The sequence below is a fragment of the Callorhinus ursinus genome, unplaced genomic scaffold (genome assembly GCF_003265705.2).
Source record: "Callorhinus ursinus isolate GAN/ISIS: 27379988/994484 unplaced genomic scaffold, GSC_fseal_2.0 scaffold9, whole genome shotgun sequence".
Classification (NCBI taxonomy): Eukaryota; Metazoa; Chordata; class Mammalia; order Carnivora; family Otariidae; genus Callorhinus; species Callorhinus ursinus.
Genome location: NW_027397071.1, coordinates 29,256,254 through 29,328,342, shown reverse-complemented (window position 1 = coordinate 29,328,342; position 72,089 = coordinate 29,256,254). Strand labels below are relative to the sequence as shown.

Sequence of the window (72,089 nt, the reverse complement as noted above, 5' to 3'; positions counted from 1 at the left end):
GGAGCCTGCTTCTCCTTCTGCTTCTCTCTCTCTCTCTCCCTCTGTCTCTCATGAATAAATGAATAAAATCTTAAAAAAAAAAATAGTTCTAACATTGCATAATGTCTCATCAATTTTAAAATGACACCAATAAAACAAGCTTTTTTTCACTAAAAGCTGTTACTTTTTCAACGTCTACAATCAATATTAACCCTTCAATAGCTGCAAAATGAAATTACAAGATAAAGAATAGACATAGCATTATGAAAAGTTCCACAAAATTACTTTCTTTGTAGGTAAAATTATACTGAACCTACCCAGGGCCTGAAGTCAAAGATACACAACATGTCAGAAGCTAAAGATACACATGTCAGAAGACTTCAGCCAGCTAACCTCTGGAAGGTCATTTACTGTATCAGGAGCTCCTCCTGCTGGTAGTCATACTCATGTGTTCCCACCTGGCTAAATCACAGACCTTGAGGCTAAGGTTAAAGAAGATCACATTCAACTTTCATGGACTGCCCCTGGCAATGTCCTTGATAAAGGAAAAGGTAAGTTTCATATTATGTTTTAAAATATATAAAAGAAATCCCTTTGGCTTTCATTTGCTAGGAATTGTCTAATGTCCTACTTATAAATAACACTACTTATAAATAATTTGGCCATGGAGTCTGAATAAAGTTCAAGGCTGAAATATCTCATTCGTTTGAAGTTCCTTATAATAAATTGTCCTCATTCTAGAAAGTTGAGTCACTTTTATCTATACTTTAAACTGAATTTAACCAGTATTTATTGAATGCCTATCATATTCCAATATTGTACTAGACTAGTAGATTCTTTTGCGATAAAGCCAATCTTGCTATTTTCCCTTAAAGGTGGGAAAATGAAAGCAATATACAGTATCTATATATAATATTTCTCAGGGGTTGTCAGAGCTGAAAAGCCCCATGTTCAGTATTCTTTCTCCTGGGTTACAAAAAACCTCTCACTTTATACTCTCAAAAGAAAAGATGCTTTTTAATCTTTCATTTCCTATATAGCATTTTTCAAAGCTGTATTTCTTTTTATCATATTATATAAGGAAAAAATCATTCTAAAACCAAAGAAAACAGAATACCCACAAAGAGCTCTTTTGCACGTCAATGTTGAAAACTCTTATCATGACAACTTTTGAAATACATTATTTTTTCATGCTATGATCCATAAAGATATAGCAGAAAAAAAAAACCCTCCACTGAAAAAGCCACAGATAAAATTACCTGACCAAATGTTTAATTCTGAATTCAATTCAGTCAAGATGGTACCTTTAGTTCAAGATTGGGTTTATAATAAATGCCCTCATGCTGATTGTAGGAACCAAAAGAAGAAGAAAGATTGCATTATATCTGGACCCTGGGAGAGAACAACTTTACTATGTTTAACCATAAATGCCTAAAATTAGGTGGAATTTAATCTCTTTCCTTGTGTCAAGTAAGAAGAGGTTGTAGTTGCTATCAAATGTTACCATCAAGCATTGCAAAAGAAGGTAGTAGCAGTATCTCAAAGAATAATGAATATCTATATAATATCCAATGAAGTTCTTAAATTCTCAGGGACCCAATTTCCATACCTGTTAAATATAAGAATTACTAGGTGACCTAGTATTAAAGTATTAAACAAATATATATAATTCTATATTCTAATATTTTATAATTCTATAATTCTATCAGTTGGGGCATCAACTTAATACCTATATTGCTGGTCAATAAGTAAAGAGGTCAAATACAAACCCAACACAGTGCCAGATACTCTAGTTGATACAAAAGGAATATAAGACATACCATTCATCCTAAGACAAAGAATATGATCTAACTGGAAAGATAAATTGAACCTCCATAAAATAATCTAGAAAACTCCATTCCATGCAATAGGAGTTCGTGGCAGAGAGACATCAGGGTGGATAAAATATGTAAACAAGTCTTCATGAAGATGTGGGACTTCCTGTTGGGCCTTGAAGAATAAGTACAATTTGCATAAATAGGGAGAGGGAGGCACATACAGGGAGTCAAAGATTTCATTCTTTAGTACTATAAGATTTTGAATTAATTTTTTGGTTAGATAACTAGATTAAAAACCGCTCACATATTTGTTCCTAAAAGAATGAAGATGGAATAACCATATAAAACCTACATCTATGATTTCCATGTCCAAATCCTAGTGTACATTTCTGATGGGCCCCTAAGTGTAAGAAAATATGGTGGTAATAAGGCATCCTAGTGACTTTAATATACATGAAGTATCTATTGTTTTTCAGCCAACAGCTACATTATAAGAATAAGTGTTTCCTGGATCTCCGAGAAGATTTTGACAATGCTGCTTTAGTGAACACTACTAGTCTGATACCTAAGGAGGCTGGCTCAATAGAAAATTTTGAATTTAAACCAGAACCTTTTAAAACAGAAAATGGCACCAAATTCTATATTGCAATTCAAGCCATCCATGAAGCTAATTTCACCTCAGAGGTTTCTAACATTGCACAAGCAACCAAGTTTATTCCTCCGCAGGAATCCAGTGTCTCTGCTCTGGGTACCAACATTTTTACAACCAGTTTGGCAATTTTGGGATTAGCTGTGATTTTATCTATATTTTAAACTAGGAAGTGTATTAGAAATAATATTCAATATATACTTACTTAATTAACATTTATTTAAAATTTAACTTGCTATACTTGTCTATAACAAAATTCTTTGTAAATGTACAAAGTTGTAAATTTCCTAACTAGAGTTCATTAATACTAATTAATAAACTAATTAGTTGCGTTAATACTAATTAATAAACTAATTAGTTGCTAAATTAGTTGCTAAAATGTAAATCAAAATGCATATACTATTTCCTATCTTTAAAAATCCATTTATTAACTCAATGAAAAAAGAAAATGCGTATTTGTACTTGAAGGTATTTCAAGAAACATTTTCAGAGTGTGCTACAAATTCATTTGGTATATTAACAAAGTCAGAATTCAGCCAAGCCATTTGAAAAATATTTATATATCCACAACAAACATAATTTTATGGTAGAATTATTTAGATTTCATTCTTGCTTATGAATGAATACTTCATGTTTATATAAACTATAATCAAAATGGACAATAAAGATAATTTTTCAATGAGAAAGGTCTAAAACAGTAAGGATGTCAAATTTGTTTTTTATTATTGATTAACAGTGGTATACCAATGACCCTAGGTATGAAATGACTATTAGATATCAAGAATGGTTTTTTTGTATGTATTGCAAAACATCACAATAAAGTCCTATTTATATTCTGAGACATTATAAGGTCCTAAGAGTATCATCACCATGATGCCCCATCAAGGCAGGGCTTTTTTTTTTTTTCCATTGCTGTATCCTCAGCTTCTAGAATAGTACTTGACACACAGTGGATATCCAATAGATATTTATTAAACAAATTAATGAATGTAGGGGAGTGGGAGGGATGGGCAAAATGGGTAGAGGGGAGTGGGAGGTATAGGCTTCCAGGTATGGAGTAAAGTCACAGGAATAAAAAGCACAGTATAGAGGGAAAAAAAGAAAAAAATCAATAAATATTTTCATACCTTTAAAGAAATCCAAACTGGGCCTGTGACATCAAGAATATCCACAAAGTATGATGTGCACATGGTATTGTGAGGACTTGATATAATGAAAACTAACCACTTAATAATAGTGATCTGAATCAACACATAGTCTTTCAGAAACTTAACTGTATTATGTCAATCAAATTTGTAACTCTCTAATAAAATATAAATTCAGCTATTAATATAGCAATAGTGTGATTTTTTTTCTAAGAAAGACAAAGAGTGACTGTTATGTTAGAAGAAAATCCTTTGTTTATAGGCAGAAAGATTTTTAAAACTCTTTCTGTCTGAAAGGAGGAAGCATTTTGATATATCTGGAAAAGTCAGGGGAAAAAAAACACAAAACATTAGCAAACCAAATCCAGAAGAATATATAAAAAATAATAATATATAATAAAAATAAATAAAATGAATTAAAATTTTTTTTAAAAAAATAATGTTATAACCAAGTTGAATTTATACCAAGAATCCAAAGGTGGTTTAATATTAGAAAATTAACACAATTCATCACATTAATATATTAAAAAGAAAAATTATCATCTTGATACATGCATAAAAGTATATTATAATTCAACCATTCTTCATTAAAAATGAAACCTTTGAAACTTTACTAACCTGATACTGTGAACCTTAATGTCTAAATCCTGATCATTTAAATATAAAAAGAGGCATTACATCTTCAAGTATAGATATGAAATTAGACACCAGAGAGGGAAAATTGTAAATTCCTAAGAAAATAAATCACTTAAGAGTCCATAAATCATTAAAAAATTATTGTTAACTATGAAAGTCTCAAAGGGTCAGAAGATAACTTGTTCTTATCTATACGGCCACTATACTAAGAAAGATTCATAGAACTTTAGTAGTCACTTAGGAAAGATTCCTATGCAGAAAGAAAGAAAATACAATAATTGGAAAGAAACATATATAAAACTGTAATTATTTGTAGGTGACATAGAAAATCTAATAGGATTAACAAATAATTAAAACTAGTAGGAAAGTTCTGCAAAGTTACCAGACATAAGGTCAATTTATAAAAATCAACAGCACTGGTCTCACATGTAAAGAGCTTAGGGGTTATCATCCCATCCTCACAACAAGAAAAAAGCTAAATAACTGAAAATCAACAATTTTTTTTAGAGCCATCAGAAAAGTAAGGTCACACCACAACTACTTTCCAGATAGTGTTAGGAAAACTAGCTCAATACATGGCATGTATAGGAACAGCTGCAAATGAATGACAAAAAGACAGGAAACCTCAATAGAAAAACAGGCAGAGGACATAAGTAGGCAAATCATTTAAAGAAAGTTCAATGACAAGTAAGTGTAGCAATCAGAGAAATGCAGTAGAATCAGAGATACACCAACTGTAACAATATTGAGAGACACCTTAACATCCATCAGATTAATAAATATTAAAAATCAGATAACACCAGTTGTAGGTAAGAAAGTAAGGAAATAAGATTTCTCACCCTCTACGAAGGAGTGTAACTGAAGCAGTATTATGGAAAATAATCTGATGGTACTTAATGAATTCCATATACACATTATCCCATGTTCCAACAATCACACACCTGGGTATAAACATCAAAAAAAGTAGCACACAAATCAAAAGGCAACTTACATGAGGATATTTACCACAGTATTATTTTGTGGTTACAGAAAGTTGAAAGTTACTTTAGGTGTCCATCCCTAGAAAAATAGATAAATACATGCAATGGATACAGAACCTGAAATACTATACTACACTTAGAAATAATACAGTAGATGCATACACAGCAACAAAATAGATCTTAAACATATAATGTTGAGTGAAAAGAGTCAAAACAAAGTACGATCTATAAGACAATACCATTTTTATAAATTAACACAAAGATGTACACAAAAAATAACATTTTATTTTATCAGGATATATTATAAACACCTTAAAGCAAAAGGCTTTCAGGGTAAGAGAAATGGAATAGGGTTGTGGATAGTGAAATAAAAATAAGTAAAATGATACAATGGAGGAGCCATCCACCAATGATGATAGGGTATCCTCAATTAAGGAGAATTATTAATTGAATTCTATGCTTGAGTTCCAAATGAAATGAAGAAACTAATAATAATAAAAAAGTAAAGCTCATAATAATAACAAAAAAGAAACCCTATCAAAGCAACTCACCATATTAATGGATTAAAGGAAGAAAAATTTGACTATCTCCATAGATGCAGAAAAGGCATTTGATATATTCCACCACCTCTTCATGATTTTTAAAAAAGAAAAACTTGGAGACTCGCAGACTGGTAGCGGTGGGGAAAGGACTTTAGTGCAGCCCCCAGACAGAATCCAGGAGCTGCGGGTGCACGAGGGGAACTGGGGCGGCTGGTGGTTTTAGAAGCACAAAGGGCAGAGACATGCTCCAGCCCTGGGATCGACCTCTAGGAGAATTGCTGTGGGCCCGCATTACCATGGGAGGCTACGGTTTTTAGCAGCGCAGACAGAAACAGAGACTGTGTGTCCTGGAGAGCTCAGTGAAGAGCAGACTAAGATTTCTCTGCTCTGGGTCAGAGGTTTGGGTGCAGTCATTTCTGTTCTGATTCTTAGAAGAGACGGAAGAGACGCAGAACAAAAGCTCAAAAAGCTGGTTTCCACTGAGCCCACCCGGCCCCCCAACAGGGGGCAGGGCAACTCTGCCCAAGCAGGGTTGCATGAGTAACAGCACGTCAGGCCCCTCCCCCAGAAGACAGGCTGGAAGAACAAGAGGGTGACAACTCTAGGGTCCCTATAAAGACAGGTGCATCTTGCTTGGGTCGTGGTTAATACTTTGACTCTGTACATTCCCTCAACCACCCCTCAACAGAATGACTAAGAGGAACCCCCAACAAAGAAAAGAATCAGACTATGACCTCTGCCACAGACCTAATGGATATGGATATAAGCAAGATGTCAGAGATAAACTTCAGAGTAGCAATCATGAAGTTGTTATCTCAGCTTCAGAAAAATATTAGGGATAATATAAAATCTCTAAGGGCAAAAATGAGATCTAATCAAGCCAAACTTAAAAATACTATGAATGAGATAAAGTTTAAACTGGATACCCTGACAGCCAGGGTAAATGAGGCAGAAGAATGAATTAGTGGGCTAGAAGATAAGATGATAGAAAAGAAGGAAGCTGAGGAGGCTTGGGATAAACAGCTAAAAGCCCAAGAGATCAGACTGAGAGAGATGAATGATGCCATGAAACGTTTCAATGTCAGAATTATTGGGATCCCTGAGTGGGTGGAGAGAGAGGACTAGAAGATACATTTGAGCAAACTGTAGCTGAGAGGTTCCCTAATCTGAGAAAGGAAACAAGCATTCGTGTCCAAGAGGCAGAGAGGACCCCTCCCAAGATCCATGAGAACAGACCAATGCCCCGACATATAATAGTAAAACTTGCAAATCTTAGAACCAAGGAAGCAATCCTGAAAGCAGCTAGGGGGAAGAGATTTCTTACACACAGAGGGAGGAACATCAGAATAATGTCAGACCTGTCCACAGAGACCTGGCAAGCCAGAAAGGGCTGGCAAGACATATTCAGGCTACTAAATGAGAAGAACATGCAGCCAAGGATACTTTACCCACAAGGCTATCATAAAGAATGGATGGAGAGATGAGGGGCTTCCAGGACTGGCAGAAACTGAAAGAATATGTGACCACCAAGCTGGTCCTGCAAGAAATATTAAGGAGGATTCTATAAAAGAAGAAAGACCCCAACAGTAATATAGACCAGAAATTTACAGAGACATTTTATAGAAACAGGGACTTCACAGGCAACATGATGGCACTAAAATCAGTCACTCTCAACGTGAACAGCTAAACACTCCCATGAAACAGCACAGGATTGCAGACTGGATAAAAAGACATGACCCATCCATATGCTGCCCAAAAGAGACTCATTTTGAACCTAAAGATACATCCAGACTGAAAGTGAGGTGATGGAGAACCATTTTTCATGCCAACAGACCTCAAAAGAAAGCTGGGGTAGAAACTCTCATCTCAGACCAATTAGATTTTAAGCTAAAGACTGTAGTAAGAGATGCAGAGGGACACTATATCATACTTAAAGGGTCTATCCAACAAGAAGATCTAACAATTAAGTATGTATATATTGAATATTATTTCTAATACACTTCCTAGTTTAAAATATAGATAAAATCACAGCTAATCCCAAAATTGCCAAACTGGTTGTAAAAATGTTGGTACCCAGAGCAGAGACACTGGATTCCTGCGGAGGAATAAACTTGGTTGCTTGTGCAATGTTAGAAACCTCTGAGGTGAAATTAGCTTCATGGATGGCTTGAATTGCAATATAGAATTTGGTGCCATTTTCTGTTTTAAAAGGTTCTGGTTTAAATTCAAAATTTTCTATTGAGCCAGCCTCCTTAGGTATCAGACTAGTAGTGTTCACTAAAGCAGCATTGTCAAAATCTTGAAAAAATGTTCAATATCATTAGACATCAGGGAAATTCAAATCAAACCACACTGAGATACCACGTTACACCAGTTAGAATGGCAAAAATTAACAAGGCAGGAAACAAATGTTGGCGAGGATGTGGAGAAAGGTGATCCCTCTTACACTGTTGGTGGGAATGGAAGGTGGTACAGCCACTTTGGAAAACAGCATGGAGGTTCGTCAAAAAGTTAAAAATAGAGCTACCCTATGACCCAGCAATTGCTCTACTGGGTATCTACCCCAAAGATACAAATGTAGTGAAAAGAAGGGTCACATGCACCCCAATGTTCATAGCAGAAATGTCCACAATAGCCAAACTGTGGAAGGAACTGAGATGCCCTTCAACAGATGAATGGATAAAGAAGATGTGGTTCATATATACAATGGAATATTACTCAACCATCAGGAAAGATGGATATCCACCATTTGCATCAACATGGATGGAACTGGAGGGGATTATGCTAAGTGAAATAAGTCAAGCAGAAAAGACAATTATCATATGGTTTCACTCATGTGGTACATAAGGAATATCATGGAGAACATTAGGGGAAGGAAGGGAAAACTGAAGGGGGGGGAATCAGAGGGGGAGATGAACCATGACAGACTATGGACTCCAGGAAACAATCTGAGGGTTTCAGAGAGGAGAGGGATAGGGAGAGGGGGTAGCCTGCTGATAAATATTAAAGAGGGCATGTGTTATAATGAGCACTAGGTGTTATATGCAAATAATGAATCATGGAACACTACATCAAAAACTAATGATGTACTGTATGGTGATTAACATAACATAATAACAAAAAAAACTTGAAGAACAAAGAACTGGTTTCTGAAAGGAACTTCAACAAGTATCTAGACAATTCTATACCAAGCATCATGATTTTTAGGAAACATGAGAAGCATTCCCATTAACATCAGGAACGTACCAAGACACCTGCTAGCATTGTTCCTGGTCAATATTATGCTAGAGACACTAACCAATGTAAAAAGACAATAAAATGATTACTATGAGTACCATAAGCAACAAAATTGTCATTATTGGAAAACCATAATCCTCTTCATAGAAAATCCTGAGAGATGCAACCAAAACTATATGAATATGAGAACTCAATATATGAAATTCAATAATGTTCCTATTTTAAGCAAATAAATTAGAAATAGTAGTTTTTAAATTCTCATTCACAATATGAACAAAACTATAAAATACCTAAGGAAAAAAATCTAACCAAAAATGCAGAAGACTGTTTCGTAGAAAACTATAAAACTTTACTGAAGAAAATTTTTAAAGATCTGAATAAATGAAGAAACACATCACATCCATGTATGAAAATATTCAATATTAAGAGTTTAGTTCTGGGCGCCTGCGTGGCTCAAGTCGGTTGAGCATCTGCCTTCGGCTCAGGTTATGATCCCAGGATCCTGGGATCAAGTCCTGCATCGGGCTCCCTGCTCAGCGGGGAGCCTGCTTCTCCCTCTCCTTCTGCCTGCCACTCCCCCTGCTTGTGCTCTCTCTCTCTCTCTGACAAATAAATAAATAAAATTTAAAAAAAAAGGTTTAGTTCTTTGAATTTTGATTACATATAAATTTAAGATAGCTTAATGAAAAAAACAACTTAAAGAAACCAAAGTTTATGATATTAGGAAGCAGATATTTTCAGGCTCAAAAAAAGGGGGTCAGGGAAAATATCAACAATTCAACATCAACAAAGTATGGGCAAAGGATATGAACAGTCAATTCATAGAGAAGGCAAATTAAAAGCCAACCACCTTAAGAAAAGAGTGTGAATCCGGAAGGTAATCAGAGAAGTACAGATTTAAAAAAAAAACAACAATACTATTTCAACCCAATAATATTTTTTGATGAAAATGGGAGGAAATAAAGACTTTCTGCTGACAGCAATCTGGCTGTATTTGGTAAAGTAAAAAAATTATGTACACACTTACAGGAGATACCCTAAAGAAACTCTTATATTTGTGTTCCAGGATACATGAAGACATTCACTACAGCATGGTTTTTAACAGTGAAAACAGGAAACAATCTAAGTGTCCAGCAGTGGAGACTAGACAATTAAAATGTGGTGTATTCATGAGATGGGCCTATATAACAGCAAAAAAAAATATCTATGTCCAATCTATATTGAAGAGATTTCAAATATATAATAAGGAAAGTTACAAATGATAGGTAAAAATATGGTATCATGTATGTAAATTAAAACCACACAACATATACTATATTTGTTGGTAAGCATAGATAAGTAAAAGTATTTTTAAAATTGTTTAGGCAGAAGATACATTGAACTCTTCATAGAGGAAACTTCAGCAGAATTAGAAAGGTGAACTGAACTGGGGGTGTTGGTTTAGTTCCCTAAGGCTTAAGCTTAAACAGTAACACTTTAGAAACCCTCTTAAGAAAAATCTAAGATATGATAAAAAAAATTACAAAGTTTAATTCTATATCGGAGGAATAAAAGTATTGTTATACTGTTCTTTGTATTTTCCTGAATTTTAAAATTTTCTTAAAGTGTAAAAGAAAAATCTATTTTACTCCAGCCCCATGAAATAAATTTATGAATACTTTTAAAATATAAAGTTGAATTAAGGACAGTAGTTTGTGTGCCCACATACCTTGATCCAGCTCTGGATACGAGGACATACCATACAGTAAAAATGAGGGAAACAGTCTACAACAAGACTCTAACAAAGATTAGTGTATACTTTCTTCGGTAGGCAATAGAAACTGCAGATGCTTGAGCAAGTTATGATATGGTTTGAGCTCTACTTTTAGGAGTATTCATCTTTCAAACTTGTGTAAAGGAGACTGAAATGGAAAGATGATTTGGTAGGCTATTAATGAGAAATCTAAGGAGTAATAAATTAGTATTAATAAATGGTAAGTAGTAATAAACATGGATAAAAAATAGTGAATCTCATTTCTCTCTCTACCTCTTTTATTATCATACTCAACCACTCAATGTACTTGAAAAATGTTGACTAACTACAAGATATACATCTTTTTTAAAAAAGATTTCATCATATATTTGAGAAAGAGAGCACAAACATGAGGGGCGTAGGAACAGAGAGAGACTCCCCATTAAGCATGGAGCCCAATGCAGGGCTCAATCCCACAACGCTGAGCTCATGACGTGAACTGAAACCAAGAATCAGCTGGTTAACTGAGCCACCCAGCACCCCTACAAAATATACAATCTTAATTCTTACTCCTCAATGGAAATTTTTCTCAATAATTTTGAAAGTTAAATAATTAATCTTTGTATGTAAATTATTAATAAATTTTAAGTCATTTGGGTATTACTTTGATATTGCTTTTTTACTAGACATTGCTACATTCATCTACCTTGACCAAAATATGAAGGATTCTTTTTACTCATAGTATCCACAAAATTAATATCTATTATTCTCAGATTGAGACATTTATACCAAAAGTAATAAAAATTATAATTTATTTAACTATAACTTATTACATGGCAAACAGTAGGAGCTTTCATATATTTTCCTATTTAAACTTTACTTTAGCACTGTAAGGCAGGCATTATATTATATCCCCACTTAACTGATAGGGGAACTAAGGTTCAAAGATATGAAATAATCTGCCTAAGACCAGACTAAAACTAAATGTTGATACTGAGATGCAAACCAAGGTCTGTCTACTTCCAAATCTATGCTCTTTCCACTCTGTAATCTCTTCCTAATCCTAATCTCTTCCACTAAACAACATCATTTCTTTATCTGTCACATAAACTAAATCTTGAGTTCTAAGTGGCAATGAATGTTGGCAAGTACCTATTGTTAAAATATCTTTATTTCTATAAACACTTATTTTTATAAACAAGTAATGATGATATATTATGACATCTCTTAGAATTTTTAAGAATAGCTACTTAACCTCTTCAAACTCAAGTTCTTGAAATGGCATTAGTAATACTTTTTATATCACAGGATTGGTTTTATTAACTGAGATACTTTTAGTTACTGACCTAATTTGTTAATTGAGATTAAATGAGATAAAACATATAAGCATTTATCAAAGTGTCTGGCATGTAGTTAGTGCTAAATAAATATTATAAAAAATAACTTATCTTATTATTATATTTTATAAATGTTTTATTACTGATAGAGTTCAATCCTTTGATAAAGAATCCAAAATCTCTATAACCTTCTACAACGTAGGAGAATTACATTCTTGGTACTCAATATACAATCATGGAGCATTAACAATCTCAATTTCAAAGGTATCCACAAAAACATTCTCTCTCTTCATTAAATTAAAAATATGGGAATCATCTAACAGCTCAACTGAACATTGGAATCATACATAGTACTTTAATTTTATAGCAATTAATTTTTTAGGCTAGTCTGACATCTAGTGGAATGATTGTAGCCATCCAAAAGATTTAAAATATATAACTTGAAAAAAAACTAATAATATTCCATTAAAGACCAATATGTGATGTAAATATTTTAAATAAAAAAGGAAGGGGCGCCTGGGTGGCTCAGTCGTTAAGCAGCTGCCTTCGGCTCAGGTCATGATCCCAGGGTCCTGGGATGGAACCCTGCATCGGGCTCCCTGCTCCGCAGGAAGCCTGCTTCCCCCTCTCCCACTCCGCCTGCTTGTGTTCCCTCTCTCTCTGTGTCTCTCTATGTCAAATAAATAAATAAAATCTTTAAAAAAAAAAAAAGGAAAATCAACTTGAGCATTGCCTTATTGTCAGGCGCTGTACTAAATGCTGTCTGATATCTTATCTCATTCATTTGTTCAAAATAAGTAGTGCCTGCTACATGCTAAGCACTTATACAGAATTTTTTAAAAATTGAAATGATTCTTGTCCTTTGGAGTCCATAGACTAGTAAGGAATAAGCTATTAAATCATTATATAAATTATTAAAATCATAAATTGTGTTTAGAGCAATGAAGGACTTTAGAAGAGAATCCTTAACTTAGAAGGAAGTTTAGGAAAGGCCTCCTTTGAGGAAGTGATATGTAAGCCAACTTCTAAAGTAGCAATGGGGATTTAACACAGAAAGAATAGCATGTGTCAAGGTCTTGAGGTGGAAAATATTTGCTGCCAAAAGAATTGAAAGAAGGGCAATGTGACTATAGTTGCAAGGGAAACACACAGTACCAGATCAACTTAGAAAGGTCTATGGAGGCCAAATCAAGCAGGCCTTGTGAAAGAGTAGGCCTGGTTAAGGATTCATGATTTATCATTTTATCATATATAATGGAAGCCATCTGAAGTATTTAAGCAGGGAGAAATATGTGATAAGTAATAAGGTTTTAAAAAAAACATGCTGGCGGAATGCCTGGGTGCTCAGCCAGTTAAGTGTCTGCCTTCAGCTCAGGTCATGATCTCAGGAACCTGGGATCGAGCCCTGCATCGAGCCCTGCATCGAGCCCTGCATCAAGTTCCATGCTCCGCAGGGACTCTGCTTCTCCCTCTCCCTCTTCCTCACCGCCCCCAACTTGTGCTCTCTCTTGCTCGTTCTCAAAAATAAATAAATAAATAAATAAATAAATAAATAAATAAATAAATAAAATCTTAAAAAAAAAAAAAAAACCACAAAACACTCTGGGTCCAGTGGGGAAATGAAATGGAAGGAGATGAATGTGAATGTAGGAAGAACAGTTAGAACCAATTGGGAGAGAATTTCAATAGTCCAAATGATAGATGATTTGGGCTCAGTCTACAGTGGTTGCTATCAAGATGTATTTTGAAAGTAGATTCAGATCTGGGTGATAAATTGGAAACTGGAAAGGAGCTAGGGTTGAGGGTCAAGAAATCACTTAAAATACTCCATATTTTCATCTGCAACAACTGAGGTGAGAAAGAGTGAAGAAAGAACAGATTTGAGAATAAGACCAAGCCTTTATTACCAAAGAATAACTCAGAGACATTTATTTGTCTGCAAACAAAATCTTTCACATAGAGGGAGACAGTCATTTGATTGTTGTCAAGGAAAAACAAAGAACTGTATTTATGAGGAAAAAACAAAACAAAACAAAACTCAGTTTAGGAAGACCAAGTCTTGTTTGCACATCTTTAGAGGTAAACTAATTAGCTAGCAGCAAGAGGTCAGTCTAGGCAGTCTGTGCTTGTGAAGACTATCCAAGGGTAACACAGAAAAGAGTTTCAGTTGTGTTCAATTTCCCCCAAACCCTGGAGTTTGCTGTGGAGCACACGTAGCAGGCTGTCCGAGGATAATGTCTACTAAGGCCCTTGCATTTGCCTTAGATGAGCTAGGCCTGCATCACTTCCCCCATCAGTATTTCTCAACTCCCTTCTTTTGGTCAAAACAAACTCCAAAAGATGCACATTTCACCAAGAGGGTTTCAGTTCCTTTTGACTTAATATTATCAGCTGTATGTCAACTCAAGATACTGGATGTGAAACAACATTTTATATTTCCAGATTTGATATTATTGATCTGGCTGACTAGATAAGCCAGGAAAAAAAAATCATGTAGAATCTGTAGGACAGGCTACAGATTTTCTTCTTTATTCTGAGAATATTAAGAAGCCACTAAAGATTTGCAATCAAGAGAAAAGCTCGATTAGAACCTGAATTTTTAAAAAATAGAAAATTTTATGATATTTCTAAGAAACTTGGAAAGTTGCTCACTGGGTATTTGCTAATTTTTTTTTAATCACTCGCAACAATTTATTTACCTGACATTTACTGAGCACTTACTCTATGCTCAGCCAGGCCCTATTCTGAAACATAGAGGGAACTTAGACTAGAAAGTGTTAAAATATGAATGGCTAAGAAGGGCTACTTAATAGTTTTTAAACAAACTTCTACCTACACATTCTTTTTTTTAATTTTATCTTATTATGTTATGTTAATCACCATACATCATTAGTTTTGATGTAGTGTTCCATGATTCATTGTTTGCGTATAACACCCAGTGCTCCATTCAATACGTGCCCTCTTTAATACCCGCCACCAGGCTAGCCCATCCCCCACCCCCCTCCCCTGGGTATTTGCTAATATTAAGGAATTACCGTTAGTTTTTAGGTACTTTAGGTACAATAATGGTTTTATGGTTATGTTTTACCAAAAAAAAAAGAGTGATTATCTTTTAAAGATTTTCATGTTAAAATATTAATGGATGAAGTGAAAATAAAATTGGGAGTCATCTCTGTATAGATTGATGTGTATGAATGGAGGCAATTATCTGTGGTATAAAGTGAGAAGAGTAAAGGAATAAGGATGATACCTTCGAGGAACTTCATTTATTAAAGGCCAGAGAGATGAAGATGAGCAAAGAAACTGAAGAGTACCTACTTGAGAAGCAGAAGGAAAATCAGAGGAGTATTACGTCATAGAAGCCAAAGGAAGAGAGGTTTGAAGAGGCAAATAATGCACACAGAGTACTTAACACAGTGCCTGGAATATGGTAAATACTCACTAAATACTGAATTTATTATGATGGTGAATGAGAAGGGAGTGGTGCAGAATACCAAGTAATGGTAAAAGAACAAGACAGAGAAATCACTGATGACCTTTAGGAAGGTAAATTTTGTTGGGCAAGTGGGGAGGAGCTACATTTAGAGAGGTTTCAGAGGTAAATGGGAGGTACAGACATTGAGACACTAGCTGTAATTCTTTTAAGAGGTTTGGCTGACATGGGAACGTGATAAATAAGGGCAGTGTTTGGAATAATGTTGTGAGAGTGAACAGAGGCAGTATTCGGTTTTGCGGCAATTTGAGAGGAGTTTAAAAATAGGAGAGACTTAAACATGTTTAAATGCTGGTAGGGAACCTGTAGAAAGAGAGAGAACAAAAATAATAGGAAAGACAAGGGATAAACATATGAGTCTTAAAAAGGTGGGAGAGGTGGGATCCAGAACGCACAGAGAAAGGACTGATCTTCAGTGGGCAGAAGGACATCTCTTCTATTGTAACAGGAGAGAAGGTGAAAAATGTAGGAGCTGATGTAGGCAGGCTGGAAGGGATGTCTCCATTCTCCCTTCTCTGGGAAAACAATTCTTTGGAGCATATTCAGTGGCCTTTTAGAATACAAAACTGTGGAATTTCCTGGTCTCATTTTCTGGTGCAATATTTGATATTATAGATCATTCTCTTTCCTAAAACTCTCTCCTGCTTTTTAAATATATTTCAAATAGAAAAAAAAAAACTCTTAAAAGTAATAAAATGAGGGGTGCCCGGGTGGCTCAGTCAGTTAAGCGTCCAACTCTTGATTTCAGCTCAGGTCATGATCTCGGTATCGAGAGACTGAGCCCCACGTTGGGCTCCACACTGCTGAGCACAAGATTCTCTGTCTCCCTCTCCCTCTGCCCCTCCCCCCACTCAAGCTCTCTAGCTTTCTCTCTCTCTTAAAAACCACAAAAAATAAGAATATAATGAATGCCCACATATATACTAGCTTAAGAAATACAAGTGAAACTCCAATTCTTTTCCCTTCTCCAAAAGATAATTACTATTTTTTTTCAAAGATTTTATTTATTTATTTGAGATAGTGAGAGTGTGCTGGAGAGGGCACAAGGCGTGGTGGGGAGGAAGTGGGAGAAGCAGGCTCCCTGCTGAGCAGAGAGCCCGATTCAAGGCTGGATCCCAGGACCCCGGGATTATGACCTGAGCCAAAGGCAGATGCTGATCCACCCAGGCACCCCAACAATCACTATTTTGATCTAGATGTTTCTCATTCCTGTGCTTGTTTTTATGCTTTCACCACTTATTGTACTGCACATGTATCATATGTACACAAAACATATGAACACATCTTTAAACAGTGTATAGCATTGACATGACTATTTTAGTCTTTCAGTGACAGTCTGGGAGAGGTAAATTTTCTTAGCCTTTGTCTGAGAAGTGTCATTATTTGGCACTCTTAGGTGATGGTATAGTTGCATATCAAATTCTAAGTGTATTGGTTTTTCCTCAGCTTTTTGAAGATACTGTTTAATAAAATATAAAAAAAAAACAAAAAAAAAATGAAGATACTGTTTAATTAAATTCTGGCTTCCACTATTGTCCTTGGGAAATTTGTTGCTGCTCTGTTTCTAATCTAATAGTTATTTTTTCATAGGTAATCTGCCTTTTATATGATTCCTTTCTGTTTTATCTTTGCTGCACTACAATTTCACTGCAACATGCCTAGGGTGTACTTATTTATTCAGCTTGAGACTCCTGATTATTGACTTTGAGACATTATTTCATCAATTCTGGGAAATTATCAACCATTATTTCATCAAATTTGTCTCTCTCCTTTTTATCTTGCTTTCTGGAAATTTTGTTGGATAATAACTTCCTCACTCTCTCCTCAGCTTTCTTAATTCATAGTTTTCATTCCCTATTTCTCCATGCTGCCTTCTGTATAATTTCCTAAAAACTATCTTCCATCTACTAATATCTCTTCATCCATATCTAGTAAGTTATTAATCAGTTCATAAAAATTTTTTATTTTAAATGTATTTTAAATTTCTGGATGTTCTATTTTTTTATCTGTCCTATTTTCACACACTCTTACCATTTTCTTTAGGTTTTAATCTTCCTTCTCACTCTGTATTATCTCTGGATGGAAACCTTTTCTATCACATCTATGCAGATGACTCTAGAGTCTGTATCTTTAACCCAATGTTCTTTCCCAAGCTTCAATTACATATTTCTTTTTTTTTTTTAGTATTTCTTTTTTCTTCTCTTTCCTTTTTTTTTTTTTTTTTGGTCAGAGAAAGAGAGAGAAGCACACACAAGCAGAGGGAGGGGTGGCAGGCTGAGGGACAAGCAGACTTTCTGCTGAGCAAGGAGTCCTGTGCAGGACTCTATCCCAGGACCCTGGGATCATGACCTGAGCCAAAGGCAGACACTTAACCGACTAAGCCACCCAGGCATCCCTAATCACATATTTCTAATTGCCTTCCAGACATTATTAGATATCTCATGTCTCATGCTCTGAAGTTTACCTGACTATTTTATGTGTAGTGAAGTAATAATGTGATTCTTCTGTGATTTTCCATAGCACTTCTCTGTTCTCAATTAATATTTGGCAATACACAGCCTCACAATGTAGGTTTTCTTTGCATGTGAATAAAACCAGATTATATGCTCCCAGAAGCACAAGGATCATGTTGTGTACTTCTTAGCAAGACTTCTGAATATCCATAACTCCACCGACCACTTGAATGCCTTCAAAGCTAGACTTTCTTATATTTGACTTTCCATAATATCATATGTGTGGCTGTCCTTTGACAGAAGGGACAATCTTTTATTGGTTGGTATACACCGAATTTATCACAGGGGTTGCTCGTAATAGGTCTTTCCTAGTTGATCTGATTGGTACGCAACAGGTAAGTGGGTCCTTTCGAAATTTTCCTTGAGAGCTTAAGAATTTAAACTTATACCACTTTCATAATAGTGTCTCCTTCTTCCCATACCTCAAAGCATCAGTTAATAACTGATATGTACCTTTAAGGACAGGAAGCTTATTAGTGTGAGTCATATTAACCTAAATTACACTAATGTGGGCCAACTTGTTATTTTACTCTTCCTTTTTTATCTTCATCCCAAGTCACAAAGAAATATCACTAGGGTACAAAATAAAATTATAATTAGGCCTTATTTTATAATGGAATAAGTATTCAGTCCTCCCAGTGAAAACATGCGCATAAAGCGCAAGATACTTCTACAAACGCTTTGAAAGAAAGTAACATTGCTAGTAACCTAGCACTTTTATTCAGGATTAAAGGGTGTGGTGAGCTAAATTATTCCAAGATGCTAAACATAGTAGGAAAGAAATTGTGTCATTTTGAGGTGAGGTAAAGTTTTGACTTGTTGACTAATATCTATGGCCATGTGGATTGCATCAAAATATTTCATTTGAAATATAATGCAGATTTAATTATATTAATTCTTAAACAAGAAATACCGACAAAATTAACTAGATTTCTTGTTCTCACATAATAAATTCTTTTTTTTTTTTTTTTGGTTAAAGATTTATTTATTTGACAGAGAGAGACACAGCGAGAGAGGGAACACAAGCAGGGGGAGTGAGAAAGGGAGAAGCAGGCTTCCCACGGAGCAGGGAGCCTGATGCGGGGCTTGATGCGGGGCTTGATCCCAGGACCCTGGGATCATGACCTGAGCCGAAGGCAGACACTTAACGACTGAGCCACCCAGGCACCCCTAACATAGTAAATTCTTGAGAAGAGACTGGAATTCCGGGTTTTTTTTTTCTTTTTTTCCCTCCCTATCTTTTATACAATGTACACATTTCTGTTGTAAAACACTAGAGCAGTTTTTAAGTATATAAGATTAAATGTGAAACTACCCCTTTATCTTCCCAGGCCCTTCCCACTCTTTGTCTCTTTTTCTATGTGTACCATTCCGTACCTATGTAGGTGTATGAATAAATAAATGGAATCACACTGTAGGTGTGTTATATGACTTGCTTTTTCCCCTTAAGGATATAGCTCAGAGATTTTTTCCATTTTAGTACATTTGTCTCCATGATTCTTTTAACAACTGTATAGTATTTCACATTATAAATACATTACAAGTCATAAAACCATTTCATTACAGATTAACATTAAAGTTGTTTCCAACTTTTTAGTATTGAAAACAGTATTGCATTATGCTAAGTGAAATAAGTCAGTCAGAGAAAGACAAATGCCATGTGATTTCACTCATATGTGGAATTTAGAAAACAAGACAGATGACCATAGGAGAAGGAGGAAAAAAAAAGAGATAGAGAGGGAAGCAAACCATAAGATAGTCTTAAGTATCTAGAACAAACAGGGTTGATGGAGGGAGGGAGGTGGTGGATGGGCTAAATGGGCTATGGGTATTAAGGAGGGCACTTGTTATGATGAACACTGGGTGTTACATGTAAATAATGAATCACTAAATTCTACTCCTGAAACCAATATTACATTATATGTTAACTAACTAGAATTTAAATAAAAATTTGGGGAAGGGGGGGCGCCTGGGTGGCTCAGTTGTTAAGCGTCTGCCTTCAGCTCAGGTCATGATCCCAGGGTCCTTGGATCGAGCCCTACATCAGGCTCCCTGCCCAGTGGGAAGCCTGCTTCTCCCTCTCCCACTCCCCCTGCTTGTGTTCCTGCTCTCGCTATCTTTCTCTGTCAAATAAATAAATAAAATCTTAAAAAAAAAAATTGGGGGAAGAGGGCACCTGGGTGGCTCAGTTGGTTAAGCGACTGCCTTCGGCTCAGGTCATGATCCTGGAGTCCCTGGATCGAGTCCTCCATCGGGCTTCCTGCTCGGCAGGGAGTCTGCTTCTCCCTCTGACCCTCCCCCCATCTCATGTGCTTTCTCTCTCTCTCATTCTCTCTCTCAAATAAATAAATAAATAATAAAATATTTTTTAAAAATGGGGGAAGAAAACAGTATTACAAAATAATATTTGTATGCTTATCTTTGTATAAACATGTCTTTGGATAGACTCGTATAAATAGAATGTCTGAGTCATGGGGCGCCTGGGTGGCTCAGTTGGTTAAGCAACTGCCTTCAGCTCAGGTCATGATCCTGGAGTCCCTGGATCGAGTCCCGCATCAGGCTCCCTCTGACCCTCCCCCCCCCTCGTGCTCTTTCTCTCTCTCTCTCATTCTCTCTGTCTCAAATAAATAAATAAATAAATTTCTGAGTCAAAGAGCTTATATATTGTAAATTTTGAGAAATATGCAAATTACCATTTCAAATGTCTTTATCAGTGAATACTTCCTCCAACGGTGTATGAGGGTATTTGTTTTCCTACAACCTCCAATAACACTGGACATTAATGCTGACTCTCTGCTTAACTCCTGACTGAAAGTAAAAATAATAAAAGCTATCTAAGGTTGTAGGGCAACGAAGGAAAAGTTAAAAAAAAATGTGCGTTCCCATTATCTCACCTTTAATATAATAATTTAACAGATAATATCTAAGGCTGAAACAAATAGTTTTTTAAAAAGAAGGAAAAAAACTCACACAAAATGACTGTAATAACTCCAAGAGGGATCTTTAAGGATCTAATATCTCTCACGTAGAAAAAATAAATAAGCTACTTATTTTTTAAAGATTTTTATTTATTTGAGAGAGAGAGAGAGAGAGAGAGAGCAAGACAGAAAGAGCATGAGTAGGGTGGGGAGGGGCAAAGGGAGAGTGAGAAGCAAACTTCCGCTGAGCAGGGAGCCCAATGTGGGGCTCGATCCCAGGACCCCGGGATCATGACCTGAGCCAAAGGCAGACACTTAACCGACTGAGACACACAGGCGCCCCTGCTATTGAATATTTCTAATGAGTAGGAATCATATTTATTAAATCAATAAAATTTCTACTCTGAAACCCAAAAAAATAAAATTATGAAATGTTATACATACACACACACACACACACACACACAGATTGAAAATCCAAGCAGTAAAGACACAAAATGAAAAATGAAAACCTCAAACCCTTCTCACTCCTTACCCTACTGTACCTTCCCCCCAAAGATAACCACTATAGTCTCTTTATATTTTTACTTAAAAAGTTACACATATACAATGTACTTATATAAAAATAGCATACACATTTCTATTTACACAAAAGGACTCATAAGTTGTTGTACACCTTGCTTTTCTTTTTTTTTTAAATACACCTTGGAGATCTTTCCATATCAACATACACATACACATGTCCGCTGCAGGTCCTTGCTACCCTACTCACACAGTGTTCTCAATACTCCATGAAGAAAAAATTCCAACTGACCAACCAGAGTACAAGGCAAGTGTGCATGGAAGCTGCCAACCACTGAAGGTACTGCAAAAGATGAAAGAAGGAAAGGGCAATCCATAGTTCCTCTTCCTTTCAGTCTTTCCTCACTCACCAGGAAGCCAAAGGTAGAGAATATGGTAGAATGTGCATATATCAAGAAACAAAATTTTAGAAATTAAATTAGATTTGTGCAGCATTCCCACTATTTTGGTAAGAATGAAATACAAATGTGTGTACAGACTATGAAATACAAATTGTGTCATTTTGATAATTATGCATACATGTTAAATGTTCTATTTGCATTTTTAAACTGGCATTGTACAATATGAAAATGTATGGTAAATTCATGCTAAAAACTTAAATTTTTAGTTTTTCTTTGTTTAGAATGACATTAAATAGCAAATAAAAAACAAAAAACACTATGAAAGTCAAAAAAGAGACCACAGAAGAATGGAAAAGGTTTCTTGTTTTAGTACCTTTTTTTTTTTAAAGATTTTATTTATTTATCTGACAGAGAGAGACACAGTGAGAGAAGGAACACAAGCAGGGGGAGTGAGAGAGGGAGAAGCAGGCTTCCCGCAGAGCAGGGAGCCCGATGCGGGGCTCGATCCCAGTACCCCGGGATCATGACCTGAGCCGAAGGTAGTACCCCAGGATCATGACCTGAGCCAAAGGCAGACGCTTAACGACTGAGCCACCCAGGCGCCCCTTGTTTTAGTACCTTTTAATGGCACTCTCCTCCTGCTCCTTCAACAAGGAGCATCATACTTTCATTTTGCACTGAGTTCTGCAAGTTTTGTTGCTGACTGTGTTTATAATCCTAAAAACTGAAAGGAAGTTGCAGTGTAGTAGAAAGAGCACAAGAGACTTTCAGTTCTTGCCCTTCAGTAGCATGGCCGATATTGATAATTGTTCTATGACTATTCTCACCTTTCTTTCTTGCCAAGAGCACTGCTGTTTTGTTCAGGATAATAATGTGCTTTGTTAAATATTAGTATTTTTAAACAAGACACATTGCAACAAGGAACCAAATGACCCAGGTCTGGCCAATGACATATAAATTAAAGTTTACTAGATGGGGGCTTGTGAAAAAGGTCTTTTCTTGATTAAAAAAAAAAAAAAAGCCTCAGTTAGCAAGTGCCTTCTGCCTCACCTTTCTTCCTTTTTTCTGACTTGAAGATATATGTAATGCCCAGAAATACAGAAGCCATCTTGTGAAAAGAGGATGAAAGCTACATGCTAAGAATAGCAAAATAGAAACACAAAAAGCTGCCTACCCGTGAGCTTCTTAGTAAGTGATAAAATAAATCCCTATTTGGGTAAACCACTGTACCCAGGTTTCTGTTAACTGAGCTGATCACAATCAATCTCTAACTAATACCAGCATACTAGGTTACGTGAAAACTCTTTCACTACACTTGCTGGGTGAGATGCAAAAAAAAAATCTTTAATACATGCTTGAGCTTACAAAAAATACAGGGAAATACTTAAGTGGCAGAAATAAAGAAGGAACTGAACACCAGAGCCTGGAGCACACAATATGACCCTGTCTTGAGGAGGGAGGGGTTGGGTGAGGAAGGTGCTGGAATATTTAAATCCATATAGTAAACAAAGATAAGATTTTGAGGCCCTGCTGAAAGCAGAAATTGTAAACTACAAGCCCTTCCTCATACTCTCTCCCTACATACATACGTTAAACTCTGGTAAGTTCTGTACCCTCAGTGAAAAGGTAAATTGGACAAAATTCATCCCTTAGCACACCAAGAGGACAAGGAACCTTTTCTGTCATGGCATGAACTCTGAAAATAGGGGGAAAGTGGTCTCCCAAGAGTATTTGTAATCATGATTTGTGCTCCAGCTGGTTAGGTTTTCAAATTTACAATATCTAAATAATCTTGGAACTTCTAAGTCCAGAAAAAAATTGATATAAAAATTGGTCTCTGCCCAGTGATAACCATAAGAATCTGTGACAGAAGCAACATTTTTTTAAAAGAACACTAAAACGAATTCCTTTTTTCAAGACAGAAAAGGAATCATCAGCCTATAAGGAGTGAGTCAACAAACATGACAAAGAACAGGATGCATCTGTATACCATTTATGTAGTTTAAAATATAAACTAGTATCATTTACAGTTTCAAATATAATCAGTGAAAACACAAAACACAATCAATATTAATCAAGCCAACTTAAGAACAGTGATTAACTCTTCAGAAAGAAAGAAGTAAGGATAGAGTGTCAAAAAAAAAAAAAAAAAAGATGAAGAACTCATCCAGATTCAAGGAGGATGGAGCACCATGACAACTGGGTGCAACACCTAATCTTGGCTTGGATGTTTTTGCTATAAAGACATTATTGGAATAACTGTCAAAATTTGAAAGAGCTTTCTGGCAAAGGATATAAAGAAAATTTTTGTACTATTCTTGCAATTTTTTTGTTGGTCTGAAATTATTTCAATATAAAACAATTATTTTTAAAAAAATAAGAAGATGGGTTCCAGTTAAACATGGTGATGTAAGAAGATTCTTAACTCATCTTTTCCCCCAGACACACCAAATCTATAGCTACTTATGGAATAATTTCCTCTGAAAAAAACTTAAAAAGGCTGGCTGAGCAACAACTACGCATTGGGGAAACAAGAAAAAAGCCACAACAAAGCAGGTAAAAGAGGCTTGGACACAATCTTGTCATAAATTACCATAAACCTCACCTGAAGTGTGGAGACCTATACTCTGGAAGGAAATTCAAAACCTGGAGCTTGTCCTTGAGGAGCAAAAGGTTTGAACCCATACCTGACATCTCAACTTTTAAGATCTGCACCTGAGAGATGAGACCCCCAAACCATGTGGCTTTGAAAACCAGTGGGGTTCATGCCACAAGACTGTAGCAATCTAAGAAATGTCTCTCAAAGGGCTCACATGCTTGGACTCACCCACCCCAGAGCCCAGCTCAGAAGCAGCTTATGGCACTCAGACTTTATGTGAAAGCAGCTCACCTGCTTATATGAAAGCATTAGCCTGAGGGGCAGACATCTAATTTGACACATACACATAAGAGCTTGCTAAAACCCTCTCTGAGGACAGAGACTGGTGGACATCATTGTCACACTCTCCCACTGCCTTACTCTAGCCAACAGGCACAATCTCTTTCTTTTTTCTCTTTCTAGTGGGTACCATCTTTACATTCTTTCTCTCCCTTGCTAGAGCTAATGAGTACCATCTTCACACTATCCTGCCATACGCCAGCACACCAGTAACTCCCAAAAGGTAGTTTTTACACATGTCTGGTGCCCTGATTTGTGCAGCTACCAACCAGGGGATGCTCCTTGATTGCCTGGCTCTGGAGCCCATGGGAGCTTGCATTCCTGGGCCTTATGGGGCTGTAATAATCAGAGAGATAGTTCTTGGCAGGATACCACCGCAAGGCACTGCACATTCAACAGACTTCAGTCTGTTGAATCCCCAGTCCTTCCATGAAAGAGGTTATTCTGGAGTTTCAGCCTGAAGGACAGGCTTTAGGTGTGGCACACACCTAGGGGCCTATGGAGCTATTCTCATGGAACTAAGCCAGTGGATGCCATCTTTTCACTCTCCCTCTACCTTGCTACAGCTTGCCAGCATCTCCCAGAAAAAAACCTTATATACTTGTCTGGAGCGCCAATTTTTGTGACTAATGCCCAGAGGACACCTCCAGATGGCCTGGCTAAATTAACAGAAGAATATATTCCAAACAAAAGAACAAGATAAAATTTCAGAAAAAAACCTTAATGAAGCAGGGGTAAATGATTTATCTGATAAAGAGTTCAAAGGAATGGTCATAAAGATGCTCACCAAACTTGGGAGAAGAATGAATGAACACAGTGAGAACTTCAACAAAGAGATAGAAAATATAAGAAAGTACCAAACAAAAGTCACAGAGCTTAAGACTACAATAACTGAACTGAAAAATAGGCTAGAGGGGTTCATCAGCAGGCTAGATGAAGGAAGAAAAAGGTTCAGTTAGTCTGAAGACAGGACAGTGGACTTCATCCAACCAGAACAGCAAAAAGAAAATATAATGAAAAAAAAAAAAAGGAAGATAGCTTATGGGACTTATGGAACAACATCAAACAGACTCATTATAGGGATTCCAGAAAGAGAAAACAGAGAGAAAGGGGTGAAAAATTATTTGAAGAAATAATGCCTGAAAACTTCTTTAACCTGGAGAACTAACCAGATATCCAGATCCAGGAAGCCCAGAAAGTCCCAAAGAAGACGAATCCAAGGAGACCCACACTAACAGACATCATAGTTAAAATGTCAAAAGTCAAACACAAAGAGAGAATCTTAAAAGCCACAAGAGAAAAGCAACTTGTTATGTACAAGAGGACCCTCCCATATAACTACAAGCAGATTTTTGTTGTTGTTGTTGTTAAAAATTTTGCAGGCCAGAAGGGAGTGGCATGATTCAAAGTACTGAAAGAAAAAAACTTCCAACCATGAATACATGGATAGTTATCATTCAGAACTGAAGAACAGATAAAGAGTGTTCTAGACAAGCAAAAGCTTAAAAAGTACATCATCACTAAACTGGCTTTACATAAAATGGCAGATGGACTTCTTCAAGCTGAAAAGAAAAGGTGCTAATTAGTAACAAGAAAACATATGGAAGACTACATCTCACAGGAAAGGTAAATATATGGTAAAGGTAATGGATGAAACACTTATAAAAAGAAAAAAGTAAAAATAACTATATATAATTAGTTAAGGGATACACAGGATAAGAGGATGTAAAATGTGACGTCAATACATAAAACAAGGGGATGGGGAGGTACAGTAAAAATACAGGACTTTAGAATGCAATCAAACTTAAGTTGTTGTCAACTTAAAACAGACTGCTATAGACAGAGGTTGTTTTTTGTTTTTTGTTTTTTTAAAGATTTTATTTATTTGAGAGAGAGAGAGAATAAGAGATAGAAAGCACCAGAGGGAAGAGGGTCAGAGGGAGAAGCAGACTCCCCACTGAGCAGGGAGCCCGATGTGGGACTCGATCCCGGGACTCCAGGATCATGACCTGAGCCGAAGGCAGTCGCTTAACCAACTGAGCCACCCAGGCGCCCATAGACAGAGGTTGTTATATGTAAGCCTCATGTAACCACAAAGGAAAATCCTATAGTAGATACACAAAAGATAAAGGAATCTAAGCATATCATCAAACTATGAGTAAGAGAGCAAAGAAGAAAAAAGGAACAGAAAGGAACCACAGAACAGCCCGAAAACGATTAATAAAATGTCATAAGTACATAACTATCAATAATTACTTTAAATGTAAATGGAGTAAATTCTCCAACTACAAGACATAGAATAGCTAAATGGTAAGAAAACAAGACCCATTTTTTATGCTGCCTACAAGACTTCCAATGTAAGGACACATACAGACTGGAAGTGAAAGGATGAAAAGGGAATTCTATGCAAATGAAAACCAAAAAACAAACAAACAAACAAACAAACAAACTGGGATAGCTATATTTATATCAGACAAACTAGATTTTAAAATAAAGACTATAACAGGAGACAAAGGGCATTACATAATGACAAAGGGGTCAATCCAACAAGAGAATTTAATATTTATAAATAGTTATGCATCCAGTATAGGTGCACCTAAATATATAAAGCAAATACAAATAGACCTAAAAGGAGAAACAGACAGCAATACAACATAGTTGGGGACTTTATTACCCCTTTTACATCGGTGGATAATCCAGACAGAAAATCAATAAGAAATATTGGCCTTAAATGACACATTAGACCAGATGGACTTAGCAGATTTATATAGAACATTCCACCCAAAAACCACAGAACACACATTTTTCTCAAGTAGACATGGAACATTCTCCAGGATGGATCATATATTAGGCCAAAAAATAAGTCTTAATAAGTTTGTGAAGACTGGAATTATATCAAGTATCTTTTCTGAACACAATGGTATGAAACTAAAAATCAATTACAAAAAGAATAGTCAAAGCAATCTTGATAAAGAAGAACAAAGCTGGAGGCAATGCTGCTTTCAAACTGTATTACAAAGCTATAGTCATCAAAACAATATAGTACTGTCAAAAAACAAACACAAAGATCAATAGAACAGAACAGATAGCTTAGAAATAAACCCACACATATATGTTCTATTAATTTATGACAAAGAAGCCAAGAACAATGGGGAAAGGGTAGTCTTTTCAATAAATGGTGATAGTAAAATTGGACAGCCACATGCAATACAATGAAACTGGACCACCACATTACACCACACACAAAAATTAACTCAAATGGATTAAAGACTTATATATAAGTCCTGAAACCATAAAACTCCCAGAAGAAAACATAGGCAGTAAACTCCTGACATAGAACTTGGTGATGATTTTTTTTAACCTGACACCAAAAGCAACAAAAGCAAAAAATAAAAAAGTGGGACTATATCAAACTTAAAAAAGCTTCTACATAGCAAGGAAAACATCAACAAAATGTAAAGGCAACCTACTGAATGGGAGAAAATATTTGCAAGTCATATGTCTGATAAGGGGTTAAAATCCAAAATACATAAAGAAGTCATACAATTCAATAGCAAAAAAAAAAAAAAATCCAATTAAAAAGTAGGCAGAAGATCTGAGGAGACATTTTTCCAAAGAAAATATTCGGATGGCCAACAGGTATATGAAAAGATACTCAACATCATTAATCATCAGGAAAATGCAAACCAAAACCACCACTTCACACCTGTTAGAATGGCTATTTTCAAAAGTCAGGAAATAAGTGTTGGCGAGGATGTGGAGAAAAAAGAATCATTATGCACTGATGGTGCAAATGTAAATTGGTGCAGCTACCCGGAAAACAGTATGGAGATTCTCCAAAAATTAAAAAAAGAACTTTATATGATACAGCAATTCCACTCCTGGGTATTTACCTGAAAAAACTGAAAGCACTAACTCAAAAAGATTTCTGTCCCCCCCCCCCCGGTGTTCCTTCATTATAGTATTATTTACAAGAGCCAAGATATAGAAATAACCTAAGTGTCCATCAATGGATGAATGGATAAAGAAAATATGATATGTGGTACATGTAAACATATATACAGTGGAGTATTATTCAACCATAAAGAGAATAAAATCTTGCTATTTGTGAAAACATGGGTGGACTTAGTATGCTAAGTGAAATAGAGAAAGACAAATACCATATGATACCACTTATCTGTGAAATCTAAAACAACAATAATAACTACAAACCCAAGTTCACAGATACAGAGAACTGATTGGTGGTTGCCATAGGGGGCTCAGGGGAAGAAACGGGTGAAAGGGGCCAAAAGATACAAACTTCAAGTTATGAAATAAGTAATGGGGATGTAATGTACAACATGGTGACTATAGTTAAAAATACTATATTGTATATTTGAAAGTTTCAAAGAGAATAGTTCTTAAAAGTTCTCACAAAAAAAAAATTTTTGTAACTGATTCAACATAGTGAATCATTATGTTGTACACTTGAAACTAATATAATGTATGTCAATTATACCTCAATTTTTTTTTTAAAAAAAGAAGATGAAGATGAGAAACAGTTCAGCGAAAAAACTGTCGGGACTTGATTAATTGCGTGTGAGAAATAAGAGTAAATAATCATAGGGGACTCAGATTTTTAGCATAGGTGACTTGGTGCATATAATTCAATTTACCATTACAGGAAACCCAAGAAGAAAAACAACTTTTAAGAAAAGCAGACTAGGGACACCTGGGTGGCTCAGTCGGCTAAGAGGCTGCCTTCGGCTCAGGTCATGATCCGGGGGTCCTGGGATTGAGCCCCATGGGGGCCCCCTGCTCAGCAGGGGATCCTGCTTTTCCCTCTCCCTCTGCCCCTGTTCATGTGCTCTTTCTCTCTCTCTCTCTCTCTCACTCACTCTGTCTCTTAAATAAATAAAATATTTTTAAAAAGGAACAAAAGAAAAGCAAACTAAACAGGCTCAGCACTGGAAATATTCAATCTGTAGTTGGACATTTAGATTGGAGAGGAGGGGCCACAAAAGAACTGTATACATCTTGATTTGATTACTTCATTCATTTAACAAATTGAGAATCCACTATGTTGCCAGGAATGTAGAACATAAAACTATAAGAATGAATAAGAAATGGTTGCTGTCCTTGGGGGATCCAATCCAGTAAGAGAAAGGGCATCTGGGGCACCTGGGTGGTTCAGTCATTAAGTGTCCACCTTTAGCTCAGGCCACAATCCCAGGGTCCTGGGATGAAGTCCCGCATCAGGCTCCCTGCTCCACGGGAATCCTGCTTCTCCCTCTCCCTCTGCTTCCCCTCTCTCTCTGTCTCTTATGAATAAATAAATAAATAAAATATTTTTTAAAAAAAGAGAGAAAAGGAATCTGCCTATAAGCATAGGCTAGGGACTGGGGAGCAAGTTTTCAAAGGATGATGGGTTCATTCTCAACCTAGGGCACACATTAGAATCACCTGGAGGAGCTTCTAAACATCCCAATGCCTGGTCCACAATCTGGGGGTGGGGTTGAGACATCGGTGGTTGCTTAAACTTTCCAGGTGATGCCATTGCACAGCCAGGATTAAGAGAGCAGTACCTTGACGCAGAAGAGAACACCTGGGATACCTCTTGCTTTGAAGCATTTGGCAATTACGATGGGCGTGTAGGGTGGGTGGAAAGGACAAAAGGTAGAAATATGGGAATTTGACTGAAGGAACTCCTGCCAAATAGCTTGATGAGAGTTTTTTTTTATAGTTTCTCTGTAAAGAAAAAGTATCAAAGGCTGAGAATAAGGACATATGAGAATAAAGCAGGCATCTTAATGGGAGTGGCAAAGTTTTACAGTAGGGTCTGCCAAGAGTGTGAGGAGTTCATTAGGAAGAAGTAAAAGCACTTCTAAGCAATTATAAAGGTTCAATGGAAATGGGCAATCATGCATTGGTAGTAGCATCCATCTACAAGGTCGTGCCATTTTCCCTAACAATGCTTGGCAGTTTGAGAGCATGAACAGAGAAAACATTCATTTGGGAATGTAGGTTGATGGGTCAGAAGGATAGAGGGAACTGAGAGTGCTGGTGAGAGTTAAAAATCAGTAGAACAGTAATGCGGCATGGGCCTGCAGGCTTTGGTGATAGTAAGAACACACTAAATGAGCAAAGGAATGAGAGAGATCAAACGAGAGGGAATTTTGGTCAAAATGAGATCTCTAAATTTAAAATATCAAGATAACAGAGTACAGGGTGAGTTATGGCAACAGAATCGTAATTGGTCTTCCTGTCTTTGCCCTTCCCCAGTTCATTATCCACACTACCCAACATGTTCTAAGTTAAAAGTCTGATCATCTCTCCCCACCCTCAAATTTCAATCTTCCAGATGAATTCAATCAAAAGCCAGCCAGAAGTCTTAATTATGACCTCTATTATCCGGTTAGCTAATACCCCATTCCTCTCACTCTCCCCCATCTTTTTCTTAATTTTTTTTAAGATTTATTTATTTATTTGAGAGAGAGAGAGAGAGAGAGAGAGAGCACATGGAAGTGGAGGGGAGAGGGGCAGAGGGAGAGAGAATTCCAAGCAAACTCCCAGCTGAGTGTGGAGCCCAGGACAGGGCTTGATCTCACGACCCTGAGATCATGACCTGAGCCAAAACCGTGAATCTCATTTTCAACCAACTGAGCCACCCAGGTGCCCCTCTTGCCCAATCTTATATATAAACTTGTATGGTTATAGTTTTCACATTGTGTTTTACTTTACAAATCTGTTTCCCCCACTAGATTATGAGTTCCTTGAAAGTTGGAACCAAGTTTTCATCATCTTTTAATCCATATTTCAACAGCCTTCCTGATATATTCGACTCTGGCATTTCTTGTTTACTTACCTGTAATGATGGTTTCTTTGGGGAAATTCTTTTCTTTCCCTTTTCAAATTTTTGTTTAAATTCTAGTTAGGTAATATATAGTGTAATATTGGTTTCAGGAATAGAATTTAGTGATTCATCACTTACATATAATACCCAGTGTTCATCATAACAAATGCCCTCCTTAATCCCCATCACCCATTTAGCCCATCCTCCCTGCATCAACCCTCAGTTTGTTCTCCATCACTAAGAGACTCTTGTGGTTTGCTTCCTTCTTTTTTTTCTTCCCATATGTTCACCTGTTTTGTTTCTTAAATTCCACATATAAGTTTCTTAAATTCCACATATGGTATTTGTTTTTCTCTGACTGACTTACTTAGCTTAGCATAATACACTCTAGCTCCACCCGCATCATTGCAAATGGCAAGATTTCATTATTTTTTTTAAAGATTTTATTTATTTGATAGAGAGACATAGTGAGAGAAGGAACACAAGCAGAGGGAGTGGGAGAGGGAGAAGCAGGCTTCCCGCGGAGCAGGGAGCCCGATGCGGGGCTTGATCCCAGGACCCTGGGATCATGACCTGAGCCGAAGGCAGACGCTTAATGACTGAGCCACCCAGGCGCCCCAAGATTTCATTCTTTATGAAGGCTGCGTAATATTCCACTGTATATATATATGTATGTATATCACATCTTCTTCATCCATTCATCAGTAGATGGGACATCTGGGCTCTTCCTGTAGTTCAGTTATTATTGATAATGCTGCTATAAACATCAGGGTGGGGGCACCTCGGTGGCTCGGTTGGGCAACCAGCTCTTGGTTTCAGCTCAGGTCATGATCTCAGGGTTATGAGACCGAGCCCTGCATCAGGCTCAGTACTCAGTGTGGAGTCTGCTTGTCCCTCTCCCTTCCCTTCTGCCCCTCCCACCACCTCCCACTGGTGCGCCAAGCTCTCTCTCTCTCTCTCCCCCCCCCAAATAAATAAAATCTTCCCAAAAATTCAGGGTGCATGTATTCCTTTGAATCTGTATTTTTGAATCCTTTGGATAAATACCTAGTAGTGCAGTTGCTGGGTCATAGGGTAGTTTTATTTTTAACTTTTTGAGGAACCTCCATACTATTTTCCAGACTGGCTGCACCAGTTTGCATTCCTACCAACAGTATAAGAGGGTGGGGAAAACTCTTTAGGCTACTTGCCCATTTTTGTGGAGGTTTATTTAGTTAAAACTGGATCGAAAATATCATCTATAAATACACTTAACCAGCCACACTGTATTATGTTACCATATGCTGATGCAAATAATTAAAGGAAATTACTAATTTCAACTCTTGCAAGTTGTGAAATTCCCATTCTTCCCTTAGGATACCTCAATTACTATCTGTGACATGTGTCTAAATGTTAAAGTGCAAAGTAAGGACACCAGTGTCAATCCATATTTTTGAAAAAATTAATGAAACAAATTTTTCCTATTTGTTAGATAAAATACAAACCAAACTTATAATATTTTTTCTGCACTCCAGTGGGTCATATTGCATACCCCAATGAAGTACATATTCCACCACTTTAGATGTCATTGGTCTAGACATGAGGTAATGAACAAACACCTTGTCAGCCACTAGCAAAAAAGAAAAAAAAATTAAAATGCATATCACACTACCTACAAAACCATTTTTATAAAGGTTTTATTTTTTTAAGCTAAAATTTTGGGGGAAGATTTCAGGTATTCAGCACTTTGTATGATCTTAAAAATATTGCTTTCATAATACTTTGTATTGGAATAAGAAGTTAGTATAGGGGACAGAAAAAGAAAGCATTAAAAGGTGATCTAGAGCGCTTACAGGAAGACCAAACCTCCAAATTAGAATTCAGGTTACTAGGTACAGGCTGGAAGTGAACATTTAAAAGCACTCTGGATTCCTCCTTGGCATTTCATCACACTTTACTTATTCAACTTCTGCCTTACCAGATTAGTTATAAAATCCCATGAGAGCAAGGGCTGTTCTGTCTTGTTGCCTGCCAGCCACAAGAATATTACCGCGTGGCACACAGTACATGTCCAAAAAATATTTACTGAATGAATGCATGAAAGAATGAAGTGGTATAACTGAAGTCATGATTAAGAAACTAATCAAAGAGAACTAAAAAAAAGTGCTAAACATTGAACTTAAGGAATACCTGCAGTAAAGCCATCAGAAGTGCCAGCAGAATAGAATGGAGAAGTCCAGGAGGTAGAGGGCAAACCAAGAAATAATAAGGGCCTATAAAGGGGTGCATCATTGGGAAGATGGTGAATAGAGTCCCTGTGGAAGTCTGAGAAAAAGCCAATGAGTTTATCAAGAAGATAGCTGGCAACCTCAAGAATGCTATTTAGGTGTAGTTATAGCAATGGAAGTCCACCGCGGTGAAACAGGCAGGAAATGGATAGTAAGAGAATAGAGGCAATACCCGAGTCTTATGATTTTGTCAGTGAAACAAGAGAAACAGTATTACAGCTCTAAAGGGCTCAACAAGTTAGAAGTTTGTTTCTTTGTTTGTTTTTCAAGTTAGGAAGATCTACATGTTTGAGGAAGAGGATTCAGAGTTTTTTCTATTAATGGTGGACACAGTTTTGTGATCCTAAAATGGAATGAACATAGATTACAGCAAATATACTTATTATGAAGACAGATGTCTGGAAAAAGAGAAAGTGCTTTTCCACATAAAAATCTAAAATGGACAATAAATGAAAAAAGATTCCTGATTACATATTTTCTTTTTTCATATTTCTGGGAAAATAGATTGAGATGAAAGATACACGGAGTAGTTTTGGTCTTGGAGACTCATTGTTTTGGAGTTACCTTAGAAAGAAGTGGTTGTTTCTGTCACCACCACAAAAAAATAAAAGAACACAAACATTTATACGTATCTGCTATCCTTTTTGTCTTTAGGAACTAATCCTTCAGCCTTTAACAACAGCTACTGCTTCCGTGACCGCTTCAGTAAAACATTAAAGCAGGAACATGAGCTCATTTCGTTGCCTGCTGGGCCTGCATTTTCCCAGCCCTAATGTAACAAAAGGACACAGTGACAAAAAATAACATGGAGTGTTTTCTTATTCTTTTTTTTTTTAAGATTTTATTTATTTAATTGACAGAGAGAGAGAGAGACAGAGAGAGAGGGAACACAAGCGGCGTTAGTGGGAGAGGGAGAAGTAGGCTTCCCGCTGAGCAGGGAGCCCGACGCGGGGCTCGATCATGACCTGAGCCGAAGGCAGTCGCTTAACCAACTGAGCCACCCAGGCGCCCCTGGAGTGTTTTCTTATTCTTGAAATACTGTCTCTCCCTCTGTGCTATCGCCTGTTTTAACATAATTGAAGCATAGGTTGGTATCATGAAAGATGCTTAGGAAGTTACTTGGAATCATGGGCTCTTGAACAGATTTCACATCATATTCTCATTTGTTATTAAAATTCCCCAGGCTGAATGTTAAGAGTTAAGAGTTATTCTATCTCACTCACCATTTTATACTTCTTTGCGTCCTCCACCTGGCACTTTGCGTCCCCCGTCACCGCACTTTGCATACAGTAGGCATCTAGTGTTCCTCCCGTAATCCAGCATGGGCCTGCTGCCTTAAAACAGTCACAAAGTTCCTTCAGCAGCAAATAGTTAACAGAGCTTGAGGTGCGGGTGGAGATGTCCCCGAAGGTTGTCAAGTAACCGAACTGAGAGCTCCTTGAGGCCAGGGACAGTTTTGTTCAGCATGGTATCTCAGCAGCTGATTCAGTTCTGGTACACAGAAGATTCTCAGTAATGCTAAATGAACAACAGACTCGGTAGGAACTATAAATTCAACCCTATTCTAATAGCAAACATTCGCCGAGTGCCACCAGGCGTCCGGGATAAGTGGGGCGCTTGTGCTACAAGATGACAGGGGGCTGTTGGTTCTAATTTCACAGATAGTGTAATTCTACACTACAATTTTCAAATTTTCTCTTAAAACAAAAAGGGGAATTTGGGTTGTCTCTGCTTTTAGTTTTCAGGGGCTTAAATGCAAACCTACAACAGCTCTACGACCCCGAGACTCCCTTCTCGGGGTTAACGTGACCCACCCTCCAGGGAGTCCGGCCGAGCTTCCGGCGCGCCCCGCGACTGAGTCGCGGCGATCCAGGAGGGGTCGCTGTTCCCGCCGCAACCTCTGAAAAGGCTCCACCCCGCGGCCGGCGCCGGCTTCCTCCGTTCGAGACCCCGCCCCACACGGCGGATTACCAATTGGTCAGTGGCCGGCACGCCCACCGCCGCTACTGCCGATGCTAACGCCCCACTCCCGGCGAAGCAGGCCCTGCGTCTCGGCCGCCGCCTCCGCCCGGGCGCGTGGCCCGCCCCGAGGCGCTCGTTCTCTCCCTTCGCCCCACCCTCTCGCTTCCCCCTCACGGAAACGACAGCTGCGGCGGCGGAGCTGGCGCCGCCTCCCTCCACCTACCACGTCTGCCCCCGCCACTCTCGCTCGGCGCCCCAGCCCGGCCGCGGCGCCTCCCCGCTAGGTCAGCCGGCAGCTCCGCCCGGCTGCCGCCCAGGATGAACATCATGGACTTCAACGTGAAGAAGCTGGCGGCCGACGCGGGAACCTTCCTCAGTCGTGCAGTGCAGGTACCGCGGTGGGGGGTTGGGGCGGAGGGCCGGCGACCCCCGAGAGGGCCAAGGAGGGGCCGCCCGAGGCGGCGGCGCTCTCCGCACCCGGCCTCACGGACTGGCTGGCAGGCCTGAGGCCGGAGGCCTGGCTGATGGGCGCGGCCTGGTGCCCCTCCGGGTCCGGCGGCCGTTTTCTGCCCACCTCCCGTTCAACCGCCGCTTCACCGGAAGCGAGTCGGGGTGGGGACGCTGCCGGGATTTTCCCCGGCCCCTGAAGAACATCTAGAGTTCGGCCCCGGGCCGAGACACAGCACCGCTCGCCTTTCTGGCCCCACGACGACGGTGCTGGTGTGGCCGCCCTCCCGGGGCGGGCGAGGGCCCTGAGAGTCCCGCGCGGTAACCGAGAGACAGACCTTTCTTGCACCACCCCCACCCTTTCCTTTCGTCTCCCTCACTCTCCCCGCGGAGTCCAAGAAGGAAGTTTCCTTTTCCTGCCTCTGAACCCAAAGAGCTGCCAACACAGTTCCTTCCAGCCCTCTCTCTCTCTCCCTGAAAGGACGGTCGCTGGGCTTAGGCAGTCCGCGGCTGAAATGCAGATCACCAGTTGGCGTCCTTACTCCGCCAAGGCCTTGGGAAGCCTGGAGTTTGGGGGTTCCCACTCATTCTCAAAATGGGAAGCACCGGCAGTAGGGCTTGGAGAGGGGGGAGGGGAAGACCGGTGTTTTGCCTGTTGTCAGAGTTTTGTGTTTCAAATACACTTTTAAGGGGGAAATTTAGCTATCTCGCGGCATTCCACAAAGAAGTATCAGTCTGGGGAACTTGGACAGTTTTCCACAATCATCACCCACATTATGCCAACTAAGTTAAATCTATGAACAGATGTAAATTTCACCACAACATGAGTTATAAACAATCTGGTGTTAATGGCATAGTCACAGTAACAACATTCTCTTTTGTAAAGAGAAAACTAAAATAGTTTTCTAATATGCATACCAAACTGATACTGAAATGTAAATCAATTGTCCTGCCTTTATTACTATACTTGTCTCCTTTACCGCAATTTTATTGGTATAGTTGATCTTACATTGCACTGCTCTTGGCAAAAGAATGGTAGAACTAGAGCAAGGTAATAGCTGCCTAAATTGTGAAAAAACCGTCAAACATTTGCAAGGCATTTGACAGATTACCTACTATCCTTTCTGTAATTTTGCCAGATAGATATTATTAACTCTCTTTTATATATAAGTAGCCTTAGAGAGGTTAAGAAACTTGATTAACTTGCATGGCTAGTAAATAGCCAAGTGCTGTCTGATCTACTACTCATTGGAAGCTGCTTCTCTTTTCCAGGGTAGGCATTGTAGATATAGAATAACAGAATGTTACAGGCTAGAGAGACTTTAAAGATCATCTAGTATTACAATCTGAGCATTTCAGCAATACTTAAGCAGATAGCACTTAAGGCATGGGAAATTCCATCTAGGTCTTGATTTCTCAGTTCCATAATCTGCATAGTGAGTAGTAAGCTAGCTGCCTTAACCCTCATCTCCCCATTCTCCATGAAAATATAAGCTATATTATAAAGACATTGAGCTGTATGGTTAAAATAATTTCTTGATTTAAATTAACCTACTTTTAATAGCTCAAAGATGGGGAGCAAGAAGAATGAGTGCTTGAAGGTCTGAAATGAATTTGATTTGTGAGACTTAATGTTAACTGAAAAGAGGCCTTTGGTGTTTTATTGCTGATTCCCAGTGATTTTGTTTGCTGAGTGGAGATTTGACATTATAATGACACTTTTAAAGACAGGTATGTTTTCAGGTACATAATCCACAGTGCTTAAATAGGGCAGACACATGTACTAGAATTTGGTCTAAATTGTCAATAGACTTGATATAAAAAATCCAGCAAAGCTCTCAAAAGAGTACCCTAGATGAATTTTAATTACTCATTGTTTCAGATTCATTAGTTTTTAAAGTCTGTCCTAATCTCTTGAGCTATCAAATAATTTTCAGTATTAAATACTTTCATGCCTATCGATGTCTGCCTTACACTGTTTTGGACACTGGTGATACAGCAGTGAATAAGTTAACAAAACATCTGCCCACCTGGAGCTTAGAATCTAACAGTAAATACATCAGGTGATGGAGAAAAAGGCCAGAGGTGATAAGTTAATGGCGGGGGTGGCAGTTTTTGCCATGTTGTGTAGACATAATGATCATAGCAAGCCTTTCCAATAGGATCACATTCCAAAAGACCTCAAGAAAGTGACAGTTCCAGTTTTTTAGAGGAAAAGCAATTTAGGCAGAAGGAACAAGTGCAAAGACTGAGGTTCTCGGGTACTAAGGACATCAGTTAGGGAGCTGTAGCCATAGGATAGGCAAAAAGTGACATAACTTAGGTGAAAGTGATAGCAGGGAAGGTTCAGAATCTATTCAGTATTGCTTCTCAGATTGACTCTAGGGTAGGAAGGAGGAAAGATGAGTTACAGATGGCTATAAGGTTTTGGCTTGAGCCATTTACTGAAGAAGGGAAAAATTTCAGGAGGAACAGACTTCAGTATGTCTTTTTATATTAAGTCTGTATCTGTTAGAAATAGATTCTGAAATATTTATGTATAAACTATATCATGCCTGAGGATTGCTTTAAAATATTCCAGAAGAGAGAAAAGGGGAGTAGTTGAAACATTGATGGAATGTTGACAGTTACGAAGCTGAGTTTCAGTATACTATTATACTTCTGAATGTTTGACATTTTGCACAGTACTGTTGTTTTGTTTTTATTATTATTATGTAAGGAAAAAAATAATTCCAAAATGTAACACGTGAAATTTGGAATGTTGTGTGGTAATTTTCAACAAAAACATTGCTTTGTCATTTTAGTATTTAGTCAATAACTGAATTTCCAGTCTAAATTGTGTTGACATCAGTACAGTGTCAAGTGCCAAGTTTCATGCTAAGAATAGGGTAAGAGCTATGCCAGTTACTCATAAGCAATAAGAACAGTAGGAATGGAATTTAGCTTTCACATTTCTAAATAATAATTTCTATTCAAATCAAATTATACCTTAAGGAACAGGCCATTCTTTGGGTGGCCAACTGCCATATCTTTTTTCATTTTACTTAAAAATTTTTAGGTTAACAAGTAAACATTCCCTGTTTTAAATACAAATGGGTTTCATCATTCTATTCTCACTCATAAAATCTGTTTATATGCCTTACAACTTTGAAACAATGTTGAGGTAAAAATGTATAATGAATAGATATATTCATTCCTTAACAGTCTGTTTGGGTGCTTTTGTTATTAACTCCCTCAAAGTAATAGAATACAAAAGCATCAGGTACTTTGTCCTCCATAAATTGTTACTTTATTAGTGTCTTAAAAGCCATTTATTTTTAGTATCTGTCTTTTTGGTCCAGACTTCTTAGTTGAGCATTACATACCCCTTTCCAGCCTTGTTTTTTCTCTCACTCATATTTAAACACTGTATTCCTATCAAATTATTTTTTAATTTCCAAAATACCTTGTACTTTTCTAACTCTAGACTTTTTGTTCATACAGTTAAACTCATCATGAATGTCCTCTACCCCCTCCCTCTTTGTGTAGTCTTTCCTTTCCTCAAGATAAAACTTAAAAGTCCATCTCAGACCACAAGAGCTTGATGTGAACTCCTGTGGCATTTTTCAATTCTGTATGATCATGTGGCATTTTTCTTCAAATAAACTGTTATGTAAGGTCCCTCGGAGCTATAAAATTCTGTTTCTCTATGGCTTTCCCATGTTTATTAAGTTTGTATATACTCTGTTTCTTATTCCCCTCTCACAGTATCCGACAGTGTTCTTTTAAATTTTTTATATCATTTCAACCAGGCAGGGTATCCATATGCAAAGTTTACTCTTTGAATCATTTAGCATGTTAAATAATTTTGTTCTTTTTATTAGTATTTTTTGTAACATTGTATCTGCTGAACTTGAAGTTGACTAATGCCAGTCTAAAATATTAAACTGTTTAATTCAATCTGTATTTATTGAGTACCTCCTAGGTGCTTGGCACTGAAGTACAAAGATGAATGAGACTTAGTTGCTGCCCTCAAAGACTTCATAGTCTAGCCCCATTTTGTCATAATTACTTTTTCTTTGTAGTAAATATCCATTTTTTGAAGTACTATTCTGTTACTTCATTTGATAAATGTTTCAAGTGGACACATTTTTACTTCAGAATTGATATTGAAGCAAAACTTTGCTCACCATCTTTAAAATAAGAACATATACTTTCCAAAACGAAATTTCAACTTTAATTACTTAGGAGTTTCATTTTAATTTTAACATTTCCTTTGAACCTAACTACTACATAGTTATACTATGGACTTCATGAATGCCAACTGTTTTCTGAGGGGGGAAAAAGTCTTTAAAATTTAGTTGCAAGCTTGGCTTTCATCTCTGATTTAATTTAGCAAACAATGGTGTGTCTAACCTGGAGAGGTAAAGATGAATATGATGCTGCCCTCAGCTAACTCCTGTTAGATCCTATCTGGATGGAATTCCAACTTGGCCAAACATTGGTCCAAGCCCTTTTGAAATCCTGTTTCCTTTATGGAATTTAAACCGTAACAACTTCACCATGTCTCTCAAATTCTAATAAACAAAACATGTCACATTCAAAGTCCATACATTTTCTCATTATGTAAAAACTTTGCATATTTACTGTTACCCAAAACTTCATATCCTTTGGTGTTATTGGTTTTTAATTTAGTAAACTACTAGATAGAAGATGGTTTGTTAACCTGATGTTAAAATAGTCATCTATGAGCTTAGAACAGTAGTTCTCAGTCTTAGCTGCACTTAAAGTTACCTGAGGAACCGTTACAGGCTACACCCCAGTCTAGTTAAAATAGAGTCTTTGGGGTTGGATTTGGCATCATTGTTTTTGAAAACTCCCCAGGTAATTCCAAAGAGCAGCCAAAATTGAGAATAAGTTGAGAAGTATCTACTTTACAGTTTACTAACACATTATAATCAGAATTTGTGTTATACATTTTTCCCCCAGGAAGTTTAGATAACTTTTAAAATATTATCTCACCCAAAGAATTGATGATGAGAGTTCATAGTAAATAGATGTCTTTCATCACAAAGCCTTTTTATTTGTTGTCCTTTTCTCTTTGTGGTAAAGCATGGTATAGAATCCAGGCTCCATGTTTTATACTGTAGGCTATATGCCTATCCTGTAATAAAGAAAAGATCACAGTGCCTGGCATAATGTGGCTGACTCAAAGACAGTCCTTTCCTTAAAGCAGCGTTTAGAGAAAATATATAAAGAGAGGGGATTAAGCTTTCTGTTCTCATGTCATTTTACTGTATTACTAAGGAAATAATTATGAAAGAACTGTACATCAAATTATGTCGTGGAGAACATTGGATTTGGATTTCTGTGACATATTCTGACTTTCATTGTAGGTTGTTTTCACAAAGATTTTTATTAAAACTACTAAACATTAATTAAAATGCTTAAAATCAACTATAGTTTTTAACAGCTCTTAGGAGACTACAAACAGTAATGATTTTGGACTTAAATATGTTGAAAACTAAAAGTTTTAAGAGTAAAATTTTAAATTTTTGGTATTTAAGAGAAGGATTTTTAATTTTTTTTAAAGAAAGAAAAGGTCTTTTGTCTTTCTCAGAAGCATACCATTATTATCATTTTATGTTTCTTAAGATCATAAAATCCTTGATGGCAAGAACCATGTCATGTGCTGCTTCTACATCTCACATGTAATAGAAGAAAATATATACCCCATAAGTATTTTGATTAACAATTGAAACCTAAATTTAGTTGATATAACTCATCATATTCTATAATAGATGCTTTGTTAAAATGTATTAGAGAAAAATGTATGTATTAAATGGTACTGTATTGTTAACTTATAATATGTCATACCTTCTGATTAGTGATGGAAAAAAAATCCTTAAACCCCACAATAAAATCATGGGAGATACTATGTCTTTTACAGTTATGTATTTAATAAAATTTAAATGTGTAATTTCGACTTAAATATATGATAACGTTAGCAGTGTTTTTTTGTACCCCCAACCTTTTTTGTTCATTCCAGATAGGACTAAAGTTACCCTTAATTTGATAATTACTGAATACATGTAGGAAGCTGAGGTGGGCTATAAGATCCATCTGACCAGAGTGCTACGAACAAAGACACAGGGGCAAGGAAGAACTGAAATATATTTGTATAATGGTAATAGAAAATGTTAATTTCTTGAAATCAGCAAGTATTTACTGGAAGTCTTATAGTGTAATGAGACTATGATTGAATAAACATGTGAAATTGAAACATGACACTAATACCTTAGGCAAAATGTTCATCAATAAAGTTTTGATTCTTACCTACATATTATAAAGGGGGTTTTTTGGAGTGTTTGATATAAAATGCACAGCTTAGTCTATGGCATTTTCTAATTTATACTATGCCCTGACACTGTTAAAAATACAGAAGTTTAAAAAAAGTTCTTATAAATCATCTTATTGAGAAAAGAAAACGTTAAAAACAAAAGATAAAACAAGACCATATATAACATACTGCACAGAGTTAGGTAGAGTAAAAGAATAGCAACTGTTTTTACTCTCAGAAAATGCAAGTAAATATCAGACTTTATTACTGGTACTTAATACACTGCTCACGTGGGCTTTCCTACAGAACTGCTGTTTTCTAAAGTGGTTTTTTATAATCAGACTTTATCTCACTCATTCTTAAGCATTCTTTATATTTTTGGGTTTTGTTTTTTGCCCTTCTGAACTAAAATACTAAAAACCTCCTTATAGTGTTTATGGGATCTTACATAAGTCAGTTTATTTTATTTCTTGCTCAGACTCCTAAAAAATGACATGTTGCAAATACTGAGCTTGGCACTGTTACACTTTCACACTCTGTCTTTTCACTAAAAAGCAAAGTATTTAATGAAAGATACTATAAGGTAGTATAATGAGAGTCATAGAGAAAATAATTAAATAATTAAGCAAACGGGCCTTCTCCTGACCTGAAGTTTTCCAATAATTAACTTTCTAGTTAACTTTCTGAAATATTGGAGAAAACTTGCCCTGAAACCTAACTTGTGTTAGATAAACTTACTGATAAACTACTATTTATAAGTTGCTATTTATAAACATTTTTAAGTAATTTCTAGCCCATACCTCTAATTCCAATGTTTCTAAAACATCTTAAAGTTGTTTTTTTAATTTTTTTATTAACATGTATTATTTGTTTCAGGGGTACAGGTCTGTGATTCATCAGTCTTATACCAATTCACAGCGCTCACCGTAGTACATACCCTCCCCAGTGTCCATCACCCAGCCACTGTTAGATAAAGTTTAACATGATTTTATGTCCTGAAGAAAATAGGCCTGTAAGTTTATATTGTTTAGATAATAGTTTTCATTTAGCTCTCCTGTAACAGCAGCCATGTCTTCTAGTTCTTAGCAGAGTGCCTTGCACAAAAACTGACCTACCAAATACAGATTTTTAAATTATGAGTCTATGGATTATTGTTTTAATCTGTTCTTGGTTGTTAAATATAAGGACTTCTATAAAAAATTAACATGTGTAAAAGTGGTGCTAATGAATCTTCTAGAAATGAAACTGGAAGATAAATCATCAGAGGACTCTCTACCCTTCCCTTAGAATCCCTCATTTCTTATCATTCGTTCTCAGGTCAATTGTTACCTGCTCAGAGAAGCTGTTTCTCTAACCACGCGCATCTCACACTCAAACTCCTCTTCCCCCCCCTTCCAGGCCCAGGTTGCATATCCCTGTCCCCTTGAAGCCTTCCCTGATTCTCCTGTTTTCCCCTCTCCCTGCAGATTAAATTCTTCCTTCCTCCGTACTCAAATTCATTAATTCATTCAGTTAAATGTTCAGTCACTCAAGAAATAATAGGACCCCTATTCAGTCCTCTGTCCACTGTCTTTTTATCTTTATTATCCTTATTATCAAATTACTCTTTGTTGTCTGCCCCATTAAAATGGGAGCTTCCTAAGAGTAGAAACCTGTTTTTTCTGGCTGCTGAAACCCTTGTGCTTAGAATAGTGCCTGGCATATATGAAGGTGCTTAATAAATATTTGTTCAAGGAGTGAATCAAATAAACAAATACTCTTCATATAAGTAGAGCTCAGATAAACAAACAAATATACTTTCTTATTAAGGTGCTAAGTTAAGAATTTTTCTCTCCTGGTAGATCATCCTGTATAGGTGATGTTCACCTGGGTATATTCCCCCTTTTCTTTCCCTTCTGTTGGTTGCTTTACCTAAGAGAGAATCTAGTTAACCATTAGAGGTAGACTTTGAACATGTGAAATTCTAACCTATCCTTCTGTAGAGATCCATAGCCTCAAATCTTCAGGGATCTGTAGAGAATACCACAGTTCTCTCTTAAAAGTGAAATTGCAGTAGTTACCCAACTGACCTTGGCATCAGGGTTTTGATCTTTTGCCCAATGCATCTCCTATTCCCATCCTCATTTACAGTACACTGCAAGACTGTGGGCTTAGGCAATAGCTTTGGAAGTGCTATTCCCCATTCCACCGACTGGGTGAGGGCTTGGCTACAGGCCAGTCTCAAAAAGACCTAAGGCCTTACAAAAGCTATTGAAGCATTTATTTCTAGCCCCTGAGCAACACCTTCAATGAGGGGTTGTAACCAGACTCTAAGAATAACATTCTAGAGGACTTTTTAGCTAAAATTGTTAGCTGATAATCAACAGAAAGTATTAGACCAATAAGAAGGATGCTAAAAGAAACAGATAATAAAACTCAGAAAAATGGAGCAGCAGAAGATATTTTAAAGAAATGAAAGGGAAGAAAAAAGCAAGGTAAACGTTATATTCTGTTAGCCAGAAATGGGTCATGACTAATGAGTATAGAATTAGTGCTAGTGATATGCCTCTGTTATGATGGGAGAAAGCCACATATTCTAGAGGAAAAATATACATGATAAACAGCCTGAGTCATCACTTCTAGTATTTAAAAGTGTTCAAAAGTCTCCATAAAATCTACATGGAAATCTTTTTACCTCTTTGTTCTTGTATGGGCAATGCTGCCTTTCCTGAAAAACCAACACACTTAAGGTCATAAAAATTGTTACACTGAGTATATTTAACTACATATTATGATCTTTAAAAAACGCTCCTCCATAGTAGGAATAGTATATGTTCCAAAAGTTGGTCTGTAAATCAATTGTGGAACATATCCTGAAGAAACAAATGACGGTTTCCCAGAACATCCCATAAAAGCCTATCTAACTAGGTGTGATTAAAGTGCCATTAATACAAAGCCACATTAAACATAAGCGGCCCTTTTTAAATTCAAAATAATAATTACCAGGCACTGAACAAAGTGATTTACATACATACTCTTAATTAATTCTCAAAGCACTGTATGTTATGTATCGTCTCCCTTTAATGATAGAAGATACCTAAGAAAAAAATATTCAGAAGCCTGTTCAGGTCACAGAATTAAGCAGTACAGTAAGGATTTGAATTCAGCACCAACTGACTCAAAGTTCTTACTCCTTACCACTATACTATCCTACCTTTAGATGTAAGAAATATTTATATACTTTATATACCAGGCAGTATATAGATTCTCTGCAGAGTTCACTCCATCTTAGCAGAACTAAGGATATAACCTTAAGAGAAGGTCAGCATGGGGCACCTGGGTGGCTCAGTCAGTTAAGCGACTGCCTTCAGCTCAGGTCATGATCCTGGAGTCCCAGGATCGAGTCCCATGTCAGCCTTCCTGCTCAGCAGGGAGTCTGCTTCTCCCTCTGACCCTTCCCCCTCTCATGTGTGCTCTCTCTCTCTCTCTCTCTCTCTCTCATTCTCCCTCTCTCAAATAAATAAATAAAATCTTTAAAAAAAGAGAGAAGGTCAGCATAAGTGCCACAAAAGAGGTATGGATAAATTGCCATAGGGGCAAAAACATTCAAGGCAATGGTTCACAATTATTTGTATGTTCGGGATTGTCTGGGTTTGAGTTTTTTAATTATTGATATAGGTTCCTAAAATGTATTTGAGGTATATTTAATTTTTTTTATAATTAATAACAGTTCACAGAAGAAAAGCTTGGCCAGGCGGAGAAGACAGAACTGGATGCTCACTTGGAGAACCTTCTTAGCAAAGCTGAATGTACCAAAATATGGACAGAAAAAATAATGAAACAAACTGAAGTGTTATTGCAGCCAAATCCAAGTAAGAAACTTTTTACCTTTGTCTACCTTATCGACTAATCTGATTAAAAGATACCATTAGTAGTGTTTTTTTGATGTAAAAAAAAAAGGTTTTGATGGCTACTGGAAAAGTTTTTGGTTTGTGGCTTTCAGGTGTATGTGTGTGCGCGCGCGCTTTTGGTGAAGAAGAGGGTGATAAACACTTCTTTGTGTACCCTCTAACAAATTGACTAATTGTGTTTTCCATGCCTTTGTAGAATCCTTTTGAAAATTTCAGGGAATGAATTTTGTTTTTGAGAGAGAGAAAGAGAACATAGGAGTGCCCCCTCCTCCCGACTCCTTGAGGGTGAGGGAGAGAGAGAATCCTAAGCTCAGGTGGAACCCAACGTGGGGCTCGATCTCACAAAACTGAGATCATGACCTGAGCCAAAGTCAAGAGTCAGCACGTAATGGGCTGAGCCAGCCAGGCGCCCCAAGAGTAGCTTTTAATTTTAAGAGTTAGGAAGGGCTGTGAAAATAAATTAATCTTCCTTTTCATATGGAGGAGAATTGTCCCCAAATAATTAAGGGAAAATTCTATGGAAACTTTACATAGTTACCAATTATTTATGTTTATGTTGTTTGATATTTTTACATAAATTATTCCATTTGATTTTTAGACAACTGTAAGGCTTTTCAGATCACCCATCTCAGTAATTTATCAAATAAGGTGCACAATTGTTTATTAATTGCAAATCACAAGTTAACATTTTATACAGTGTAGAATAGCTAATGAGAAGTGGAAATTGAACTAGAATCTGGTGCATCAACACCCCGTCTTTTCACCCTGAGCTTTACACATCAAAACTGAAGAACAAAGGCAGCAGCAAATGCTTTCCTTCCCATTTTCCCCAGTGTTGTGACCATGTTGTGAAATGCCATAAGCTCACTTTTAGATACTAAAGTTCCAAGCTTTAAATTTTGTTGGTATTCTGTGAGCCTGAAGCACTATACAAAACATTAGTAATTGTGTACCATCATGGTAACCTTTTGAAATAGGCCTTTTACACTTTGAGTGAGGCCTGTTGTCTTTGGGCACCATGTGGTATTTCTTACTCATTTAAGACTACTTCAATTATATACCAGGGCACCTTAAAAAAGTAGTAGACATTTTTCCTTATGATCCTTGTTCTATCCAGAGTTCTTCACATAAGTAGTCTGTTCTACATGTTTTTCTGAATGGCAAACTCATACACAACTGATAAACAGGAATTTCATTAGTAAAGTTACGATGACTCATATAATACAATTTTAATTAGTGTTTTAAGTCTAAAGTAGTAAACAAAATTGGATTTTTTTGTTTGTGCTCTGATTATAAAGTTACATAGATTATGAGTGGCCCCGCCCAAACCTCTTCTTCCTGTAAGCCCTGTAATTTTTACGGTATGATTTTCCAGAACCTAGGGTTTTTCAAAAATATATATTGCATTATAGCAGTATTGCCCATATATTCTTTTAAGATTTTATTACGGTCCTTTGCTGCCCTATTGAAATGAACATTTACTTAAAGTATGCCAAATGTTTTATTAACTGAACAAAGTCAACATAGGATTCAACTTTAAACTTTTGACCAAATAGGTAGAAATGCACCAAAGCTAAGAATCACTCTCATAGTCAGAAAATGAAATTCTGAAATGTAATTAATATCTTTTAAATGGTTATGTTTTGAACTGACTCATTTTGGTTTGAACTAATTTAAAGGTTTTAAAAGTCCTGCTTAAAAACTTCTGATGCTGCTCCAGAGTCTACCACATAAACGAGTATTATTCCAGTAGCCTATTTTATGTATTATAATTAATGCTTATGCTGACTCCTCAAGTGTTTCTGTTACTGGTGCAGTTCACTTTTTAAGTTTCCAGTGCACTGTGTAAAACTTCCACTTGTAGAGTAATTATCTGAGATGCTTAGAAGGAACCTTTTTTTTTTTAGCTTCTCTTTAGACTATACATTTGATTTATAGTTAATCATTATTCCTGGAAACTGATCTTTTTCTCATTTGTCTCTCACATACCTATTAGGCAGCTGTGTAAGTGTGAATATTTTGTATATTGCACTAACCAAGCATTTATTCAGATTTTACTGATTATTTTTTCCTTTCCATGCATACTAGCATTCTACTGTTTCTTTTAACCTGTCTCATATTTTAACGAAATCTTTTGAGTGAATACATGCTGAGAGATATCTATATATCTTGTATTTTAAACAAAATTAAATAAAATTAAGCCAAGACATCATATTGCTGATCTCTCTCTGTGACTGGTCCAAACCAAGGTGGTTCTATTCCTTAATTTCCATGCCTATATTTAGACTCTAGGAAGGCGAGAGACCATGTGAGCACGCAAAAGTATGATAAAGGGGGGCGCCTGAGTGGCTCAGTCGTTAAGCATCTGCCTTCAGCTCAGGTCATGATTCCAGGGTCCTGGGATCAAGCCCCGCATTGGGCTCCCTGATCTGTGGGAAGCCTGCTTCTCCCTCTCCCACTCCCCCTGCTTATGTTCCCTCTCTCGCTGTGTCTCTCTGTCAAATAAATAAAATCTTAAAAAAAAAAAAATGTATGATAAAGGTATTAAAAGTATGTGACTCTTTGGTTCTAATAGGTACTTTATATCCATTTTTTCATAGCTGGAAATCCCTGGTTTTGAAATTGAAATGAACATATATTCAAGGTTAAGAATCAGACTTATGAATGGGGCAAAGGCAATGTCATTATATACTAAGTGAATACCAGTGCTTTTAGAATCTCAGAATAATCGTCATATGATAGTTTCACTTTAAGTAAATATTTTTGTGCCAAAATATTTTATCAGATTTCTAAAGTATAAGTTTCATAGAGCTATATAATAATGTAACATAAAATTTAATAATTATGTATTAAGATATGTACTTAAAAGCAATGCTAACTTCATCTTATTTTACAGGATGATAAATGGGTAGTAGGGGAAAAAACAATTTTTTAAATAGTTTTGCTTTTTTGAAATCATTGATAATTTTAAACCTTTCTCCTAGATGCCAGGATAGAAGAATTTGTTTATGAGAAACTGGATAGAAAAGCTCCAAGTCGTATAAACAACCCAGAACTTTTGGGACAATATATGATTGATGCAGGGACTGAGTTTGGCCCAGGAACAGCTTATGGTAAGCAAAACGCAAAAAGATCTGCTAAAAACCAGCTTTACTTTTAGATTTTTACTACTTAGAGACATCATTAACATCTACCTAATATTAGTAGAATCAATTTTAACTTCAAATTTTTTATGTTTAAGTTTTGGATAAAGTAAGAAATAGAGATGACCAGTAAATATGAACAGTTCAACTTAATATATTTATATATTCTGAGAATTCACATTTATCATTGTAGATCTAAAAGTTAAGTGAATTCACTTGTACTCCCATTGAATCTTGCAACCTCTGTTATAGTACTTCTTTTGATATATTGCAATTTTTGTTTACATGTCTCCCCTAGATGATTTTTTTTAAGCTTTCTTGAGGGCTTATTTATTTTTGTAATAAAATGCCTGGCACATAGTGTTTGAACACACCACTAATGCTTTCATCACACAATAATGTCAGTACCACAAAAATGTTAACAATGGTTATCTTTGGATTACATTTCATTCTATTTTCCTCAGATCAAATTTTCTATAATCATGTTTTATAGTTATGCCAGCTTTTTTAGTTGCTATACTCACTTTTTCAGTGTATAATTCTGAAGCTCATTATCCCTCAAATCTAATTTTCTCAGAATATAAGACTATTTCAGATTTCTATAGCTTCTTTTCCTATTGTTCATGGCAAATAATTCTCTTTATTAAGACTTCTGCAGGTTGGTCCTTATGTGACTATGAAATGTAGGTAAATTAAATGATTTTCTGTGTATAGTACTGATTTATAAAATAGTTCATAAATTCTGGAACAAAACGAACTTAAAGTTTTGTTGTTGTTTTTTAAGATTTTATTAATTTATTTTACAGAGACACAGCAAGAGAGGGAACACAAGCAGGGGGAGTGGGAGAGGGAGAAGCAGGCTTCCCACCGAGCAGGGAGCCCAATGCGGGACTCGATCCCAGGATCCTGGGATCATGACCTGAACCAAAGGCAGATGCTTAACGCCTCAGCCACCCAGGCACCCCTGAACTTAAAGTTTTAATAGTCACCTTTACGTCAGAAGGAAATAACCTAAATACTGTATAATGAATGGCATTAATCCATTGACTGTTAGATGTACAACTGAAACTTTTACGTTGTGGTCTTCAAAAGGTACTTCTTTGAGAAGTCTGAAAATGATTAAAATTTCTGTAGTTTTATTTCTAAATTTTAACTATTAATTTTAGAAAAATTTTACACATTAAACAGATTTTTTGTGCCTGCTTGTGCCAGAAGCAGTTAGATGCTGGAGGTCATAAAGGTACATGAAGGACACCTAGCCCTTTCCTTCACCAAGCTGAAGGCCTAGTGGGGCACGAACATTCAAAAGCCTTCTAAATTTTTTCCTTTTTTAATATGCTTAATCTGCTTTCACCTGTAGTAACTCTATTGACTGTACCTTGATTATTGGAATTGGGCTTTGTGAATCTATTTAATTATAATTGATAATAACTAACAGTTGAGTATTTCAGGCATTGGGCTAAACACTACACAATAAATATATTATTTCCATAAGTCTTCACTTACGGTCTACTTATAATATAAATTCTATTATCTCCATTTTGAAGACAAGGAAACTGAGTCTTAGAGAGATTATATAATTCACCTATGATCATATAGCTAGTAACTCAAAGAGAGATCTGTATCCAGACATGGAGCTCTTAACGACTATGTTATATTATCTTCCTTGCCAGTCAAATCTAGTCTCATCCTAACATGAGGATTTAAGATCCACAGAATTGAAGCTTCTTAGAGGTAGAACTCGAAGTAGAACCTTTCTTTTTGCTCTATTTTCCACTGAGCTTGTCCTATTTAAACATTAAGGTATATGTGTTGCAAAACATGGATTTTTCTTTAACTTAAGATAGAAATATACAATATTATTTAAAGATATTTGAGGCCCATGCATAATATAGAAATAGTAGACAAATTTTGTCTTGATCTACTTATGAAAATATTTTAAGCATTATGCTTTTCTAAACATATCTCCACTGTTTGAGCTGTGATCATAAATACTTTTTAGTGTATTTATCCTCTTTTGTTGCATTGGTTGAATTGGTACAATTAACTGTGATATGATAAGGACTTCTTGAACCTCTGTCATTTTCATTTAGATATTTATAATCTTAAATTTACTTTTAAAATAAAACTGACAGCTAATTCTCTTTGATTTTTTAAGTAAGCAAGTGACAACTAACTTTAAAGCAGATCAGATTGCTGATTTTATTTTCTGACATTACCAGAAAATGGTAAAAAAAAAAAACACTTTTTTCCTTTGCAGGTAATGCCCTTATTAAATGTGGAGAAACACAAAAACGAATTGGAACAGCAGACAGAGAGCTGATTCAAACATCAGCTTTAAATTTTCTCACTCCTTTAAGAAACTTTATAGAAGGAGATTACAAAACAATTGCTGTGAGTTGGAAAATGTTCCCTTTTTTTTAGTAAAATAATTTATATAATTACACTTTTTAATTAATAATTTGCCCTCTTACTGACTGTGTAGATGTAGCAGATTAGAAAATTTAAATAATCTAGCTAGGTACATATTCAGCAGAACACAGAGCTACCAAAATAAAGAACTATTGAAGATATATACTCCATTTTTGTATCCCTGCAGTGTGATCGAGATTACATCAATTGTTGTTCATTACCAGCACTAAAATTTGTAGAGAAATTCCTTGAATGATTATAAAAATATGGCACAAAATACCTCCATAGTATAGCCGTGTTAGCTATTCATTTAAACTGGGAGCCAAAAACCTAATTACTGTATTTCTGGCTGTTCAACTTTCTGTTGTTTGCATCCCTAGAAGTCTTGTTATCTTCTCCTCACACAGCTGTATTTTATTGCTGAAGAAATAAATGTAACTTTCCCAAGCCTAATATTATTTTTTAGTTTTTTTTTTTTTTTAAGCAATGGAGAGTGAAGATCTAGGTGGATTTTTTTTGCCTAAGATTTTTGCAAGATTGTTCTTTATTGTAAATACTACTTTAAACTTTAATTTGCAGATTTCTTATTATAAAATATTCTAGAAACTCAGTATGTGTACAATGAATTTGTCTCTGGGTAAAAAGTATTTTGCCTGAGACAAAGGAAAAACCACCAAGTTGAAATACAATTTAAAAAATATTAGATTGTCAGTAGGATGAAATGTGACATATGAAATCTGAGAATTAATAAAGCAAGCAGTGAATTTTTATAAACTTACCTATTATGGTGAAGTTCCCATGAGGAATTCTGAGATACCATACTAATGTTTATTCATTATTCTATAAATTTGAAATTTCCTTTTGGAGTGATAGAGTTGCTTTCAGTGCTCTGGCACATTAAGTGAGGTTGCCCAGTCCTTGAGGTAGATCACTTGGGGTGTCAAGGAACTTTGACCTAGGCCCATACCTCCTTTACCATGGCACTTCCTAGATAATCTTTTTGAAACAGTTTATCAACCTGGGCATTACTGACATTTTAGGTAGAATAGTTCTTTGTTGTAGAAGCTATACTGCATTGTAGGATATTTAGCAGCATCCTGGTTTCTACCTAGTAACATCTCCCCACCCCCCAGTTGTGACAGCCAAGATGATAGAGCAAAACATTCCCTAGACAGCAAAACCGCAAAATATTAAAATATGCATTTCTTTGTTTCTGACATCACCTGCCATCTTTCCCAGATTTCCCCAGCATCTAGAATGTCTCCATTATTTTAAAATTGAAAATCATAAGAAAAAGGAGTCAAGTGTTACTTCATAGCCAGTTTTTAATCATTGATCTTTGTTTATCAGATGATTCATGTATTTAATGGAGAATGATACTTTAAATGTGTATGCTCTTACTGGATTTTAGCATCATTAGCCTTTATTTTTTTTCTTTTCTATTTTTATAGAAAGAAAGGAAGCTATTACAAAATAAAAGGCTGGATTTGGATGCTGCAAAAACCAGACTAAAAAAGGCAAAAGCTGCAGAAACTAGAGCTTCAGTAAGTAGTGTTTTTTTTTTTTCATAGAAAAAATCTTAGGTTGATAAATTTAAAATTTGTAAAATATTTTACTCCTATACCATGCAAGCTACAGTCTATTACTTAGAGTAGAATATGACTTTAGGGTATTGTTTTTGTGTTTAAACAAACTTACCAGAACTTAATGCATCCAAATCAGTGCAAAGTAGTCATATCAACAGGCAGTATTATTTCAGTGATACACCTGTTGCTAAAAAATAAAAATTATAAGAGCTTCTAAAGCTGTCATGTTCTTTAAATATCCTCAGTGATGATGGCAAATATCCTTTTGGAGATAGATAGGTTTATTATATTTGAAATAGAAAAACAGATAGTAATTAAGATGAGAATGAGTCAAGTTTGAGATTGCTGATGTGTGACCTAAAAATTAAAAATGACGCCTTTTCCACATGTTAGTCAAACTGACTAAAGGCGTCACCAAGAATAATTCCAAAACCATTCAAACAGTTGCAGCATGGACGCCCAGGTGACTATTTTGAAGGGGAGGAAGCCCATTTGGATACATAAGTTCTGGTATATTTTTCATAAAAACCTCAGAATAGTCTTCATTTTAAATGGAGTTGGTTAAATATTAAATATAGTAATTTAATGATTCATACACATGTATTTATAAGTTTCTTAAAAGGTTTTATTTATAAGCTTATTTAATCTATTATTTATACTTTTTATATTTCCATTCCAAAGATGGAAGACATTACTCAGTATAATATAAACAAGTCTGAATTTATTAGAGGAGGCTAACAGGTTAATTCTTAATTTATACTAAGGGATATGTTTTGTCAAGAAGCATGACATTCACCCTGCCTTCTGTTCCCAACTCACTACCACTGTCATCCTCAAGAATCATTGCCTTAAGGAACATAGGCCACAGTGCTGGTGGAAGACAACTGTGGCTCCCTTGTTTGGGGAAAGAAGAGGTTGAGACTTGTTTTATAGTGAAATTTAAAACTGGTAAAGTTGGTATTAAACAGTGATGTCTTGTGAAAGTACCCGGACGCTTTATATGAGCAGAATAAATTTTTTCTAGAAATACTTTCTTCTAAACAGTTCCCCTTTTGGAGAGTCTGTATTAGTTACTGCTGGAGAAGAGCTTGCTTTGACAAGACATTAAATCCAAATTCTCTGGCTATTTCACCTCAGGATTTATCATGATGTCATCATCAAGAACACCCTAACTTCCCAAAACAGGCTTTTCACAGAATCAGAACTTCAAAATGAACACTGTAGGTGACAAGAGATTCTAAATTAGGATTAGTTTCTAGTTGCTAATAATAGATTTACGTGGTAAAATATAAATTGATTTTTTTTTTTAAGATTTTATTTATTTGACAGAAAGAGACACAGCAAGAGAGGGAACACAAGCAGGGGGAGTGGGAGAGGGAAAAGCAGACTCCCTGCTGAGCAGGGAGCCCGATGCAGGGCTCAATCCCAGGAGCCTGGGATCATGACCTGAGCTGAAGGCAGACGCTTAACAACTGAGCCGCCCAGGCGCCCCTGAATTGATTTTTAAGATACTAATTTCATAATCAGGAAAAAAAAATGTTAAGATAAATAAGGATCATTTGGAAATAAGTCAAAATCTCTTCATTCAAAATGCCTATATGCACCCAATAATGATTGTGGAATGAGAATACTGTCATCAAGTGTCAGTACAAAACTTTCTTTCACAAGCACTATTACAGAATAATGATAATCTTTTTTACCTGGAAAAGTTCCAGAAAACTTAGAGATTTAACACCATATAAGGTCCTTTGGTTATTCTAAATTATTTTACCATTGCTATTAAAATGTGTAAGAACTAAATATAATAGTAGACAAATTTTGAAAGATGTTTCCTTTTGATAATATCCAGAAAAGATCTTGACAGTTTTTCTGTGCTGAGTATTGTTGAGGACAGATTTTCTCCATGAGAATTTACATTTAGAATAAAAATGAAAAATTACAGAAATGATTTTATTGAACAATTTCATTTATACACAGCTTTTCTAGAATTTATATATTGCATAAAATGAAGTTAACTATAGCCAAATATTTAAAACATTAGTTTAGGTAGAAATTCACATTCCCTGATTGTAGTTGTGCTCTTTTCCCCTAGATAACCAACTCGTTTTTCTTCAAACTTTATAGCAGTAAGTCTGAAATACTTTAGAAGGGAGAAGTCCTCTTAGTTTATTATTCCATAAAGCCTTAAGGCATGCCTATTATTCTGTGATCTTTGGTGGGTTTGTTTTTTTTTTTTCCTGTATTTCTTTTCTGTTTTACTTGAAGAATACAGAAAAATAGAAACTACTAGGAGTTTGCGTTTGCTTTTTTTTCTTCTTTGACACATTTCCTCGTTCCTAGTTTACTCTAATCCCAGAATTTCTTTGAATTCACTTTATAAATTTCCATGGATTGTTTTGTGAGTAGTTATTTCTCTACAAGTAAGGTTTGGGACCTCTGCATATCAGCACTTTTTTTTTTTTTTTTTTGGTAATTCATTTACTTGTTTCTTGTTACCTCTTTTTAAAGTCTATATTTATTGAATGCTTATTTTGTACAAGGCGCTTTGCTGAGGAATTCAGAGATAAATAATGCAAAATCTCTACTGCCCTCAGTTCACAATCTAGTATACTAGATTGAACTTTTTGATGACTTAGCCAAGTCAGTAAAATATTTATGCCTGTATCCAATATTGCTACTTTATTATCTTGTATTTTATTAGTTAGGTTGAAAAATGGTAAAGCAACATCAAAGGCATTTCTCAAAAATACACCAGTTGAACAGAAAGAAAACCTACTTGAATGTTTCACAATGAACAAAAACACAATTTTGAAAATAGTATAAAACTTGTCAAAGAAGCAAAGACAAATAAAATTTCTGCATTTAAATTAACCCAGCTTTAGTCTTACATAAATTTTTTTTTAATTATTTCAGACTTCTGTTAATGGGAAGAAAAAAATCATCTAGTTTCAAAGCTCTCTAATATTTAGAGGTTTGGACCTCAGTTTTGGGTATACAAATGTGGAAAATACATCTTCAATAACACAGTATTGTGAATGTCCCTCTGCCCACTTAAGCATTTCCACATATGTCTAAATCTTTAATCTGTAAACTGAGCGCTATCATATAACTTAACCTTAATGTACACATACGAGAATTTAAAGCTTATTAAAAATATAAGGATTGGGCGCCTGGGTGGCTCAGTTGGTTAAGCAACTGCTTTCGGCTCAGGTCATGATCCTGGAGTCCCAGGATCAAGTCCCGCATCAGGCTGCCTGCTCGGTGGGGAGTCTGCTTCTCCCTCTGCCCCTCCCCTTCTCATGTGCTCTCTCTCTCTCATTCTCTCTCTCAAATAAATAAATAAATAAATCTTTTAAAAAAATAAATAAAAAATAAAAATAAAAATGTAAGGATTGACACACCTTTCATATTTCTTCAGGGTATGCCAAGACCTGTCTGAGGATGACTGACAGAGAACATGGTTGAAGGCATCATACATTCATAAAATAGAAATGATCTTTGAATAGGAAAGTTGTGGGTAGGCAGAAGGGCTTTCATAGGTAAAAATTTAATAAAAATTGTAGGTAACTGGCAGTTTTTAAAGTGATGTTTTTCCTAAATGATTCTAATTTAAAATCAAACATCCACCATGTTTTTTGTCTTTTAAAAATCTGAATGAATCTTTTGGAAAAGTTGAATAGGCACCACTATGTGAAATTCTATAGAACAACATAGATTTCTTTTTAAGTAGAAAACCATTTTATCAGCTCTCTTAATACTTGTTTGTGTGTCCTTTATTGTGAAGAAGTAACTTGTTTCACTGTGTTCATTGGTATAATGTGTTCTTTGTCTCTTACCTATGCACTTAAGCAACTAAACTCAGCTCGCCTTGAAGGAGATAACAATATGGTAAATTTCTCTTACATGCTCAACTTCCTGCATGTAAAATGGCTGAAGGTTTGTTGGCCTACTGTGTTTTCTACATCTTGAGTTAAAGTGCCTTCTCTTGCTATTATCTGCTGTAAAAGTCAAAAGTAGTCAAAGCGTTGAATTCATTAGTCCAACAAAAAATACAGGGAATACTAGCTGAAGTAATATTGGAACTTGAAGAATAGAAATTTTGTGTTCTAATTGCCAAATATATTAGCTATGCCAAATTCATATTTTAGAATATGAATTTATATATAAATATATAGTGCCTTTTATACCTAGTAAAAGACATTAATTTAACTGGCACTTTGTATTTTCACTTTTGGCAAAAAAAATTAACAAAATTTACTTAGAGAAAAGTGTAAAGTTTACAAGCTTACTTTGTTTTTCAGTGTCTTTTGATGTTTACCTTAATTTTCACCCAAACTCAACATAGAATTAATTTCTTACACAGTTTCATGCCAAGACACACTCACCCCCCATATTTCTGTAGTAGCCAGGCCCTTTCCCTATCCAGTACTAATTTACTTAAGAAAGTTACAGAATAGTGATAGCTTTGGGCAAGAATCAGAAATGAAAATTGTTCTGTAGTACCCAATATATATGTTGAGCTTGATTTGAGGACTTGAGTTTTGAGATGTTAGCAATTTTTAATTTTTAACAAAATAGAAATTCATAAAATCTGAATATAGCCCAAAAACTCATAAACATTAGCCAATCAAAATTTATAGATGTAGTGTTTGGCATCATATTCCTAGATACATTACTTCCATAGAAGTAGTATGGAATCTTCAGTACAGTTAATAAATTCACAGGTAATGACTGCCTTTATTCCATTAGCATTGAGCTAAAAGGGGGGGGGAAATTCATGTAATGGGAAAGTTTATGAACGGAGTATTTAAAATGCATTTTTGTTGTTCTAAACTACTATAATGATTGAAGCCCTGGCTAAATTAGGGCTTTCCTTAGATAGCAAGAGAATGCATTCATTTATTTCCATTGTCCTATCTGTAGGTGAATGAAAATGTGTGAGACTATTTCAGTCATTGGTAACTTCGCATATAAATCATAGGTTTTAATTTAGTTAAGAATATCCTAAACAATTAGCAAGACTTTGTTTCACTTATTAGGCATCTGTTTTGCTACTGATGTCATCTACTTACAATAAGATGTGTTTAACTCTGGTCATTTTAAATTCATTACATCTCAAGTTTATTGTGCCCCACCGGTGGCTGTATCAATATCTATTTATCCTTGCTTTATTTTAGTTTCCTAAAATTCTAGAATTTTAGACCTAAATGAGAAATTAGGAATTGTTTAGTCCAAACCTTTCATTTTACAGATGAGAGAACTACAACTTACTCCCAGTTTTAGAAAACTATTACTTAGTAACTTATAAAATTAGTATAAGATTCAAAAATTAATAGTATTGATCCATATGAAGGCATACTTTCATAGTATATTAAGCTGTACTGATTTAGTTACAACTGTTAATGTGATTCTGGAAAAGGAGAGTATACCCTTTGAATTAAAATAATTACATTTTTCTATACTAAGTTGTAGAAAATGTTAAATTCCAACTTTCTTTCATGCTCTATATTTTTCTCTAATTTTTAATGCTGGCTAGATTTGGGCAGAGGAAGTGACAAAAGTAAGTAAATTATTAAACTACAGAATTATGAAACAATTTGTTATTCACTAAATATTTATTGGACAGCAGCCATAGTCTTTGTTACTATATCTTATAAAATATGAAAATTATCTTAGAAAGCTCAGATCTGTTTGGCTAGAAGTAGCTCCATAAGGCAGTGCAACAATGTTACAGAGATGTGCTTTGCACGCATTCTGATACAATGTTATGTTAAGTAGTAATCTTGCCAAAAGACAGTTTAAATACTTGGTTTACTTACATGACAGTTATGTAAACTACAGTTTACACCATGTCTTGTATATTCAGTAATTGAATATATCATATGTCACACAAATGAATTTTATAGATAGCTGAAGCTTGTTCTCTCCAGTAACCAGAGTTAAGTCTTCTGTCACTTTAGTTGAAACTATTTGTAAAATAGTATTTTACTGCTCCATTAAATACAGGATAACATATATTTAATTTTACTTACAGTTAGGATATGAATGTACATTATTGTACTGTGTAACAGTTAGATCCGTTGTTTGTTTTTCAAGTATGTTGTCTACTCCCTCAGTGTCAGACTGTCACTTTTAAAAGCTGTCCATATGGGGGCGCCTGGGTGGCTCAGTCGTTAAGTGTCTGCCTTTGGCTCAGGTCATGATCCCAGGGTCCTGGGATCGAGCCCCACATCGCGCTTCCTACTCAGCTGGAAGCCTGCCTCTCCTTCTCCCACTCCCCCTGCTTGTGTTCCTGCTCTTGCTATCTCTCTGTGAAATAAATAAAATCTTTTTAAAAATAAATAAATAAATAAAAGCTGTCCATATGACTGCTACTAGTAGTCCCTCTTTCCATGTTACCATTCCTAATCTTTTCTAGGATGGGAAATAAAATATTCAAGCAAGAATTTAAGGAATAAATTATGACTTTATTGTAGATTTGTTTCACTATTTGAGGTCTTCAGAAACATTTTTTATTTACTCCTCATGTTCAGGCCTACCAAAATTTGACCTCCAGATGAGGAGGACAGTGCTGAAGATTGAGGGCAGGTGGTAATTGTGGCCCCTGACTTTTTTTCTCTTTTTTTTTTTTTAAAGATTTTATTTATTTATTTGACAGAGAGAGACACAGCGAGAGAGGGAACACAAGCAGGGGGAGTGGGGGAGGGAGAAGCAGGCCTTCCGGCAAGCAGGTAGCCCATTGTGGGGCTCGATCCCAGGACCCCGGGACCATGACCTGAGCCAAAGGCAGAGGCTTAAAGACTGAGCCACCCAGGCACCACCCCTTTTTTTTTTTCAAACGTTAACTTTTTATTTTCTGACTTTGTAGGATTGCTGCCTATACGGTCTGTTCCATGTATAGGTTATGAGGGCTTTGATTCTTTGAATTGGAAATCCAGTGTGAAATTGTTGACGCCCACTCTCATCCCCCTTTGTGGAATCCATTTATCAGCTTAGTTACAGGTCTCCCTTGGCCTCTGATTTTTTTCCTGAACCTCTAGCTTGAAGAGGATAGAGTAACGTGGAAGAGAATATAGGTTGAACAATAAAACCAAGGTCTCTTCCACTCTGGTTAGCATACAGATACACCAAAAAATTTCTGATTCTGCAGTCTCTGTAAGTTCGGGAAATATGTGATATGGGAAGAAACTCATGAAACAAATATTTACATTGTGTGTGTGTGTGTGTGTGTGTAAGTAGAACTTAAGAATATATCAAAATGGATTTGGGAAGATTTTTTTTCTTCTGTACTTCTCACTTATGCCATTTTTATAATTTAAAATATGTATAATTTTAAAATTTCATATTCCTCGAATATTTTAAGATTTAAGCCTCTAGAAAAAATAGGTGACAGAACAAGATTGTCACAGCAAATGCCTCAAAAGCCTGACTAAAATTTCTAGTTTACAGTTACCCAGACCTGATATCACAGATCAACAAATTCTTGCCCTTTTTCCAAGTTACATCTTAGAACAATTCTTGCTTCCCTAACCCAAGTTATGCTGTCATATACTCTGGCAGGAGAAAGTCTCTTCCCTAGAACTTTATGTCTTAACTGTAAAATTAAGTCAGGGAATGAGGTCTTCTGGAGGACAGAATAAAAACCCTTTAAATTCACCCTTTTTATCTATCTTTCTAATATGGATCATTCTCTTCCTAGTAAATTGACTATGCCAAACCTATTTCAGTTACCTCTGCCTCTCAGATTAATTATAATCATTACGTGTGTCAGAAGTGGAGATGGTTTGGGAGATTTGACTACAGCCACCCCAGGCATACACTGAAACTTGTTCAGGAAGTGAGATTCATTTACTTCCTGTCATTTACCTTTTCTAAATACAAAGTCTAAATTGTGCAAAGAATGACTTCCTAGGCTTTGTAATATGGTGCCTTCCTTCGTAATTATATTTTGCTCAAACATGGATGACTGACCCCTTATACTTTCTGATATCATTTTATAACTTTTTCCACTTCATGTTCAAACTTCCCAGTTACTTAATCTGTTACCTAGTTCCCTTGCTTACACCTTATACAGAAATATTGCCAAGTAGAAGGTTTTTCTGCCATTTCTCCTAAAGGCCATTAAATCAAATTGTATTTTCATAGAGACCCACATGGAACTAGTCTTGTTTACTTTTAAAGTTTATTTATTTTTGATTTACTATGGTTACTTCTAATCAAAACTTTTCTGTATTCAACAAAGCAGAACAGTAAATAATGCAAATGTAACACTGAAGTAATTGGTTTTCCTTAACACTTTACTTAGGAGGATCATTGATTCTTTTCTTCCCCTGGGACTTGATTTTCTACTTCGTACTAGCTTCTAGATGAAGCTTACTTCAGCCCTGTTATCAAAGCACCATGCATTCTGAATTCAGTCAAGTAAAATTTAATTTTAACTCTTGAATTATTGAGTAATTCAAACTTATTTCCATAAATCCAATCTAGTAGTCACTTCTAATCACCTCTGCCAGGTCTGTTGACAGTGGGACAAGAATGACTAAAGCAACTGATGATCTATTTTGCTGCTACTTCCTTTTTGACTGGTTCACTGGGTTAACTGTTGCCACCAAAAAGTGAAGGAGAGGGAGATGGGGTGTGCAAGGAAAAAGTTTAGACCTAATTTTTATACTTACTACAGTCTTGGAAATATTTTAATTACTTGGATGGGGGGGCTATTTATTCTGGAGAGGTAGTAGAAGATAGCATCATTAATGGCATTATCACCAATGATGATTACTAGTGTGGGATAAGCTAACTATTTTGCATGAGCTGTGAGATTTTATTTTTCTCTTCCTCACTTACTACCAACCAACTCTGGCTAAAGGTTTAAGATTTTTTTGCCAGTATTTACTATTTTTAGGTCCTGTTAATTTTTTAGTGAACTCTTTTGTCCCAGCACTGACCCTATATCAGAGGGCTGAAGCTAGTGGTAGTGGTGTGCTAATTATATACACCTTTTTCCAGCTCTGAGGTCCATGACTTCACCTTGGTAGCTTGAAGTGAGCTGTGGGTGGAGTATTTGAACCATGAAAATCAGCACATTGGAACTCACTCACCCCACCCCCAGCCAGTTTACCAGCACACTACTGATTAAAGGTCCCCCATAACTTGCAGAAAAACCCTAGCATATCTTGTATATAATAGTGATGCTTAAGTTTGGAAATGCAAAGTTTGGAAAGAAAACTGGGAAAAAAAAAGTCATTTGTGCAAGAAAGTTCTTTGAAAGAAGCTAAGAACTATGTGCCTAGAAACAAATAATATGTTTGATAACTAAACAGAAGAGGTTAAAATCCTATGGCTTCACTCTGAAGTTTGTTCATTTGAGATTAAAGACTGTCTTTAACTTCAAAGTAAAGTAGCTATAGAAAGAGTTGAGAATTTTTTTAGCAATTTTTTTTAAGGATTTTATTTATTTGAGACAGATACAGAGAGAGCATGAGCAGAGGGAGAGGGAGAGGCAGAGGGAGAGGGAGAAGCAGCCTCCCCGCTGTGCCAGGAGCCTAATGTGGGGTCACGCTGGGATCGTGACCTGAGCTGAAGGCAGACGCTTACCATCTGAGCTACCCAGGAGAATTTTTTGAAATATTATTTTATACATATAAACCAATATTCTTAAAATGTTATGACAGTATATTGACTGTCCCATAGTAGTGTTTCTAGGCTTTTATGTATATGTCATTAAGCTTTGACATTAATAGATTCTTTTGAGTGAAGCACTGGTAAGGAATTGGGTAATGTAGAAAAGCTAAGGTATAGAAAACAGGGAACAGTTTAAACACAAAGCAGAATCAGGGACTTGGCAGCTTCTCATTTGGGGTTTACTTGGGGGATTTTTAAACTATCTTAACAAATGTACATAAAATGGGCCAAGTCCTCTAATAAAATCCTAAAACTGTGTTCCAATTTAAGTCTGAACAGGAATTGAGAATAACTCAAAGTGAATTTGATCGTCAAGCAGAGATTACAAGACTTCTGCTAGAGGGAATCAGCAGTACGCATGTGAGTGTTCATTCACTGGAAATTCATTTGAAACAGAAGACTTTGATGGTCGTAAGGCACTTTGAGGGGGAAAATTGAACTTCAAAACTTTTTCAGTCATTTATCAAGGAAATTTAAATTGTAGCCCTTGCCAAGATATATGAAGAAATACTTTAAATTTTTGTTTACACCTCATCACCTAGATCTCCCACCATCATCAAAGCCATTTGTTGGTTTTTGTTGGCTACATAGTTTGTTCTTACACTGTTAACCGAGGTTAGCCTTGGTAAGCCTTGTAGTAGAATGCTAGATACTGGTGATTCTTCCTGAGTACATGTTGTGGTCTGTTGCCCCTTGGAATTTAGCACTTTTAAGTAGATTATAGAGCTAAGAAGTAACTGTAACTTTCCTTTACAGGCCCATCATCTCCGCTGTCTGAATGACTTTGTGGAAGCCCAGATGACTTACTATGCACAATGTTACCAGTACATGTTAGACCTCCAGAAACAACTGGGAAGGTTGTAATTTCCTTTTCACACCTGAAACTCTTGATAAGAGAGGAAATTCAGGTTTTTGCATATGAACTAATAATAGAGGTGAAGATTAGAAGAATTAAAGGCTTTTATTAGCTTGCTTAAAATCAGATTTTTTTTTTAAGGAAAGTAATTTGCAAACTCGTGAGGTAGCGAAAACATTGTGAGCTCTCCTAGCACCCAAGAACTTAACAGGGATGAGAACATAATTTAAGTGAACACTTTTTTAGTGCTATATAAAGAAAAGTGTTTGAAGTTCACTTCTCTCTTAAAATACCTTCCAGTTAGTTGAGAAGGATTACATTGACACTTATTTGCCCTCAGAGATAAGCTAATTTATACTTATTCATTACTTGTTCACTGTTTAAAAAAAAAAAATTTTAGAATAGTCTATAAGACCTCAAGCCCAGAACGTAATTATTAAAAATATTTTAATATACTTTAAAGTATTGATAGCACAAAGTGTGCATAGCTCAGTCATTCATTCATCAAATGTTTATTGAATACCTGTCATATACCAGGCACTGTTCTGTACTCTAGAATTATATCAGCAAACAGAACAGGCAAAATTGCTTACCCTTATAGAGCTCACATTCTAAGGTGACACTAGAAATAAAATGATGTATAGGACAAACATGTCTCTGCTAGGTCTAGATAGAAATACCTAGGTATTTAAAGTTTAGGTAGAATTAAAGGCCATTGGCAGATAGGCCAGGTAGTAAGTGGAAAGGTAGAAGTAAGTGCAGGTTTCTGTGAAGGACCTCTAACTGTGACTCAGGTGGGTCTGGCAAAGTTTCACAGATGAAATTATTTTAGTGGGAATAATCTAGATGAAGAAAGGAGCAGGGATGAATATTCCAAAGGAAGAACACGTATATGAAAAGGCCAGAGAAAGAGTGGCAGTTCAGGGAACTGATAGTAGTTTGTTCTGGTTGAAGCATACATAGTGTTTAAGAATGGAATGGTAGATATGGCTACAAGAGTAAACAGGGTCATGTCACCAATGCCCTGTAAAGTAAGTAGTGATAAGGAGTTGGAGATTTATATAGTGAAGAGCCATTAAAGCAAGGGAGTGATATGTAAGAGTTGAAAGAAATATCAAGAGAAGTTATTTTCAAGGAATAAGTTTTTTTAAAAATCACTTTGGTGTTCTTTTCTGCATTTAATCCTTTAAAAGTAGACCTAAAACAAAATTAGGCATATCCACAAAACCAATTTTAGATCTTAAAGATGAATTGTAGCCTGATACCACTGGTTATTCCAATAAGATGTATAGAAGATTTATACTTCTGTATATTTGAAGTTTTGTTAATGGTATTTAGTATCTGAAAGCAGAATGCCACTTTATCCCTACATCATTACAACTATTTTAAGCCCAGGAAGCCTTAGTACTTCCTTTTCACTTTGTCCTGATACTCTGGGAGTGCAGTAAAGGGATTGCTGTTGTTACCGTTCATACTTGTATTCTGCTTAAAGCCACACAAATGCTTGGAACTCTGCCATTCAAACAAAATGCTAGTTATTGCACTTTTGGATAAGCTCAAACATTACAGAGTGAAATGGGTACTATTGTTCTAGGGAAGAAAGTCTAGCTTATCTCTCTGCCCTCAAAGAATTAGATTACTGGTAAGGACCAATGATAGGGGGGAATTTTAGGTCTTTAATGTTACAAGCTATGCTTTTTAAGAGAGTATATAGAAATATTCAAATGCAGAACTGGATAAATCATCCAATTCCAGACTAATTCAGAAGCTATTTCTGAAGAGTAGAACCAGGTTGTAATGTTAATGGTTATAATAGAGTGATGGTAGTAGTAATAGTAACTGGGTAAGAGCAGTCCCTTAGGAAGGGCTCCAGTTGTCCACAGGCACTCCTCTAGACACCTCATATGTAATGTGATAGCCCTCACACCGGTGAGGGTCCTAGTAGGACCCACATTTTACAGATGAGGAAACAGAAGTACTGGTCACAAGATCAGTAAATGTATTTTGTTTTTAAATAATTAGAAGGTTTTAATATATCAAGCTACAGTGGCAGAAAGTCTGTAGTTTTTAAAATGTACCAGTAAAAGTTCTTAGAAGGTGAAAATCGTCTTTCAGGGTTTTGTTGTTTGGTTGGGGTTTTTTTATTTTTCCTTTTACCATTAATTCCCCAAAATTGACATAGGTAGACCTCATTGGTAAACAAGGGCTAATTATACTAGTAAATTTGAAAGTAACATTCCATGATTAGAGACTTTAAAAACCACACATATGTGGGGAACGAGAGCTTTTTTTTTTTTTAATCTTCAGAAATGTATATATTTAGTCACAGTTGAGAAACTGAGTTCACTGAGGAAAAGATGCTAGGAAAGGTGTTCCTAACTTTATAGTAAAACCTGAATTAGAAATTAGGGTTTTTTGTCATTAGAAACCCTGTTATCCATCAGAGAAATATTTGCTTTAATTTTTAAAAATGCACTATTCCAGGTATGAAGGATACAGTGTAAACAAAACAGACCAAATCCCTGTCTTCATTGAACCTACATTCTATTTGGGGGCAGAGGGAAGTAGAAAATCAATATGTAAATTACATAGTATATTAGAAGGTGATAAATGCTATGGAGAAAAATAAGCAGGGAAGTACCATGGTTAGGAGTAGAGGTTTACACTAGTTAGGGAAGACAGACTTGAAAGATGAAAGGAAGCAAAGCAGGTAGGCAGGCATCTGAGAGACAATGCTCCAGGAGAGTGTACAGTAAGTAGAAAAGCCCTGCCGCAGAACATCGCTGTGATGTTCAGGCGACAGTAAGGAGGGCTTGGCTGGAAGTGAACTGAGGAAACAGGAGGCTGGGACACAGAGGGCTTTGGCCTTTACTCAGAGATAAGGAGCCTTTGGAGGGTTTTGCACTGAGGAGTGATATGATTCGATTAGCCTTTGACAGGATCATTCTTGCTTCTCTGTTAAAGGTAAATGTGAGGGAGCATGGGTGGAGGCTAACAGACCTGTTTAGAACTGACTGCAATAATTCAGCCAGTAATCTAGTCAGGAGATGATGGTGGCTTGGATCAGGGTGATTGTGGTAGAAGCGGTCAAACCCTGGGTGTATTTTAAAGGTAGAACCAACAGGATTTGCTGACAGACTTCATTTATATGGGGCTTAGAGGAGTCCAGATTTATTGCAGGTGTTTAGCCTGAACAACTGAAAGAATGGAGCTGTAGTTAATTAAAATAGGGAATGCCACAATAGGGGCAGGTTGGGGTAGTATATCACCCCAGTTTTATGCCAGAAGCCCAATTTTAGACATTTGAAGTTTGAAATGTCTACCAGATACCTAAGTGGAGAATACCCAGTTGTAGGACATGCAGGTCTGGAGTTTGGGGTAAATTAGAGGTAGAAATTAGAGAGTGGTCAGCTTATCAAGGATATTTATATCTGAGACCAGATGAAAGGCTGTAAGTAGAGGTAGAGAAAAGAAGAGGGCTAAGGGCTGAGCCCTGAAGCGCTCCCAACACAGCTTAAGGAAGCAGTGGTATGGAATGAGCAGTGAGGTAAGATGTAAACAGAGTGTGGCCTGGAAGTCAGGTGAAGAAGATGGAGGAAAGTGGAGGGAAAGGATCCACTCTGATCTCTAGATCGGTCAGGTGAAATGAGGAATGTTAGTGGACCATTGGATTTAGAATACTGAAGTCATTGCTGACCTCCACGAGAGTGGTTTTAGTGGAACAGTGGAGGCAAAAGCTTGTCTATAATGTAAAAGAACAGAAGAGGAGGGACTGTGATGGTGAGTTTAGATAAGTCTTTCAAAGGTTCTAGTGTAAAGAGGAACAGAAGAATGAAGCAACAGCCAGAGGAGAAAGTGTGTCTAGCAGATTTTTGTTTTTTAAGATAGGAGAAATTTGTAAACTGATGAGAATGATACAGTACATGGGAAAGAAAAGGAAGATTTGCTAGTGTGATGTCCTTGAGAGGAAAAAGGAGGTGAGATTTTTGTAGCAGAGGTGAAGAAATTAGCCATAGAAGTGTAGACAGACAGCTCATCTGTAGTAAGAGATGATCACAAAAGCATAAATGCTTCCTGATTGTTCTTTTTCTTCTCAGTTCAGAAGGAAACAACTCATCAGCTGAGTATAAAGGTTAGGGGAGAATTGCTAGAATTTAACTACTATTTATGCTGCTGGCTGACTCAGTGGTCATATAGAGAAGAAGGAAATTGTATTTTATGGAGGGGTGAATTTCACTCACCAGATGAGGCCTAGGATTTAAATACGAATTTTCATAGGAAATATTCAACCTTAGAAATGGTTGGATGAGAATGAATATAGGCCAGCCAGTTAGTGCTGTTTTCCACTTAGTATTGGAGAAACAGTAGCTTTAAAATAAGTTGAAAATTTTAATTATCTTTAAAATATTTATAAGCACGCCAATCACAGAGATTTTACTAATTTCTAATAAAACTTTTATTTTTACCCCTAAAAAATACAAGACAGAATGAACTTGTGAAATTTGCCCTATTCTCCCATTGAGGTTTCATTGTGATAATTACTAGTCAAAACATATTTTTTGAATGCCTGTGTCCTCACCTGTCTCTATGTCCATAAAGGAATGATACTGTTTCATCTTAGTATCTTCAGCTTATGGTACTGATTCTGGACATATGGATACTCCATAAATATTTGTCATTTGAATAAACAGAAAAATGTGATTGGATCAGTTTTATAAAAAAGTTTGGCTAGCTATTCAGATATTTCTCAAAAGAATTAACTTGAGAAAACGTCACTCTTGCGATAATATCTAATATAGAAGTAGTTTTTCATTGATATTTTATTTAACAACTCTTAAAGTCAGGGAAAGATTAATAAAACATACTAGTAAAGGTTTTTTGGAAGTGTTTTAAGGATAAATCATTTTTTCAGGGAAAAACTTTTTTTTTAACTTTATAATTGTGAAGACAGCTTTGAAAAGAACTTTCAAGGACTTATATTTGTAAAACACCTGAATTTTCTATAGTATAACTGGCCCAAGAGGCATAAGTTAGATAGCAACCTCTGTCATTAAAATATTACTGACGGCTGTAAATCTTTAGCCAAAGTGGAAGTTGGTAGAAAGTAAACACTGCCACCAAGTGGTGGTATTCAGAAGCTCTAGTCACTTGGAAATAGATAATTGGCCGTTTTCTTTTCAACAGTTTTCCATCCAATTATTGTAACAACAATCAAACTTCTGTGGCACCCGTGCCATCTGCTTCATCAAATGTGATTGGTTCTTCTGCCTTGACTTCAACAAGTGGCCTAGTAATCGCCTCTCCTACCAACCTCATTGACCTTAAGGAGTGCAGTGGCAGTAGGAAGGCCAGGGTTCTGTATGATTATGATGCTGCAAACAGTAGTGAATTATCACTTCTAGCAGATGAGGTGAGTAAGATATGGGTATAAGAAAACCTGTATCATAGATTGACATACCTTCTAGTATAATAAATTGTAAATTCCTCATTACTTATTTGGAAATAGTTTATCATGAATACTTTCATATATTTAAGATGGTTATATTAACATTTTAAGAAAAATTTACTGCTCTTTAACAAAATAGAATATCACAGAAATATTTAAAGCTTTTAACTAAGTAACTAGATTTCTAAAACTGCCTCTAATAAAATCCTTTATCTTTTAGCAAAGTTGATGATAATGTTTAAAGAACTTTAGTAATGAATAAACAGATTATAAATCTGATTATTCTATGTGCTTACTTTGTAACATAGTTAATAACTGGAAATATTTTATTTTGTAGGTGATCACTGTGTTCAGTGTCGTTGGAATGGATTCAGACTGGCTAATGGGGGAAAGGGGAAATCAGAAGGGCAGAGTGCCAATTACCTACTTAGAACTGCTCAATTAAATAGGTGGACTATGGAAAGATTACCCATCATGACACCAGTATTTATATACAATTAACTCTAAATAAAGCAGGTTTAAGTATCTTCCATGTTAATGTTCTTAGGAGACTGAAAAGAAAATACCAGCCATCAGAAACCAGCCTTTCTGCCAATAAAATTGCATGGTGAATATTTCATTACAGAATTTATGTTAGTGCTTTCATGCCAAGAATGTTTTCTTACAAAATTCTCTTTCTACTGAGGTTTCACTAATAAGCAGCTTCTACTTTTGAGCTCCAACTTAAAGCAGAAGAACTGTTTTCTACTGAATTTTTCATTATTGGCAAGCTTTTTCTTTTATGTAAAATAAATTTATTGTGAATTGATATCAGTGACTCATTTATTAGGTATAATTAATAGCCAAAGAATAAAATTAAAATTTGTTTTAAGCTTTTGGTTTAAAAAGAGGTCTAGGATATAAGCCTCTTTTATGGAAATAATATTTCTGAATGTTTCCATAAACAGAAATGCAGTTATACCATGTTTACCTTGTTTTCCAACAGAAATTGAATTATTTCAATACTATATCTCAGTGGTTTATTTTGGGGGCTTTTGGGGTTTTTATTAAACACTACTGAATGATTTCTAAATTTAAGAAAAGCTAGTCCTTGAAAAGCATTACCATATTACTCTGGTATATTTTCAGCTAAGGTTCTAAAACATCTGGAACCAGTTCAATTTGCTAAACAATGTTTTTTTTTTAAGATTGTTCAGTTGGAACAATTTAATGCATAATCAGAATTGGATCTGTTAAGAACATACTTCAGTAGAGAAAATTTCTTACGGAACAACAAATCCTTATCAAAAATATGGATTAGTGCAACTACACCCATCATAGAGGAATATTGTATACAAACAGAATACATCTTTGGTTACTCTAAGCCTCTAATTTTGAATATTTATTAATGAACTTAGGTTATCTTGATCAGGATCTCTGGTTATGAAACACACTCATGAAATTATTAGTGCTACACTTGCAGTCAGAAAATTGCTATTTGGACCATTGCTGTGAGTCAGATTGTTTCCATATTAGGACTTCTGCATTCATTCTCATTCATTCATTCATTCATTATTCATTCATTGTTGAGGGCCAGGCACTATGCTGATAACTGGGGATATTATCTGTATCCCCAAGATGCACAGTCCTTCCACCTGCAGACCTTAAAGACCAGTGGAAAATACAGAAAACTAAGCAGTTGCCATATAACAGAGTCCATGTCATGATAGAAGAAATACAGGGTACTGTGTTTGGGAACTTTGGGAGTCACCTAATTCGGATTTGGGGAGTGGGAGATGGTTTGGAGAGGAAGTGTTCCAGGCGGAGGGAAAAATTACGTGCCAGGCCTGGAGCCAAGAGAATGTAGCATATTCTGACAATTAAAAGTAGTTCAGTCTGGTTTACACAGGAAGTGCAAAAGTGTAGTTCATTTCTTCTGAAAATGTTAATGTACTGAAATATTTTTTGGTACTTTCAAAAATGATGAACACTTAACACAAAAGGTATTTTAAAATGTGTTTAAGAGCTCCTAAGAGCTTTGTAAACGTGTTGATAATAATTCAGTTCACAGTCCAAACTTTAACAGTAGTTGTTACCCTCTTATTTCTGTGCTGAGACACATTCCTCGGCAGTTTTATAATTGTACAAAGACACTTTGATTCACACTGTGAATCACCATACTCTTAACCCCAAAAGCTGTTCAAGCTGGTTAGCTATAGCACCAAGTGAGTGAGTGAGCTTTTTATTTCCCCAGAAAGGAAGTTCTACAGGCAGCCTGGAGTACCATCTTTTATGTGACATGAATCCAGGTTTAGGTTTTAAAAGATAATACAAAAAATCCAGGTCAACTCAAACAGCAACTATAAATTAGGTTTATGGGAAGTAGAGTAGTAAAGGGGGAAAAAGTACAGGTACTGGAGTGAAATGGCC

At 36.1% G+C, this 72,089-nt stretch overlaps 1 protein-coding gene and 1 pseudogene across 4 annotated transcripts; both read left to right on the top strand.

The window, feature by feature from the left end:
* LOC112824276 (calcium-activated chloride channel regulator 1-like) overlaps nucleotides 1-2,609 on the top strand; it is a 21,558-nt pseudogene extending 18,949 nt beyond the window's left edge.
* Nucleotides 2,610-36,037: 33,428 nt separating this feature from the next.
* On the top strand, nucleotides 36,038-70,488 carry SH3GLB1 (SH3 domain containing GRB2 like, endophilin B1). Of its 4 annotated transcripts, none has more exons than XM_025872121.2 (11): nucleotides 36,038-36,290; nucleotides 46,376-46,517; nucleotides 49,541-49,669; nucleotides 51,960-52,093; nucleotides 53,563-53,655; nucleotides 57,547-57,585; nucleotides 59,234-59,257; nucleotides 63,649-63,738; nucleotides 64,135-64,235; nucleotides 69,419-69,644; nucleotides 70,018-70,488. In XM_025872121.2, the coding sequence occupies exons 1-11, from the start codon at nucleotides 36,219-36,221 to the stop codon at nucleotides 70,123-70,125; spliced, it is 1,158 nt and encodes a 385-aa protein (XP_025727906.1). In that variant the 5' UTR covers nucleotides 36,038-36,218; the 3' UTR covers nucleotides 70,126-70,488. The 4 variants fall into 4 exon arrangements, with proteins under 4 accessions (XP_025727906.1, XP_025727905.1, XP_025727907.1 ...); XM_025872120.2 differs by having other exon boundaries at nucleotides 57,547-57,633; XM_025872122.2 differs by lacking the exon at nucleotides 57,547-57,585.
* Nucleotides 70,489-72,089: the final 1,601 nt, after the last annotated feature.

Coding starts and splice junctions, on each gene's coding strand:
- SH3GLB1 (XM_025872120.2), top strand. CDS start 36,219: ATGAACATCATGGACTTCAACGTGAAGAAGCTGGCGGCCGACGCGGGA. Junction 46,518..49,540: donor GTTATTGCAGCCAAATCCAA/GTAAGAAACTTT, acceptor CCTTTCTCCTAG/ATGCCAGGATAGAAGAATTT. Junction 64,236..69,418: donor CTCCAGAAACAACTGGGAAG/GTTGTAATTTCC, acceptor TCTTTTCAACAG/TTTTCCATCCAATTATTGTA.